At 39.9% G+C, this 50,851-nt stretch overlaps 7 protein-coding genes and 1 long non-coding RNA gene across 11 annotated transcripts; 5 read left to right on the top strand and 3 right to left on the bottom strand.

Annotated features, from left to right (window-relative positions):
* Positions 1–1,417: 1,417 nt before the first annotated feature.
* On the top strand, positions 1,418–5,944 carry LOC102718841 (peroxisomal acyl-coenzyme A oxidase 1-like). Its single transcript, XM_006655613.3, has 13 exons — positions 1,418–1,736; positions 2,278–2,386; positions 2,496–2,557; positions 2,682–2,891; positions 3,017–3,104; positions 3,187–3,349; positions 3,448–3,646; positions 3,906–4,103; positions 4,349–4,480; positions 4,623–4,743; positions 4,865–4,975; positions 5,124–5,193; positions 5,311–5,944. Exons 1-13 carry the CDS (start codon positions 1,584–1,586, stop codon positions 5,702–5,704), a joined length of 2,010 nt encoding a protein of 669 aa, XP_006655676.1. The 5' UTR covers positions 1,418–1,583; the 3' UTR covers positions 5,705–5,944.
* A 605-nt stretch (positions 5,945–6,549) lies between these two features.
* Positions 6,550–18,319, top strand: LOC102711896 (glycine--tRNA ligase, chloroplastic/mitochondrial 2). Its single transcript, XM_006656477.3, has 34 exons — positions 6,550–6,928; positions 7,010–7,091; positions 7,162–7,225; positions 7,411–7,466; positions 7,607–7,684; positions 8,450–8,524; positions 8,703–8,773; positions 8,986–9,102; positions 9,191–9,292; positions 10,087–10,207; positions 10,338–10,424; positions 10,644–10,730; positions 11,213–11,314; positions 11,611–11,674; positions 12,328–12,383; positions 13,006–13,077; positions 13,502–13,584; positions 13,703–13,751; positions 14,024–14,086; positions 14,334–14,423; positions 14,518–14,604; positions 14,759–14,833; positions 14,930–14,988; positions 15,218–15,311; positions 15,385–15,603; positions 15,703–15,797; positions 16,239–16,329; positions 16,399–16,503; positions 16,584–16,622; positions 16,993–17,082; positions 17,273–17,374; positions 17,547–17,628; positions 17,762–17,847; positions 17,949–18,319. The coding sequence occupies exons 1-34, from the start codon at positions 6,573–6,575 to the stop codon at positions 18,045–18,047; spliced, it is 3,198 nt and encodes a 1,065-aa protein (XP_006656540.2). The 5' UTR covers positions 6,550–6,572; the 3' UTR covers positions 18,048–18,319.
* Positions 18,320–19,154: 835 nt separating this feature from the next.
* Positions 19,155–22,246, bottom strand: LOC102719119 (glutaminyl-peptide cyclotransferase). Its single transcript, XM_006655614.3, has 11 exons — positions 21,857–22,246; positions 21,595–21,651; positions 21,186–21,221; positions 20,984–21,048; positions 20,798–20,861; positions 20,268–20,385; positions 20,071–20,168; positions 19,889–19,959; positions 19,773–19,800; positions 19,555–19,609; positions 19,155–19,459 (listed from the first exon to the last, which is right to left on the bottom strand). The coding sequence occupies exons 1-11, from the start codon at positions 22,178–22,180 to the stop codon at positions 19,350–19,352; spliced, it is 1,026 nt and encodes a 341-aa protein (XP_006655677.1). The 5' UTR covers positions 22,181–22,246; the 3' UTR covers positions 19,155–19,349.
* A 4,896-nt stretch (positions 22,247–27,142) lies between these two features.
* Positions 27,143–32,316, top strand: LOC102712179 (membrane protein of ER body-like protein). Its single transcript, XM_006656478.3, has 9 exons — positions 27,143–27,454; positions 29,282–29,959; positions 30,350–30,514; positions 30,612–30,854; positions 30,953–31,069; positions 31,161–31,238; positions 31,332–31,586; positions 31,708–31,769; positions 31,863–32,316. The coding sequence occupies exons 1-9, from the start codon at positions 27,265–27,267 to the stop codon at positions 32,301–32,303; spliced, it is 2,229 nt and encodes a 742-aa protein (XP_006656541.1). The 5' UTR covers positions 27,143–27,264; the 3' UTR covers positions 32,304–32,316.
* LOC102719393 (probable methyltransferase PMT17) lies at positions 29,415–36,266 on the bottom strand. 4 transcript variants are annotated; one of them, XM_006655616.3, is made up of 8 exons: positions 36,007–36,266; positions 34,968–35,650; positions 34,674–34,884; positions 34,268–34,565; positions 33,145–33,612; positions 30,107–32,931; positions 29,885–30,020; positions 29,415–29,781 (listed from the first exon to the last, which is right to left on the bottom strand). In XM_006655616.3, the coding sequence occupies exons 2-6, from the start codon at positions 35,643–35,645 to the stop codon at positions 32,706–32,708; spliced, it is 1,881 nt and encodes a 626-aa protein (XP_006655679.1). In that variant the 5' UTR covers positions 35,646–35,650; positions 36,007–36,266; the 3' UTR covers positions 29,415–29,781; positions 29,885–30,020; positions 30,107–32,705. The 4 variants fall into 4 exon arrangements, with proteins under 4 accessions (XP_006655679.1, XP_040381242.1, XP_040381243.1 ...); XM_040525308.1 differs by lacking the exon at positions 36,007–36,266 and having other exon boundaries at positions 30,107–30,818; positions 30,937–32,931; positions 34,968–35,992; XM_040525309.1 differs by lacking the exon at positions 36,007–36,266 and having other exon boundaries at positions 29,885–29,991; positions 34,968–35,992.
* A 781-nt stretch (positions 36,267–37,047) lies between these two features.
* Positions 37,048–42,599, bottom strand: LOC102712454. Its single transcript, XM_006656479.3, has 15 exons — positions 42,211–42,599; positions 41,861–42,103; positions 41,566–41,745; positions 41,358–41,493; positions 40,218–40,552; positions 39,728–39,857; positions 39,146–39,274; positions 38,831–38,875; positions 38,619–38,698; positions 38,424–38,520; positions 38,136–38,225; positions 38,006–38,059; positions 37,861–37,926; positions 37,618–37,783; positions 37,048–37,439 (listed from the first exon to the last, which is right to left on the bottom strand). Exons 1-15 carry the CDS (start codon positions 42,558–42,560, stop codon positions 37,435–37,437), a joined length of 2,106 nt encoding a protein of 701 aa, XP_006656542.3. The 5' UTR covers positions 42,561–42,599; the 3' UTR covers positions 37,048–37,434.
* A 183-nt stretch (positions 42,600–42,782) lies between these two features.
* On the top strand, positions 42,783–45,348 carry LOC102719870 (NADH dehydrogenase (ubiquinone) complex I, assembly factor 6). The gene is made up of 2 exons (XM_006655617.3): positions 42,783–43,120; positions 44,090–45,348. Exons 1-2 carry the CDS (start codon positions 42,882–42,884, stop codon positions 45,027–45,029), a joined length of 1,179 nt encoding a protein of 392 aa, XP_006655680.2. The 5' UTR covers positions 42,783–42,881; the 3' UTR covers positions 45,030–45,348.
* A 1,968-nt stretch (positions 45,349–47,316) lies between these two features.
* Positions 47,317–49,661, top strand: LOC107304495. The gene is made up of 3 exons (XR_001550579.2): positions 47,317–47,591; positions 47,716–47,956; positions 48,616–49,661. It is a non-coding gene; the product is annotated as an uncharacterized LOC107304495 (long non-coding RNA).
* The last annotated feature ends 1,190 nt before the right edge of the window (positions 49,662–50,851 follow it).

Consider the following 50,851-nt stretch of genomic DNA (forward strand, 5'->3'; position numbering starts at 1 on the left):
ACCGCTGCGCCGTCGTCGTCTAGTTGGTTGGTTGCACTGATTCTTTGATTTCATTCACGCTCTTAAATTTTTGGATACCTACACAGTGTGTTAAATATACATAAACATTAAAATTAATTACACAGTTATGCGGAAAGTCATGAAACAAATCTTTTAAACCTAGGCACAAAAGATATGTCTCGCAGTTTCTTAGTGGATTCTATAATTAATTTATAATTAGACTACGTTTAATACTTTAAATATGTGTCTATATATCTGATGTGATATTTTTATAAAAAGATTTTGTAATGGCCTCAATTGAATTTGGATACATATACGTTACCTATTACCTATATAGATTTAGATTTGTAACGTGAAACTTAAAAAAATATATTATATTATAGTACTATAAAACTAGAGTTCCAGGCTCGTGCACGTACGCCGGGAGATGGCTCAACGTACGCTCGGGTCGCCGGCCGCGTGGCCTCCAGCTGTACGTCAACCTCCGAAATGTAAGGCCCATGCTTAGGCGTTGTTTAGTTGGTAAAAAAATTTATTAAAGGAGCACATTAAACGTTTGACCGGTATTAAAAGAGGTTTTTAAACACGAATGAAAAAACAAATTTCAGATTTCATCTGAAAACCGCGAGACGAATATTTTGAGTCTAATTAATCCATCATTAGCGTATGTTGGTTACTGTAGCACTTATGACTAATCATGTCCTAATTAGACTCAAAAGATTTATCTCACGATTTTCCCCGTAACCGTGTAATTAGTTTTAATGTTCATGTATATTTAATGCTTCATTTAAGTGTCCAAAGATTCGATATATATATATATATATGATGTTTTTGAAAAACTTTTAGGTGAGACAAATCTTTTGAGCCTAATTAAGACGTGATTAGTTATATATCTGATATGATGTTTTTTTTAAAAAATATTTTACAAACTGCCCTACATGAAGAAGCGGGCGGATCGGACGAGGACGGGGAAGAGAAGAGAGGGAAGAGAGTACGCAACCGCACCGGCGGCAGGGGCAGTCCGAGTCGGACGACGGGACGGACCAAAATCCAGGTTATAATAATGGATACAGATATATTCCTCCCGCCACAAAAGAGATTTAACTTATCGTCTTATTAAAAAAATATAATTAACAATTTTATTTTTATTAGATGATAAAATATAAATAGTATTATATGCATGGCTATTTTTTTAAAAAAATTTTAAATTTTTTTCAAATAAGAGACGGATAGTCAAATGCTCGAAAAAAACCGAAAAAATGGTTTTTTTTAAGGATGAAGTAGATAAATAAACTTTAAGTACGAGTTTTAAGTTTTAACCATGAGGAGTTAATAAGGGTATAGACGTCACGGCGGCTGTCAAGGGCGCGTGCGTGCGTGGAGGACTCCACCCTCCCTATCCTATTCCTATTCAAGGAGGACTGGAGGAGTAATAAATAGCGGGAGAGAGGGAGAGGCAAATCCCAATCCCCTTCTCTCCCTCCAGTGCTTCCGTTATTTCCCACCGATCTCGAGCTCGGATTGAAGGAGGCGGCGCAGGGCAGATCCAAAGAGGCGGCGCAGGCGGATCTCGAGCTCCTCTGATGGAAGCAGGCGGCGCAGGGGAGGTGGACCATCTCGCCGGCGAGAGAGCCACTGCACAGTTCGACGTCGACCACATGAAGGTCGCGTGGGCAGGCTCCCGCCATGCTGTCGATGTCGCCGACCGCATGGCGCGCCTCGTCGCCTCCGATCCGGTAAGCACTCACCCACTCTCGTTACTTCCTTTCACCAACGTGACGCTATCAGGATGGATCTCATCTCATCCCAGCCTTAGCCTTCTCCTCTTGCTGCTGTATCTACCTACCCGCTCGATTTTTTCTCCACCACGCCGGCCGGATTTGCTCATAAAAATCCATCTTTTTTGTTTTTTTTATTTACCAGCAGCAGACGGCAGACGGCAGGACTATTTATTTGCTTCGGACTCTCTTTTAGTACTGTAGTAGTTTTTTGTTTTGTTTATGAGCATCTTTCGACTAGGAGGAGATACTGTCTCGCTGACTCCGCCGTTACACTCTTTTTATCGCTGAAAAATAAACTGCGATAGAAAAACCCAGCCCAGGAGTCAACTCTAAATTTAATGCCGAAAGCTTCACATTTTCACTTATAAGCATAAACAAAACTGAAAAGATGGGATGGTAGCAGATTACTTGTTTGTTTTTTAAGGAATGCTACCACCAGATAATCCATGACACTCACAATGGTTTGTTTACATTTGACTCCTCTCCAATATTCCAGGTGTTCCGCAAGGATAACAGAACAATGCTCCCCAGGAAGGAGCTGTTCAAGGACACACTCAGAAAGGCAGCTCATGCTTGGAAGCGTATCGTCGAGCTACGTCTTACAGGTCCCATCCCATGATGATCAGTGCTACCCTCTTCTTCCTTCTTTTTTAGTCTTTAACAGCTCATCTTCTTACTCTTAGCTCACACAATGTTGTTATTATGCATCTACAGAAGAGGAAGCAAATTTGCTAAGGCTATATGTGGACCAGCCCGGTTATGTTGATCTGCACTGGGTACAGATATTGAGCACATTACATCTTCAATATATATATATATATATATATATATATATATATATTCTGACATACACCATTGATGAATCATCTATATACACTTTGCTAACGTTAAATTTTGCAGGGCATGTTTGTTCCTGCTATAAAAGGTCAAGGGACCGAAGAGCAACAGAAGAAGTGGCTACCTCTGGCCTACAAGTTCCAGATAATTGGATGCTATGCTCAGACTGAACTTGGCCATGGCTCCAATGTTCAGGGTCTTGAAACAACTGCCACATTTGACCCAAAGACTGATGAGTTTGTTATGCACAGCCCAACTCTGACCTCCAGCAAGGTAAAAACTCTAGAAATCTATGATTCCTCCCTTATCTATTACTAAGATATACATGTATTTCTTTGTTAATATGGAATCTCTTCAATATCTTGTTGCATGGTTAATGATTTTACCCCCATGTGCAGTGGTGGCCTGGTGGCTTGGGAAAAGCTTCCACTCATGCAGTCGTGTATGCTCGTTTGATAACTGAAGGAAAGGACTACGGCATACATGGTAGAGTCTTTTGCATTTTCAGGTGCCATTTAAGCAGTCTCTTTCCTAGTGACTCATGTGATCATGTCTATCTGTATGTCAGGTTTCATCGTGCAACTGCGAAGCCTAGAGGACCACTCTCCCCTTCCTGGTGTTACTCTTGGTGATATCGGTGGAAAATTTGGTAGTGGTGCATACAACAGTATGGATAATGGAGTTCTGCGATTTGACCATGTGCGCATCCCAAGGGATCAAATGTTGATGAGGTTTGCCCATTAGATTATCATGTTTTGTTCCGGCACTTGCCAAATGCATTCTGATATTTCAATGTACCCGTTCTCAAGCACAACCCCTATTCATGTAGGCTTTCACAAGTTACAAAAGAGGGAAAATATGTGCACTCAAATGTCCCAAAGCAGCTGCTTTATGGGACAATGGTCTTTGTTCGTCAAACAATTGTTGCAGATGCTTCCAAGGCTTTATCACGTGCTACTTGCATTGCCGTAAGATACAGCGCTATGAGAAAGCAGTTCGGCCCCCAAACTGGTGGCCCTGAGACTCAGGTACTATGTCAGATTAATAGTTGGCATGTCGTATTGCAACTTACTAAATTTATTTCTATGCTCTTGAAACATATTATGTGACATGCAGTCCTTTTGTTTTTCCTGGAAAAAGAACACTGTCTGAGTTAATGTTAGTTTTTACTCTGTCCATCTAAAATAAATGAAATTGATCATATCCAGAGAAATTTAATAAAAGAGTATAACTTTTTGCTACCACCGACAATTAGCTAAATAGCTAATGGATCTATATTGCTTACAGGTCCTTAACTACAAGACTCAGCAAAGCAGACTCTTTCCATTGTTGGCTTCAGCTTATGCATTTAGGTTTGTGGGTGAGTGGCTGAAGTGGCTATACACTGATGTCACACATAAACTGGAAGCTAAGGATTTCTCAACACTGCAAGAGGCCCATGCCTGTACTGCTGGGCTGAAGGCTGTGACAACATCTGCGACAGCTGTACGTATAATTATTTAATTCAGTAATGCCTTTGACAATTATACTTGCTGACTGACTGGTCATACTGAGTTTGCAATTTCTGCTTCATCAGTATTCTTATTACTAAATGAATAAATAATGGTCAGACTGCATTAATCTCCATGACTTTACAAGCGTAGCTGGTCCAACGGCTTAACCAGTTTATAGAATGAGTGAATACACGGTTCATTGTTCTCAAGTGACGAACTTTGTTTTTTTGGGCGCAGGATGGAATTGAAGAATGCCGGAAGCTGTGTGGTGGGCATGGTTACCTGAACAGCAGCGGGCTTCCTGAATTGTTTGCTACCTATGTTCCTGCCTGCACTTATGAAGGAGACAATGTTGTCTTGCTTTTGCAGGTTAATATGTTGTTTCTTTGATATGTGGATACTAATAACACTTTTAACTACTTGTCTTGTTGGACTGAATCTTAGATCTGATGATTTATGTTTTCTCTGTTCTGGTGAATTTGCAGTTGATAACCTTTGGCTCTCTGTGCAGGTTGCAAGGATTCTAATGAAGACTGTTTCCCAGTTAGCTTCTGGAAAACAGCCTGTTGGTACAATGGCTTACATGGGCAACGTACAGTACTTGATGCAATGCAAATGTGGTGTAAATACAGGTAAATGATTGTATCTTTGGGCAGGGCAGGCTATTTCATGGCTGTTGTATGGCAGTCATGACTATATGTGATATATGCCCATCGTGAGATGAATGTCTCATCTTTCCATGATTGTCAACAGCTGAAGATTGGCTCAGTCCTGCTGCCATAAGAGAGGTATTTGAAGCTCGGGCTCTCAGGATGGCGGTGAATTGTGCCCAGAACATAAACAGGGCGCCAAGTCAAGAAGAAGGTAGGGCATTGCTGCACATATTTATTGAGAATAGTAAAAATATAAAAGCGAAAGCATAGTATTAAAATCTGTGAGGCCTAGTGCATATATATAGGAGGTGGTGACTGATGATGCAGGTTTTTTTACGTTTGTGAATGGAATAATGCAGGTCTTTATGAGCTATCCCCTGATCTGCTAGAGGTGGCGGTGGCCCATATCCAGCTGATCATTGTAACAAAGTGAGTATACTGATTGAGGAGTGGCATTGAAGTTTGTTGTTATGTTACTAGTAACGTGTTTCATTGATACGTATGTATATGTAATATGGGCGGGGTGTGTTGGTGTGTTGTGTGTAGGTTCATTGAGAAAGTGGAGCAGGACATCCCTGGGGAGGGGGTGAAGGAGCAGCTGCGCAACCTCTGCAACGTGTACGCGCTGTATCTGGTGCACAAGCATCTGGGCGACTTCCTGTCGACGGGGTGCATGACGGCGAGGCAGGGGGCGCTGGCGAACCAGCAGCTGGGGAAGCTGTACGCGCAGCTGCGGCCCAACGCGGTGGCGCTGGTGGACGCCTTCAACTACACCGACCACTACCTGGGCTCCGTGCTCGGCCGCTACGACGGCAACGTCTACCCGGCGCTCTACGACGAGGCCTGGAAGGATCCCCTCAACGACTCGCCGGTGCCGGACGGCTACCGCGAGCACCTCCGCCCGCTGCTCAAGCAGCAGCTCAAGCTCTCCAGGCTATAGATGATGATGATGATTCATCCAACAAACATTCCTTCCATCTTATTATACATTATTAACAATAAATAATCGGCATGCAATTTAAGGTGCTGGCTGGCTTTGTTTATTAGTATATATAATATAATAGTCTTGTGCCTGTCTTTATTGTTTTCGAGAGAGACCTTGTTCAAGCGCCTTCATTCTACTATACTTATCCAGGTGTGAAAGTTTACTCACCATTTCACAGGATTCATGTACTGAGATGCCTTTGTCGCTAGCTAACTCCTCCTGACACGAGAGTTGAATCCAACGTGCGTGTTGCGATTGATTAAAAATCACCTAAACGATGCTACTAGGTAAGTATAGTAGCAGTATATAAAATTTGCAAAATTCAATGTCAGCTTCATCCTTCCGAATCAAAACACACAAAAGTTTAAGGAACAATCCCAACTGATTGTCTGTACCATATGTTTCTTGATGTCTATGATGAATTTGGTATTTGAACAATGATACGTTTGCGCAGCTTTGTATATTAACAGACGCTTAATTTAGATTATTTTTTAGTCCGTGCAAAACAAAAGCTTGCAAAACTTTGTATATTATTATGATAATTTTATTTTTAACCTCATCACACACCGACCAATACAAAAGCTTAGAATATCCCTCCCTTTATCAAAAAGCGAAAAAATCACTTAAAATACATAAACATTGCATTTTATTAACTATATAAACCTTGGAGGTTTTCGTAGCACTCATGCTATTATACAGGAGTACATAAATAAATAATACATAAAAACATCCAAAAGTATACCATACCATAACATAATCTAATCTATCTCATTGTCTATCTTCCCGCTTATCCTCTTGTGCTGTAGAGTAGAGTAGAGGAGCCATGGCGGGTTTGGCTCCCGCTCCAACGCTTCTCCTCCTCCGCCCCCTCCCCTTCTCTCCAGCCTCCACCCCATCCTCTCGCCGACGCCGACGCCACCGCCACCGCCTGCGTCTGCTATCCGCCGTTGCCGCGGCCGACGGTGATGCCCCCTCCCCCTCCCCCGCACCCGTCTCCGCCAAGGCGGAGCCCCATTCCTCCTCCGCGCTCACCTTCCAGCAGGCCATCCAGCGCCTCCAGGACTACTGGGCCTCTGTGGGATGCGCTGTCATGCAGTGCAGCAACACCGAGGTCGGAGCAGGGACCATGAACCCCTTGACATTCCTCAGGGTTCTAGGCCCTGAGCCATGGAACGTCGCGTAAGACCCAGGACCCCCCTTCCCAATGCCTTCCCTTCCCTTCCTACACTCTGTCGTCAATGCGTTTTCCTTCTCTTCAAGCTATGTGGAGCCAAGCATAAGACCCGACGACAGCCGCTATGGGGACAATCCTAATAGGCTTCAGCGCCATACTCAGTTTCAGGTCCACTCTACTTCCAAATCTTCCTTCCTGTGCCTTCAGTTTTTCTCAATCACGCTTTCTTTTCCAATAGGTAATTTTGAAGCCTGACCCTGGAAATTCACAAGACCTCTTTCTGCACAGCCTTTCAGCATTAGGTATTTCTCAGTAATGTCGTATTGCTTTCTCTTTCTCTTTTTTTAATCATAAAAGGGTAACGCATGCATGGCAACATTTTTTCCTTTTTCTACCTTTTTATTTCTTTACTTTCGTTTTATTAAGTCATTTTTATGAACACAAGCATAGATCAAGTTAATGATTGGTTTAAATATTTTCGTCACAGGTATCAATGTACATGAACATGACATCCGTTTTGTTGAAGACAACTGGGAGAGTCCAGTGAAGTTCCTCCTCTCTTACTCCTTCCTTCTTAATATATCAACAAATGAAATCATTCAATAAAATCCCAATGAGATTATATCTACTGTTGTTGCAATTGAATATCCCTAATGTGTTACCTTATTCTCATTGATTGACAGGTTCTTGGTGCGTGGGGATTAGGCTGGGAGGTTTGGATGGATGGAATGGAAATCACGCAATTCACATATTTTCAGCAGGTACGGGCGTGAGCTAAAACTATCTGCACAAATCATATGTCTTTGCACATTCTTTTAATAAATTTGGTCCGATATTTTGACTACTGCTAAGATACGTAAAATGAGACAAAGATAAAAGGCTAATTATACTACCTCATTTTTCACCAGCTGTTAAGTGCAATAATATGTGGTTAGGTTGATTGTATGGGCTTTAGTACTGTACTCTGAATAAGTTGTTTGAATATCTGACAAGCAATACTATAGTTTGTTGGCAATACCTAATTTAAACCCGGATAGTAAGGTCAAACTACCCACAAGAAATCCAAACATAAAGGAAAGATAAAAAAAACCAAAGAGGGAAAAACACCCGATGGCGTTCACTCTTGACCAACCAAATCAATTGTTCATGTTAATGTCATCAAATTAGCTCCTTTTACCTAGCAAAGTTCTCCAAACCCAGGTTGACTATCCTTTCCCCTATATCAAACAACGTCCTTAGCTGACAAGAACTTACTAAACCATCATCCTCTTCAAACTTACGAAATAAAGACAAGTATGGTCATAATCTGCCTTCTTCTGGCAGAGTTGAATCTTGTCAAATTCTTTTTTTAAATTTTTTTTTGAATTAAATCAATGCACTGTGCCACTGACAACTAAGTAAATCATCTAGTGCATTATGTTGACTGCTTTGGCATCACAATATTTTTTTGAAACTTAAATGTGTACTATTCCTTTTAATCCTTCGGAAGTTTTTAAGACAGCTTATTTCTATCTTAATTACTGTAGTCAGGAAGTCTTCCGTTGCTGCCTGTTTCCGTTGAGATAACATATGGACTTGAACGCATCCTCATGTCTCTTCAGGTCAGTTTAGTAATGATTGTTGACTCACCTCAATAGTTATGTATGAGTGAGAAGATGAGCAAATGATTAGCATGACACTTAAATCTGAGTGGTTTTTCTTTTGTGAATATTTCCTACCCTTCTGTATCATACACCCTTTGAAAGAGCTGACCTTACTTTCATTTAGATGTTTTGACAGGGTGTAGATCATTTCAAGAATATACAATACACTAAAGGAATTACGTATGGAGAACTATTCCTTGAGAACGAGTATGTATCTTCTTGAAAGTTCTGGGAGCTGTGTACCTTTTCTTTTTTCTTTAGCATCTTTCCTGCAATGTGCCATATTTCCTATCATCTTTTTGCTACGTATATGTTATGTATAAACATTTTTGCGATACTTCTGTTGTCTTTATTAATTATAAATGGACTGAAATTTTAATGCTTAGGCTTAGTACTGTATATCTGGTTTGTTGATGCAGGAAAGAGATGAGTGCATATTATTTGGAGCACGCAACTGTTGATAACATTCAAAAGCATTTTGATGATTTTGAAGAAGAGGCTTGTTCTTTATTATCACTTGGGCTGCCTATTCCTGCGTATGTTTGATTAATGCACTCATTTCTTGGCTTACCTGTTTTATTTGTTAAGAATTGATAAGCTGACCTTTGATTTGCAATGGATTAGGTATGATCATGTTCTGAAGGCCTCTCATGCTTTTAATATTTTAGATTCTAGAGGCTTTGTTGGTGTAACCGAGCGTGCAAGATATTTTGGTCGCATGCGGAGGTGTGGACATACTTTCCTTGAGTTCTTCCTATGCCTTTTCTCATCGTGGAATCCTGGAAAATTTTGAAATTGACGTCTTTGGTCAAAAGTTTGAATTAGCATATCAAATGCTTGCTTTGCTTTTTGTTCATCACTATAATTTAGCAAATTTTATTAAGCATTGGTATCAGTTGCGATTTATCAATAATTGAGAGAGGATAATCATGAGCATGGGCCAGGGTGCCACGACCATATGGATCAAGGAGATTAGTTGTTCCTTAGATGTGGGCACAATAAAGTCTTCCTAAGTTAAGAAATAATGTTAGTAACTAGAGACATAGTTACTGATGACCAGATGGAGTCCTTATGCTAGGGGTAACTCATAAGATAAAGGCAGGCTATGCACGTGAGTTCAATTACTCACCAAATAATTGATCTAAGTACGTTAGTGCCTCTCTTCTTCAGTTCTTCCCTGTCTAAGTTTCTTCCTCTTCCTTACTGTTCCCCAACCATTCTACTGCCATTTCTCCAATTCCTACCTTAGCTACTCTCCATGAATCACATGACCATATTTATATAGTTCTCCTGAATTTATTCAATCCTTTCAAGAAGAACTTTCACTACATTAATATTTTGATTGTTAGTCCAGTCTCGTTGCTTTGGGCTTTTACATAGGTATTCTATATTACATTATCTGGTTTTGTTGACTTGATTTATTTCTTTTACCAGTTATTAGCTCTTTGTTCAGTTGTTCTTGCTTCTAGCTTCTGTGTAAGTTAATCTGTAATTCTCATACTGCTGACGCTTTTGTGCAGTCTTGCTCGCCAGTGTGCTCAGCTTTGGGTGGAAACAAGAGAAAACCTTGGTCATCCATTGGGCACTTATCAAGAGTCTAATCTTATCTATCCTCATGTCTCTGAAAAGCCTAGAAGAAAGGTATTCCTTTTACATGACCACACACTATTATGTTTATTTTAATATTTGAACACAATGGATGCGGATGGCTTGTGTCTTAAGTTCTGCAAAATCACACCATTTTTACTTATCTTTGGTGCTTTTTGCTTAGGGTGTTATTGGACAGCCACGGGCATTTGTTCTTGAAATAGGAACAGAAGAATTGCCACCTCATGATGTGATAGAAGCAGCTGAACAAGTAAAAACAAAGTTCCCCCTTCACCTTTAGAAGACAAAGCACTCTCCTGTATTTATGAGAGGAATTTTGAACCTAGCATTTGTTCAACATGGTTTTTATCCTCATAAGAAGCAAAATGATGCCACTTCCTGAGCAACTTTTTTTTTACGGAATTTATACATAGTTCTGGGTGGAATAACTTTAGCTTTTTTCCACGTTTGAATCTTTGACATCCTCCAGCTGGAAAAATCGCTAATTCAAATATTGGAGAAACGCAGACTGAGCCATGGGAAAGTACGCTCTTATGGGACACCAAGGAGATTAGCGGTATCAGTTTAACCTTTGCTGTCTTACATGGGTTTCTTTCTTTTAGCAAAATCTTGCATTTATTTCTGGCAAGCTTCCTCATTATTCTTTCCAGCTATGCATCTAGTGTGTGTGTGTCCTAACATTCCGGAGGTCTAGTGTGACAGAGTCCCCCCAAATAACAAACTGTAATAATAATATACAAAGTGCAAAGCACATGATGACAATGTTTTTTAATATTAATCAGTAGGTTCCTTACATGTTTCCTAGTTGGAATGGTATAGAAAACTTGTGATTTTGTGTATCTTTAATTGTATGAAATACGATAAAAATATTTTGCACAATGATTCACCATTTTTGAATGAAGATGAATCTTGGTAATGCGTCTTTTATGCTTAGTAACTGGCAGTTCTTTTGACATGCGTCATTCCCGTCTGAATGTAAAGCTTCCATTATACAAAAAAACTCCAGTCTGAATCTATAACAAGATCTTCGATTTGCAGGTGGTTGTTGAAAATCTTAATATGAAGCAAATGGAGGAAGAGATTGAACTACGTGGTCCACCTGTTGCAAAGGCATTTGATCAAGAAGGAAAGCCCACTAAGGTTAAGTATCCAAAAAGGAGCTGAACTTTCCTCTACTCTTCTGCTGTTGTTTATTTTTATGTCTTCACGTAGCATGCATGAAGAAATTAGTAAGGTACTTCAGTGAAGCAAAAGGTGATGCCCGCAGCAACATCTATTCCGTTAAATTACAAAAACTGCACACTGTTTGTTCTTTTTGGAGTGATTCTCTATTCTTATTAACGTTGTTGAAGGACTTCTGTTTCTTTGATTTCTTCCCTTTTCTCACATGGGCTCTCAATGATATTTTTGTGCAATAATTTTCTACTCTTATTCAGGCTGCTGAAGGATTTTGTCGAAAGAATAATGTTCCCATAGATAGTCTATATAAAAGAATTGATGGTACGTGACATGGGTCCCTAAAGTTTGTATCGCTCACTTCTACTTCACTTTATTTTGTCATGACTACAATGTGTGTTGGTTAATGGTGATCTATAACCATCTCAATTTCTTGTTTCTATTTGTTGTTTGAAACTTTGAATCATCACATGGAGTCCCATGCAGAAACAAATCCAGCTTTATAATTAATGATACGAAGGTCTAACTGTCCTGTGTAAATTTCCCTTCCTTGGCAATCTCATTTGCCTGCTGCACCAGTCGTGTACTGGCTGTTATTGTCACACGTGCATATGTTGCAATGCCCTTTCCTGCATATTTTATTCTGGTGTTCAATTCAGTTAGCTAGATGTGGAATATATGCTCATATGCATGAGCTATGGCCTATATGTAAGCAGTCTAATCAATGGACAATGGCATGATTATTTCTACTGTTAATAACCTTAGATTCAATTCTCAATTACTTATGCTGCATTAACCAATTGACAGCTAAATACTGGATTTTTTATTAGATTAATCCAAACCACCAATGCAGAACATAGGGCCAATGAAATCATGTTAGTTGTTAGCCTGTTACATGTAATTTATTATTTCCTAGAAGTCTAACATATATTCTTATTGTTCCTTAAAAGACCTAAATTGTGAATACACATTTTCAGGTAAAACAGAATATATCTATGCTCGGGTCAAAGAGTCTGCACGTTTTGCTGATGAGGTGTTTTTTCCTTTCCTTTAAGTAGTCTTGAAAGTCATGCATCAGAGAGTCGCTGTAAGCAGGGCCTTTACTATTGTTTGATTTGTACTCCATGAACAGCATTTGTCGGAATGACCGAAGGAGTTTATTCAATGTAATTAAGATAGAATGAACAGTATTTGCAAAATACAAAACGTGTCCCTTGTAAGTTACTGGGGTTCAGAGGAATAAACTTTTTGCTCAGCAAATCAACCCAGTCACATTATGCTTAGCAGCTCTTTGAGCCAAATAGCCAGTCATCAAGGTTAAACATACTTACTCCCATACCATACTATTCATTTCAAGCTCCATAACTCATAATAATCTTGCTTCCAGTACTTGAAAGGATGAGTTCTTCTAATTGGCTACTGACAAGTAATGATTAGGCATAATTTAGATAGGTCTTGCACTCGGCACCCCAATACATCCAGTACCTACCATTCTACCAGCTAGCAAGTAGCAACTAAATGCATACTGCAAAAGTCCATAGTTACATATCTATAGTTTCTGCACTGTTCATTGTGCAAGTTTCTCAAGTTATTTAGGCTGCACTTTCATTTTCTCCAGACTCATTTGTTCATTCATTGTAGCATGTGAACTACAGGTCTTAACTGAAGATCTTCCAACTATTATATCTGGTATTTCATTTCCCAAGTCTATGCGCTGGAATTCCAATGTAAGGATTATTTAACTTATCCTCTTTACAGACAGTAATTCAAGTATTTGTTTTGCAGCTGCTTGAACTCCATGTTATCATTGTTGTGTTTTTAGGGATCATAGCCATCTATAAATGCTCTAATGCCATAGTAGATTGCAATAAAACCGGTTGATTACTTGATTATGTGTTAGTGTGTATTTTTTCTGTAAATATAAGCAAAGCCCAATCATTAGTTTTGTCAATTATTCAAATTAACTAAGATGAAAGACCTAAATATAGAATTTCACCAATGTTTTGGAATTTTAAGACTAGTGCAGTTTGCTACAGTGGACATTTTTCTATCACTGGAAATGTGCTGTGAAGATCAAAATTACAATTTAATTCATTTTCACATGTTATCTATGGTTTCTGTTTATTCCAACTGACGGTGAGCCGTTCGCAGATTGTGTTTAGCCGGCCAATACGCTGGATCTTCGCCCTTCATGGGGATCTCATTGTGCCATTTTGTTTTGCTGGCATATCAAGGTAATAGTAATGTGTATAATGTTCTGTAGAAATGAAAACATTACTTGCTATTACAATTTGGAAAATCTTGTTTGTAACAGCTATAACTAACATGAGTTTCAAACTTGCAATGGCACAGTGGGAACCAGTCGTGCGGCCTTCGTAACTCCTCCTTCGCTAACTTTGAGGTACCAAATGTGTTATGGTAGCTAGCTGGTTCTGCGCAACCACAACGAAATGACTTCCTTGCGTATTGTTTTTATCTTCATGTTCTTCATTTTGATTTTCTTACATAAGAGCATTGCTGCATAATTGAAAGCATTTTGGGTCAAGAAGTATGGAAAGACCTTTGATCCAGATTAACTCAAACATCCAGCAGGGAGATGCTAGGATCTACTTTCTATCTACTCTTATATCCATGGCTATCTAGGGTTTAATCCTAACTTTCTCCAATATTCAGGTGGAAACTGCAGAATTATATTTACACACCATGGAAAAAGCTGGGATCGTGATTGATATGCAGGTGAGATGAACAAACATTATATTTTCATGTGCTATCCATCAATTCATGTTTTGACTTTTTATTGGTTTCTTAGCTGTAAGCTCCAATGTTATATATTCTTTGACTCTTTGTTGCACATAAGAATATTGGTGCCAACTCTTATAGCCTGCACAAAACAGGGAAATGCTGCGTGAGTAGGTTAATAATTTTTAGTTGCAGCATTCCAGGTCTTGCTGTACCTTACAATGCATATAATACTACTTCGCAGGAGCGCAAACGACAAATCTTGCATGACTCTAGTATATTGGCTGAGGGTGTTGGTGGTGATATCATTGCACCTGAGAGCCTGGTACAGGAGGTAGATGCTCTTCTGCTCCTCATTTAGCTTTTGTTGTATATAAGTTTCTTGGTGAAATTCAACTTACCAAGAGATTTTTAACCATTTGATGCAGGTTATGAATCTTGTGGAGGTGCCGATGCCCATTATTGGTCGATACGACGTTTCCTTCTTAGAACTTCCAAAGGATGTATTAATAACGGTATGCTCAGCTTTTGATTGGTGATGTGTAGAGCCTGTACTAAATTCTATTGGTTAAATTTTTTTCAAACACCAAAATGACCAAGTCCATTAACATAGTTCATTGGTTGGGACTTTAATTCATTAATTGTAACAAAATATCTCATAATATGCAGGTTATGCAGAAGCACCAGAAGTATTTCCCTGTAACCTCCAAGTCCATGGGCAATCTACTACCATATTTTATTACTGTGAGATGATTTTCCCCCTTGTGTACTTGAAAACTGGGTAATGCCTATTGTCTTCTTTGTCTCCTTTTCCTTTTTTAATTCAGTGTTAGCTGCTAGGTTGCCAATGGTGCCATTAAGGAAGAAGTGGTCCGCAAAGGGAATGAAGCTGTACTCAGGTTATAAACGTTTTCGCAATACAAATGTGTAAAATTTATAGCTGGAGCTATGACTGGAAGTAGCCATAGTTTTAGATAATGGATAGAAGTAGCCATAGTTAGAGCACTAGCATTATGTTCGAACTGTTCTTTTCTTCCCTCTGCCTATTTTATTCTGTGGAGAGCTATAGTCAACTATAGATTTTTTTTTGTGAGTAACCATAGATTCTGAATTGGCATATAAATACAGGGCACGTTACGAGGATGCTAAATTCTTTTATAAGATGGATACGCAAAAGAAACTATCTGAATTCCGAGGCCAGCTCAGCAGCATTCTCTTTCATGTAAGTATGGTGGACCAAAATTCTCTTAGTTTCTTGTACATGTGTACTTAATCATCTGCATCATGTTAAACAGGAAAGGCTTGGTACAATGCTTGACAAAATGAAACGTGTTGAGAACACTGTTGCAGAAGTGGCCCTTGTTCTTGGAATAAATGAGAAAATGATCCCAGTTATCAAAGATGCAGCTGCCTTGGCTATGTCAGATCTTGCCACTAATATTGTTACAGAATTTACTTCACTTGCTGGAATTATGGCACGACATTATGCTTTGAGAGATGGCCTTTCAGAACAGGTTTCTGACTCTGCTTTGTGGTGAAAATTTTGTTGTTAGAACTTCAGTGTGAAAGTTGTGGTCGTTCAACCACATTTGATTGAGTAGTTTTCATGTCAGATTGCAGAAGCCCTATTTGAGATAACGCTTCCAAGGTTCTCTGGTGATATGTTCCCAAAAACAGATCCTGGCATAGTCCTTTCGGTTGCTGATAGGTATTTCCTGCATACACTTGTTTCATGTTCAATTTATAATGTTCTGCACCTTGAAAATACATGCTGGGAATTCAAAGAACCATCATTGTAGCATGTTCCTTTTTAGGACTCTGTGCAACTATTAGTTCTGCACAGTTGGTATAAAGGAGAACTGTTTCAGTTGCTGTTCTTTTCAACTGGTAATCAGTGGGTGGGCAGAACAATAGGACTGTGCAGCTATTTAGTTACTTCACATAGTTGAAAGTACATATTGTTACCAGCTTTTTTTACCAGCATAATCAGTATAAAACAAACTCATTAGTATTGCAATGCAAATTAGAGCTTCCCAGATTTTTTTCTTTTTCCAGTGAACCAACAAAATTTTATTGCTTTCGTTTTCCATGTGAACCAACACAAATTGTAGGAGCTGCAATTGTTTTCTTTTTTTTTATATATGCGCAGATTGGATAGTCTAGTGGGTCTGTTTGGAGCTGGATGCCAACCAAGTTCTACAAACGATCCATTTGGGCTGAGGAGAATTTCCTATGGATTGGTAAGGGAAGTTGAGAACCTAGAAATACCATTATATTATAATATATTCTTATGATATTTTTTTATCTAGGTTCAAATATTGGTTGAGAACAAGAAGAACTTTGACCTCACGAAGGCCTTGACCTTAGTGGCAGAGGAGCAGTCAATAACAATAGATAATGGTGTTATAGATGAGGTGAGCGCATATTTCAAATCACCATGGGATTGAATCTTCTTTGACTATATGGTTTGTGATAACTATAGTTAATTTCTTAGGTAGTACAATTTGTCACACGGAGATTGGAGCAACTTTTGGTATGTATTTCCTGGAACTGTAATATTAGTGTAGTTACAATGCTTTTATTCCCTAAGATTCCACCCTTTTCAAATCTATCAAGTATTAGAGGTAGATGCTTACCTACACTGGAAGGGCAAGTGTTCTTTTCCCATACAGACTGGTTTTAGTGAAGTTCTTTTCTCCCTCCTCATAGACAACAAATTTCAAAGTTAAATATACGCTTATTGTCATTGCTTTGTGTTTATCTATGTTTCTTGTTCAGCATAGCATGGTACTTGTTGCCATATCTGTTGCTTTTCTCACTTGTGATCCTAATTATGATATAATAGAAGACATTGGTAAGTGAAATCCATTTCCCAAAGTGATGGTTTTTCATCATTTTATCAGGTGGATGAGGGAATTAATTGCGAGATAGTCCGTTCAGTGCTTATGGAGCGTGCAAACTGCCCTTATCTAGCATCACAAACAGCAATTGAAGTAAGATTCTTCAGTTCTGGATTCTCTGGATGTTGGATATGGTTTTCAAAAATTACTTATTTATAATCAGGACGATAGACTGCAGTTGTAGAATTATTGTGTTAAATTATCAGCTTGGTGCTTCGAATCGAAGTATCCTGGTCTTTATATAGATATATATATGTAATGGTCTTGATGGTTTACCTTGCAGATGGAAGCATTTGCAAAAACTGAAGATTTCCCAAAAATTGTTGAAGCGTACTCAAGGCCCACAAGAATAATACGTGGAAAAGAAATTGGGTCTGTTTTAGAGGTAATGGCTGCTTTATACAACAATAAACATGTACCGTGATGATATAACTTTGAAAGTCTGATTACCGTAAAGAAATTTAAACTTGTGTAGAGTAGTATGTAACCAGCCTATTGCCAGTAGAGTTTGGTTGTTCCTTTCTGCAATGTTAATATCTCTGTGAATTTATGTGCAGGTTGATGCAAGTGTATTTGAAAAAGATGAAGAGCGAGCTTTGTGGAGTGTCTACTTGGAGGTTGCCGATAAGATTCATCCTGGTACACAATCTTTCTCAAATTGATATATCTGAGAACCGTTGGTTTTTGTGTTGATCTTTTCATTTTCTCCTGTAAAATTTGTGTCATGCATGATGTATATATGTTGTGTTTACTACTTGTGTCGACCTTGTAGGTGTTGACATAAAAACCTTTGCGGACGCATCTCTGGAACTGCTGCAACCCCTAGAAGATTTCTTTACAAACGTTTTTGTCATGGCGGTGAGCTTAAGTTCTGTCTGGTCAATTTTGAGTAGCATTTATTAACCATTTAGTGATTTAGCTTTGACTTTGGTAATGGTGTATGCTATACTGCGATACAGGATGATGAGAAAGTTCGTAACAATCGGCTGGCGCTTTTAACAAAAGTGGCGGGTCTGACCAAGGGAATAGCTGACCTGTCAGTTTTACCAGGATTTTGATTTAGCCACTTTTGTTGCTCTACTAGTTTTTATCTGTACCATATATGATTGTACATTCTTATCGACCAAGTGCAATTTTGCTGCCAAGAAAAGAGAGCGATCCCTACATATACAGTAGCTTAGCATAAATGGTCCTCAGCTTTGTTATCCATTGCTAGGCTAGACACGAAAAGCCTAATGGACGAACACCTGCGTGCCCACCAGGTCACGTAAATATTTCATACTACTCTGTCCCAAAAAAAAAAAGAGAACTTCTGTGTTGTGTTTTCCGGCTCGAGCATTTGACCATTTGTCTTATTTAAAAAAATTATTAAAAAATTAAAAAATAGTCACGCGTAAAGTAATATTCGTGTTTTATCATGTAGTAGCAATAACAATATTAATCATAAATATTTTTTAAATAAGACGAAAAGTCAAAAATTCTAACAACTTAGAAATTCGTTTATTTTGGGATGGAGATTGTAGGTACGAACTTTATGTATACACACTCTCTTTCTATATAAAAAAGTGTATAATCTTTATAGATAAAACCTTCTAAGATGATATTTTTAAAATAGATATTTTTCTTTTAGATACTTTATATGTTAAAATTGTTTCAATATATAAAATTTGTATGTATAAAGATGAGACTTTATACATACAAGCATAAAGTAAGCATAAAGTTTATATGTATAAATTTGTATAGATATTTATACGGGTTAACAGACACACGGACGATTCGCCCGTTAGACTGATCCGTTAAAGAGGTTGCCATTTTAGAAACCAAGCATCATGACTTGTATCAAAGCAAGGCAGTTCTCATAAATTCCACTCCATTCCATTCACTTGGTAGTTTCATCTTATATCGTTTCCGGTCTTCACTGAAGTGAACATGAATACTAAGTCAGTGAACCCAAATAAATACTCACTTGTTAGTTCTTCATTTCAAAAGTATCCATGACAAAGATTAAACAGTGAGAATAGTTGTCTCCGATGAACAGGCGATTAGAGCTGTTCGAATCACTACCATCCTTACTAGTTAAAACAATGTGCTGCTCAGCCAAAAAGAAAGAAAGAAAAGCTACTACTACCAGTTCGCATCAGATCACTAGATACAACACTTGTCCGAATGGAAAACTGCCAATTAATTATCTCGAATGAAGAGGTCTATGCAATACACCTGTGAATTGTAACATACTGTCATCAAAACAATATATCCTATCTCTTCTCTTCTCTTCTCTTCTCTTCTCACCCTAGAGGAGGTCCTGTGTACAAGCCTACAAGGCGCCGATATTGGAATAGTCGTTCACTGGGCACTACTTCTCAACGATAAAAGCTTGCCTTGGGGCATAGCTTCTCTATAGATCCATCTCGTGGCCCATCTACAGGGCGTAGCTTAATTTCGTACAGCTTTGGCCACAACTTTCCAGTCACTGCAAGCATTGAAATGGGTTAGCCACTAGCCCATAATCAGTATAACCTGAGGGCTTCGCTAGGATGAAGCCACATTAGAATGCTAAAATCTCACCAAACAATCTCTGGTTTTCCTCATCCCAAGCTATACCATTTAGAACATCGATTTCCTGGAACATGAATAGATTTATCAATGCCATAATGTTATGTCTTCCTGCTAAGCTACCGTATGATATTGAACATCATGAAGCCCACTTGACCAAAGAAAGAGTACAAGAAAGTGAAGGGTGGCAATTAAAAAAAGTGTAAGAAAAGAAACCATAATTTACTCACTGTATTGCCAGAATTCCACAAGTGTTGCCTTCAAAATTCAAGAACACGAGCATTATTGGTTGTGGCAAATGCAGGCACTATCAAAACAGAATGATCTCTCTCAGTTGACAACATACCTCAGCTCATGAAGAAAGATCCAGCTCACCACCAGGCCATCTTCATGGGAGATTCTAGCTATGCAATCTGTCTATATACCATGGATTTGAGTATTGAGAATTCACATTGTATTACTACAACCAATTTTTATGTGGAAGCTACAACAAGCAATTGTCAGCAAAAGATGGCATGGATGTCTAACCTGCCAGACATTTGCCCATACTTCACCGTTTATATATTCCAGTTCATTAAGATAGAGGACTTCATTATCTTGATATTTCACAGTCACCGTCTTCATGACTGCACCAAAAGAGATATTAAATAATCGAAACGGAAATTTCAAACAACAAAACAGCAATGTTTAACCAATGAGGGTTACAAAACTAAAACAATAATTACTTTGAATTGACTTTGGATCAAGCTGGTATAAACTAGAAGTTCCATCACTACCAAAAAGAACTTTTCCATCAGTAGCCAGCCCCCACCCATCATGCATTTTATGGGTAAAACTCTCACGCTGCAAAATCAGCACAGAACACATCAAGATGACACCAAATACATTATGTGTATAACTAGAAAGCATGCCTACAACTTGTTGGTCTGTTTTTAAATACCATGTGTATAACTGGAGCCTAGAGTCCTACAAGACAGCTAAATCATGAAGAGCTAATCAAGGTTGAGCATGCAGCAAAGAAAAACTCATTGAATATCTTAATGGAAATTAAAATGATTGGTAGCAACTGAAATACTACAGGAAATACAAGGTGTAAATAATTGCAAAACCACAATTCACGGGGAAAATACAGTAAAAAAATGATATGTAGAATACATGGGAGTTTGGGATCATTAGCCAGGAATTTAAACCCCCCAAAAGAAAATGTGAATCAGGCATAGCTGCAGTAAGCAAGGAAACAAGAGCAGCAGCATACTTTGCTAAAATTGTGTCGATCATAGATAAAACCCTCCTTCTTCAACCAAACAACTTGAAACAATCTGCAAAGGAAAGGTTCAAACAAAATGAAATTTCGTTTAGCAAGGCATATTAGAAGCAACAGAAGCCGTTATTTTCAAGAAAAATACAATTGTTATTTAAACTGTAACTGAGGTTTATCTACTTGTCATTGAGTAGCGTTAGACCTTCTCCAAAGATACGTCCCTCCATTGCATGCTGAACTAAAACCTGTGAAATGGTAAGCAATAACCAATAATTTATGTAATTAGGTAGAATGACCATTTAACTAATGAAAAAAGAGCAAGTAAACTATGCTGCAAATATGGGACAATGCTAATGTATGGAAAGCAAGAAAGGGTGCATACTTTTCCAGTTTTAAGATCAACCTCCCGGACCGATGACTGTTGAGAAACAAAAGAAAAAAAAATGAGGCATTTAGTGCTTTAGAGAAGTAACTAAAGCAAGCAAGGAAATTAAACAAAACTTGAAGAAACAAATGCAAGTGGTGAACTGGAAACTAGGTAAAAGGCTATAGGAGTCTGGGGCGTAGTAAAATGATATAGTAGAAGATTTTTGTATTAATCATAAACTTGGACAGTGGTATTGTTAGAATGGCAGTGATATCAATGTTAGGCTACAGAAAGTAATAAACTTTTGAGGGTGCAAGGCAAAAGCAAAAAAAACGATATTGACCAAGGCAGCATTGGAGTAAACTAGTAAAATAAAGGGAGAAAAGTGCCCCGATTCCATTGGATTGACAGTACATTACATTACCCTGTGATAAAGGCCAGTTGACTCGAAAAGAGTGTCATTTCCTCCATACAAGAGACCCTGCAATTGCATAGCAGGAGAAAAGCTGAATGTGGTGGTGGTGCCTCCCGTGCAATCAGGAATGAAAATTACAGTAATTAGACTCCTTACCCACAACGAAAATCTACATTCCATACATTAATAAAGCTCAATCTTTACCTACCAAAGGGGCACGCGAGCGCGACAGAATCAGATGAAGAAGAGGATGTGGAGGTAGGAAGGATACCTGGGTGAAGGCGTATGGATCATGGGGATACTCTCGGACCAGGTCGAAGGAGTAGAATTTGGTGGCGGGCGCAGAAGGCACCGGGCGGCTGAGGAGGGCGGTGGGTGCGGAGTTGGCGCGCCATGGGGCGTAGGGGTGGGCTGCGGCGACGAGGACGATGAGGAGGAGGAGGAGTGCGGCAAGGGCCGTGGCGGCGGCGATGAGCGGGCGCCGGAGGTAAAGCGGCGGCCCTGGTGCAGCGGCGGGAGGAGAGGAGATGGAGAGGTTGGTGGGCGGCATGGCGATGGAGGCGCGACGGTGCTGCTGCTGCCTCCGTCGGGGCATCTGATCTGCCTTCTTCTTCTTCTTCTTGGGTCGTCGCCTTCTTCCTCCTCTACCAAGCTCTCTTTCTTCTTTCTTTCCTTTTATTTTCTTCTAAAAGAAAAATCTTTTGACCAACACAAGCTTACGCTCAAACCAGCGACCAAAAAAAAATAATAATCAATTTTACCTCCCTCAACTATTAGAATTTGATTTACAACCATTAACAGTAAACTCGACACCTTCGTTTTTTTCCTTTCTTTATGCTTATAAGCTAAAGTTTGAATTTTAACATTAAATATGGAGTTAATTTAAGGGTTTTTTTTTTAATTTTGGCCAATGCTTTTAGATCTCTAAGAACACATATAAAAAATTTTTATTCACAGTTACTTTTAGGGGCAATTGCTAAAAGTAATTTATCAAACTTCAGTCAAACATCAATCAAAACCGACTCAAATCTGTTAAATACAAGTTAAATATTACAAATATTTCTTAAAGTACACATATGTGTAAAAACATGGCCAAATATGCAAATAATGCTAACAAAACAAGATCAAATATGTAAGGGTAAAGACGTTCACTTTTTTCTCACTTAACACCGTCAACCTAACTTAACGGAGTAGAGCCAAACGAGAGCTTCAATTTTAAAAACCAGGGCTAAATCTGCAAACTGAAAAAAAACAGGACTAAATCTACAATTAGACTCTAAAGTAGGGCCAGTTATGCAATTGTCCCTTACTTGCCAATCAATCACCCCTCAGATATAGATATAGGTATCACCCAACTATCCAAACCAGTGTAAATTGAGTACCTTAGTAGTTTGGATGGTGGTTTTGTCCTATGTATCATCTACGTGGCACATTGAACTAATCTTCGCTCGACATGGCACCTATGTATAATTACCGTCAACAAAAAATAAAAAATAATGAGACCAAACTATCATTGGATTAAGGTCATTGTTGCTTCTACTCCTTCTTGCCTTTACTATCATGGTCACTTCACTGAATATGGAACGAGTGACGAAGGAGGAGTAGCAAATCTGGTAACACGTCGTGAGACTAAGGCGTGACAATGGACGAAGGAAAGGAAACAATCTTGTAGTAAGGCTAGTGGCGGAGAAGGAGGGGAGGTGGGGATTTCGGCATGAGGGGGTGTTGTCGCTACCATCATTGTCTTCATCATTGATGGTTATGTATGGAAAGGGAGAGGCGAGAATGGGAAAGAAGGAAGCAAGGGTGAGAGAGGGTGGGTTGGATGTCGTCATCATCTCCTCTTCTCTTCCCTTCATCCTATTCCTCTTCTGTTGCTACCAATCTTGTTAGGCTTTAGCCATCCTATATGAATCTTGGTGGAGAAGCAAACAACAATAAACAATGTGCGAGAAGCCTAGATGGCGGCGAACTCCCTCACCTGTCTACCTCCTCCGTAGCCACGACCCTCTCTTCGTTGGCTGCCTACCGCTTGCAAAACCGATGAAGAAGGAGAAAAAAGGGAGCTCGGGGTTAGGATCGGGCCGACAACGATCATTATCCCTCCATGCCTCTTGATGACTCCCTCCACATAGTCATGGGTGTACTTGTTGTTTGAGAGAGCACATGTGCAGGAGGTAGCATTGGAGAGGGGGCAGGAGGCGATGCATGGCAATGGTGGAAGCAAGAGGAGAAGCATCTAATGCAGGGCTTCGATGATGGAGAGGACATGGTTACTGCCACCTGAACGGTAGGAGACTATGTCCAACAATCTAGCTCTGATAGAGAGAGGAGCCAGATAAGAGAGGGGAAAGCTGGGGAGGAGAGTGAGACAAGTACGAAGAGACGTAGAATGGCCAATTGATATATGGGTCTACTTATTTTTATTATTTTTGTTTGACTGACATGCAGTTCTGGTTGAATTTTTAAACTTTAATTTTTTTTTGCCTGTAGTATCACATAAGAACAACATAAGTGCCACATGGGTCAAAGATCAAGACAAATATGACACATAGGCGCCATGTCAACTGAAATCAATCGTCTAAATCAACGAAGAACTCGATTTGCATTGGTTTTGACAGTAGGATTGAGGATGCAAATGAAACTTGATCAATAGTTAAGAGATGTAAAGTATATATTTTTTCCAACCAGCATCATATTTTTGCTTAAAGGTTTATTTAAAAATTATTTTTTTACAAATATGCTGTTTCTCTAAACTCGCACAACTACACCCATACTTTCTCCAATCCAAAATATAAATATTTATAGAATTTAAATTTTGTACCATAGTATAAATATTTTCTACCGATTCTCATGATTTCAATTATTTCAATAATTCAAAAGCCAATAAAATACTCAAAACAAACAATCTAATTAATTTAAAATTTAAACATTAATATTTGAGATGACTAAAACAATCTTTTAATATCTTTTAGGCCTATACTAAACAATATTTATATTTTGTCATGAACTTACACCACATCTTTTCACTTCTGTTTCTGCTTATAAGCTAATATTTGAATTTTCGACCTTAAATTTAAAGTTGATTTTAGGTTTTTTTACTAAAATTTATTTTTCAGTTTTGGCTTTTAGCGATTTGATCACTTAAAAATAGGTATATGGAAGTTTTATTTATAAATATACGGTTTATTAAAAATCAAATAATCACCCCATAGTAATAATACAGTTGCGCAGGAGGCAGGCAGCCTGCCATGAACATAATTATGTACGGTAGGTATCAACTACCAACTCCAATCTCCACCTGTTTTGTTTTGTTTCGTTTAATTGATTGACTAGTACTAGCACGCTTCACTATATAAACAAATAGCAACGCTCTTCGCGTGCGTGCAATCTAGTACTACGTAGCTGATTCACCAGCCCTCAATCGATGAGCTCCATTATGTTAATCACGAGTAATTGAGTATATACTGTGCCCACTCTCCATCTACAAATTAAATGGAGTACTACCATACCAGACATACATCAACAAATTAAATGGCCGCAGCCACCTTCCCTAATAAATTTGTCCAGCCTCGTAATAATAACTGTATAGCTCCTACTGCTACACATCCTTCCTACATGAGCCTATTCTATTAACTTTTTAGCCTTGCCATATATACATACTAATAAATCTTAGAATATATATTTATCATTAGATAAATTTAGACCATACAAATAAGTTGTACAATAATAAAACGGATTGAGTACCAACACTACAACCAGTTAACAGTAATAATGGTGTGCACTGGAAAATACTCTCTCCGGTTCAATAATATTTATCACTTTGTACACTGACATAGTCTCCAAAAAATAAATTTAACAATATTTCCCATTATAATATAAATAAAAATGAACAGATGTTTTTAGTGAACTAACTTTCAAACTATCATATCCATATAGTCTCGATGCTTTTAAAAGTTATTTATAGGGTTAAAGTTTTAAATGTTTGACCTTATACTTGTTTAAAATGACAAGTACTCCTCTGTTTTTTAAATTAATGTTGTTAGACTTTTGGATTAGGTTTGATCGTCTTATTCAAAATATTTATTCAAACATGTAAAATTATAAGTTAGGCTTAAGTGTCTTTAGTAATAAACTAAATTATAAAATTAATTGTGAATTTTTTTAGATAAAACAAATGGTTAAATGACTCAAAAGTCGAATAGTCTCATAGAAACGAGTATTATGAAACCGAAGGAAAGATAAACATTTCTATGTTATTTTGCAGGCAGGCAGAGGAAAATGAAGGGAACACCATCGCGCGTTTTTGTTTTGCTTTGTCAAGATCGACCGATCATGCTAATTTGCAACAGGACGCGACACATACACACACACATATAGAGCTGGAGTAGTCAACAGTCAAATATTTGATAACCTGAGATGGGATACATAATGATCTGGTTATTATATATATAATCATGCAGGGACAAGTAATCTATCTAGCTAGCTAACATGGCCCCATCACACACAAGCTAGTGACAGCTCAAACCCACCAATCAACTTAATTCCCATGTAATACTATAATGTAGCAGCACAACCTCAATACCTTAAACTATCCATGGCATTATCTTTGAAGATATTGCAACAGAAAGGAAAAAAACTATTTCCTGCTAGCTGTACATTGAGGAAATCAAGCTGCTAGCTTTATGTTAGATATGTATGACCATCTCTGTTCTCCTTAGATCGATCCCTAAATTTGTCAACCTACTCTCCACCAACCTGCAATGTAAAATGTTTAGTTTTTTTTAGGTATAGAAAAGAAAACAAATCAAAGTGATCACTCATGGGCTCATTATTCTTAATCAGCTAGCTCGTGGGCCTTGCTCCTTCTGTTTGACTATTATAAAAATAAAAAGGAAAAACGAAGGGATACTAAGTAGCTCACATGTTATCAACTCACAGGTCAGGTTTGTTGAGACACGCATGGTGGTCCCAAACGAATTAAGATGCTGGAAATTGGGCTCCGACTTTTTAATGGAGATTGGATAGTAGTAGCTAGTTACTAACTGCTATCGGATGGCAAGGTGGGGTGGTGGCCAATTAATATCGATTTCCTTCTGCTCTTGATATTTTTTCTTTTCAGTAATTGTGTTAATCGCTGTGCTCCTCCCTGCAAAAAAATATATAATTGTTTATTGGTATCGAGTTCCCTTCCATTGACGCAAAATTGTTTATGTTATCTATCTTGTAAACACAACTGTTTGTTTGTTAGTATCTGATTGATACTCAAGACTGCAATTAAGGGACGAAAGCATAGACAGTAGTGCATGTGTACAGTATGATCTGCCCTTAGCAACACGCACATGTACTATATACTATCACAATGAAGCAGAGGGGGAGAGAGAGAGAGGCTAAAGTCAAGGTCTCGCCATCCTCTCATCAACATTGGTTTGTGCATTAAACAAAGGCAACCCCACCCCACAGACAGAAGCGTAGATTATTTCTTTTTCTTTTTAGATAACGAGAAGAAGAAGAAGAAAAGGACACACCACACCACACCACACATGAATGCATGATAGATGCAGCTTGTGAGCCAGTATAAAAACGCTTTTCAGGCCTGCTCTGTCCTCTCGGGTGCATAGCTACTCTAGCCACCAAACTGCACAAGCCAGGCCTTTACAAAAGAAAGAGAGAGGGGAAATGATGGAGGTGGAGAAGCCATGGGAGTTCAAGGAGGATGTGGAGATCATGGAGGAGGAAGAGGGCAGCAGCCTGCAGACAAGGGGCAGGAGCAACAACCACGCGCTCATCAATGGAGGAGAAGAAGAAGACGAGCACGATGAAGAGGTTGTTGAGGAGCACAAGAGCGTCTTCTTTGATCCAACCCAAGGTCAGATTTCACTTCTCACTCCTGCTTACTTTTTGGGGAGGGAAGTCACTCCTGTTGCATATAGTGCAGCTATGCTTCCTGTTGCAAATTCTATCACCTGCCCACTGATTTTATTTCCTGCCTACCTTTCTTGTCCATTTCTATTTTTTCTTCTTTTTTTTCTTTTCAAGAACAAAACAAACAGATTTTTTTCGAAAAGAAAAATAAACAGAATAACATGGGGGACGGGACGCATGCTATGCTAGTAATGGTTAGGAAAGAGATAGACAGAAACAACCAACAGCTCCCACCCCTGAACCAAGATTATTCTCGTTTGCAGGTCCCTTTCCCTCCTTCCAATCATCTCTTCTTGGCCGGCCACAAATTTCAGCAAACATCCATCTGCCCTACGTGTCTGATGTGGATGCTGACTGTGCCTTGCCTTTACTGGAGGCTCCTTCACTTGTTGGACTTTTTGGAGTTAGGCAAAAATCTCTTTACTACTTGTTGGATTATGTATCAGTTCAGCATCTCCATTTCTATGAGCCCCACGGATACGTCATGTGAATCTTGCAAGTACCTTGAAGAAAAAAGACATCTTTTTTTGTTGAACTCTTGTTCTTCTTGCTTAGCATCTTCCATCTTGTAGAAACCCCATGATCTCATCTTGGGTAGAGGAGCTTCATATTGTAAGTTTGTTATATATATATCTGGGTCTGTATTTCTGCATAATTTAACCCATGTCCTTGTGGAGGATTACAATTAAGAAATTTAGTCTGTCCTATTTCAAAAAAAAAAAAGTCTGGCATTCAAAGACGTGACAAGAGATCTTTGTTATTTATGTAGTTGATTCCTGTTCTGCAACATTGTTTATTTCCATTGATTGACTAAGCCAAATACAAAATGTCAAGGCAACTCGAGTTTAATTAATATGGATTACTGGTCAATATATACGGGGAGCTTTTGGCAGTTACATCTTCTCATAAAATCTCTAGAAGTCGGAAGCTCTTCCAAACAGTACTTAGCTTCTAAGAATCTAGCGTTGTAGAATCTAGAAAATGAACTAGAAGACTGAAGCTGAGAAACCCAGCTTTTCTAGATGCAAACCTATTAAAACCTCAAACATAAAGTCGATGATAGGTTGGAACTGTGATGAAAGGCATAAATTCCTATTTGCAAAGTCATATGGTAATTTGCACTTTTCTTTTCAAGGTAGACAGATTTATCTTCTGTTGGAATTTGCGTCCAAAGGAACATGATTTGCTTGTGCAAGTAAATCTGTAGATAAATACTACTTGTAGCAATACAAGATATGAAATCTAGAGCACCTATTTTTCCCCCTATGAAACCTGATTTTAAAGTTAGTCCTATTTCTTTGCTGAAGGGTTATGGAAGTGCCGTCACTGCGATTGGACATACCTCTTGAGTGGTCCATGCAGAAATGATATCCTGAATCATCAAGGGTATTGCCAAATCACGTGGAATTTTGAACCGTTAGTTCAGAGTGAATCATTTTACAGTTCAAATTCACCAAGCAAAGGTTAGTGTTGAGTCTTCAGAAGCGTAGGATAATAATGGTTAGCTTCTAAAATCTTTCATTCTAACTGAATAAAATAGTATAGCAAAACTTGGTCACTAACCATGCTTGCTAAGGGAGGCTTCTATTTGGTTGTACCTCCATTGAGCTAGTTCTGTTTCAGTTTGTTCAACAAACCTGCGAATCTAGCTTGATCTATTTAAGCTCTTGTAATCATTTTTTGAAATTTTTTTATGCAAATTAGCATGTTACTGATCATGACAAATCTGGAGTTTGAAGTATTAATAATGTTGTCTTTTCTCACTTTTCAGCTTCTGAAAATGTTACTGAAGCAAGTGGTAAGAATGAAGCTACAAGAGTGGAGCAGTTCGTCGCCAAAAAGGAAAAAACACATGAAACTTCAAGTTCAAAAGGAAAAGAGCTTGAGACACAGGAAGATGTTGGTTCTCAAGAAACTTATAAACATTCTAATAACAGCAGGTTGGAAAACGGATCACACCAAAATGGTTCACATGAAGTCTGTAACAGCGGTGAAACTTTTGCAGTTGCAAATGGAAAAGCAGGCTTGAAAATGATCACAATCATTCACAAGAACCAAAACAGCCTGGCAAACTCAAATGCTGCTCTTCACACTGGCAATGGCAGCATGAACAAAACCAATGTTCATGAAATTGAAGCTGAGAAGGAGGAAGATGTCATAAAGGGCGAAGTGAACATTGAAGAGTATGATCTTGAGAAAATTCTTCATGAGCAAGAAACCCATGACATATTCTGTCCCAATTGCAACTCGTGCATAACTCGAAGGGTGATCCTGAGGAAGAGAAAAAGGACAGTAAGACAAACAACACGTGAGGAGCCACCAAAGAAACCGCAGCTGGAAGAACCTTCCGCTTATACTTCAAATCAGACTATACCTGAAACTGAAAGACAGGGGCAAGGGACACCAATATTCAGATGTTTATCATGCTTCGCCTTCTTCATTCCAACAGGTATTCTTTCAGGCAGCGCTTGCAATCATGTACTATCCATCATCATTTGAATCTTATTAAACTGAAGTATAATTCACATAAGAATTTACAAACTTGATAGAAATGTTATTTTCAGCAATGCATGATGTGAAGCTGGATATACTTAACTGAATCAGAATGGTTGTACTAGTACATACAGTTGCAGATCGAGCATACGTGTACTATTTCTGCTCAAGAGCCAAAACTGAAAGTTTAACATGATCCATTTCATCCATAAATCATAGATTGGGTTGGAGGCAGAATTTTTGGATGACTTTCTAGTTCAGTTTTAGGATACTGCCTTGCTTTGACCTGGTGTTACTTGAATATTTCTTTTCAAATGGACCAGCCTGAATTGTTTGTCACCACCAGGTTGTGGCTTTAATATATTCCGTATATTTGGAAGGACGGAGGTGAACCAAGAAGCTCAGGTACAGGAACCTTCTGCATCACCTCAGATGTCTGGCTCCGACAATTGTGGAACTTGGCTATTTTCTTGTTTCGAGCCTGGAGACAGTCCAAAGAAAACTGATGCAGGTATGTAATCTGCAAAGCATGATGTACTTATTAGCACACAGTTTGTCTGCATTTTGTGGAAATTGCTCTCAACAATATGTACACATTATATGTTCAGAAAAGGAGCCACTGTTAGATGGCAATAGTACGACTTCCCCAGTTGAAGGCAGCACATCTGTGGATCCTCATGGCACAGGTGTAAAACAAGAAAGGTCAAAGAAACCATTGCCAGCCGAGTCATATTCCCATCTACAAGCTAGCACTTCAAAGAAAGAAGACTTCGCAGTGAGTGGATCATCATCTGTAGAAGCTCATTCATCGTCATCTGCCAGCATTATAAGCTCCGGACAGAGCATGACAGGTTAGTTTAATGCCCTCATAGACTCATGAATTTGCAATGATTTATGGTAGTCCGAATGGTAACCAAATAGCAATGGCTGCACCTGAATCCTTATCCAGGATTCGTGCAGACAGAGGAAACACACGTGGTGATTGGGCAGCAAGACGCCGTAGTTGAACAACAGATTCCTCTTCCAAAGCCTGGAGATGCAGCTCATCTAGGTAAACAAAAGCAAGGTAGGGCTGCCTGATCAGGATGCATTTTCTTAGAAGATGAATCATGTCAATGATGGTTTTTTTTTAATATGTTCTCTTGCAAATGTTGAAGAAACTCCAGCAGCAAGCCACACATTCCCTACGCCAGAAGTTAAGTTCCCAGATGCAAAGCCAGCTATATTTATACCAGGTGTGGTGTGGTGTGGTTTCACCATTTCTTGCGAGCTAGATAAGTGGTTAATCAAAGTTTTAACAAATAGTGATGTTGCATATTGAATTGCAGAAGTGGCTCCCCCGATGGTAGATGAACCAAGTCGGGCTATTGTGATCCCTCCTGAAGCAGTCGAGCCACAAACTCGACCTGGTCATTCATCAGTGCAAATAGGCCCTGATGCTGCTATGCCAGTGAGTGGTACTCCTGCATCAGACCAAAGAGATGATTGGGACATCCTGAAAGCCATCGTCTATGGTGGCCTCGTCGAATCGATCACCAGCCTCGCCGTCGTTTCAGCAGCTGCATCCAGCGGCGCCAAGACATGTAAAATCATGTTCATGTTCTTGTTTTTCTTTTCTTGTTAGTTCCTGCATGCATCAGTTAGTCACCACATCGACATGTTGTTAGTGAAGTAACTCTGGATCTGTTCTTGGTTGTTTTGCAGTGGACATATTCATCTTGGGGGTAGCTAACCTCATCGGTGGACTTCCGGTCATGTTTCACAGCGTAAAGACTCAATCTTGACTTATAATTGATTAATTAATTATACGGAATTTGATTCCGTAGTTGATGAGCTTTGAATGAACATGGGATGCGTAGATCGCTGACCTGAGAAGCATCGGAGATGTGGAGGAGCAAGGCGGCCACTACTGGGCGCAGCTCGGGAGGCGATCCAAGTACCGGTTGCACGTGGCCATGGCCGTGCTGTCCTACCTCCTCTTCGGCCTGCTGCCACCGCTCATCTACGGGCTGTCCTTCCGCGGCGGCGGCGGCGATGTGAGGGAGAAGAAGATGGCGGCGGTGGCGGCGGCGTCGCTGGCGTGCATCGCGCTGCTGGCCATCGGCAAGGCGCACGTCAAGACGCCGGCACGGAGCCGGAGCTACGTCAAGACCCTCCTCTACTACCTCACCATCGGCGTCACCGCGTCGGGGCTCTCCTACGTCGCCGGCGTGCTCATCACCGAGCTCCTCCACAACTTTGGCCTCATCGACCAACCTACGACGCTCTTCTTCCCTGACGCAGCCTGGGCTTCATACTGAATCCTGCACAATCATCGTTCAGCTATTTCAGCTCAGAAAAGTTTTTCATCGTAGCCCGGCTCGTTTTTTTTATTTTTGGGTACCATACAACCATAGAACATTTTTGGCAGTAATCTTTGAGAGAAAAATAACAAGTTCAGACGTGCGATGCTTTTTCTTTTTCCTTTTTTTGGTTTGTTTGCTGAAGATCAATCAAATTCAGAAGACGACAAAAAACAATCTGCCTATTATCGAAATATAAGCAAGTATCACAGCTCACAAGCAGGCAATGGATCAAGGGAACAAGATCGTGGTGATACTCCCAGTTACATTGCCTCCTCATATTTACAGATGACCTGAAACTAAAAGTAAATTGGAAAATCCAAAAGGGAACAGCTGCTGCTGCTGCTGCTGAAAAAACAGCTATTGCTTTTGAGTGGGCTCTCCAGTCCAGTAAGTCTTGACAGCCATAAGTATCTTCTCAGGATTGAATGGACCAGATTCATGGTCCATGATTTGGCTCTTCCAACTCATGCCATCGGTAATAGATTGTATCTTTACTAACGCCTCCACAGTGTCCCTAAAAATCACTGTCCCTTCCGGCCTTAAAATCCGGTCCATCTCCAGGAGAATGTATGTTACGTCACACCTGAAATCAATCCCAGAATTTGCTCAGCATTACTTATCAAGGGAATCTAATTAGTCCATTGCTGACCATTTTCTTATTAGTAACTCAAATACTAAGAATAAAATAAACCAGAAACACAATGCATTTGAACTTTGCACGAAAAAAAGGGACGATTTAAGGCCTTTGATAAATTGGACACACTGATGCACCACACAGTTATTATTATTGCATTACCTCTCCTGATAAAAACTGAATACTTTATCAGCATGGATGAGGTCATATGTCCTCGGATACGTTGAGAAAGCCTCACACCAATCTTGGTACGTTCCAATGAATCCCCTCTCATAGATAATACCAAGTGTATCATGAGCAGAGCCTGAAGGTACCACGTTCATCACCCAAAGTGGATATTTCATCAACGCCGCTGCGAATCCCCCCATCCCTGCATTCATATCCATCACATTCCTGTATCGCCCCTTGGTTAGTGGAGGAATCAATTTCTTGTAGTAATCCACTCTCTCTGCCCACAGCTTATTATCCTCTTGGAATTTCTCAGTGGTGAGGCCTGAAACTGAGCCACGACTTATTCTTGGAGGTACAGTAAATGCTCTTTTCGGCCATTTCTCAAGAGCACCACCAGCAACCTCATCATCACTATTCACATCTGGAAGAGGTGATATGCATGTCTCCATCTTCTTGTACCTATATCTCAACATGTCAGTTTGCTTACTGATGAACAGAAATATCAAAAGAGGACCTTGTGAGTACTATGTGGCCGGTGCTTCTATGTTATTAGAATAAAGCAGTATTGTACGAGATTGAGAGCATGAAGTCTGATCTCTAAACTAGGGAAAGTATTAGATGATGCTTCATAAACTGTGAAAGATCAAATTAATAAATGCATTTCAGAACAAATATAACCATCAAATCACATTTTGTCTTGCAGAAAGAGGTAATATGTAAGTTCACAGTAACCCATCATTCAGGATTTTCAGAATAAAAGAACACTCTGTTGACCAAATATGCCAAAAAAATTTCTTTTCAAAAGAAATGGGAGGACCATGCTGGTGTCTCTCGAACATATGGGCCCAAGGCCCACCTGTCACCCTCACAATGAGTGGCATACTGTAGATATAGAGGAAATTCAGTGGCATAACATGGATTAATCCTCAAATTTCAAAGTACAAGGCTCAAGAAAACAATAGCATGATAAAATCAGTCAAATCTATCTATTTCAGGACAGTGAAAAAGATGAAGCATGCACTTCAAGAAAATAAGCTTGTGTTGAAGTGCATCAGATGGGTGCTGCAAATAGTAGAGAAAATGCTTCACTTAGACAGATTTAACAGAATCTTACCAAGCAGAGTCTACATCAATGCTCTTGCAAATCTGAGGGGTTTCATAGACTTTCCGACTATTAACACACTCTATGTGGTTGACAGGTTTCTGCCATATAGCAAGATCATCTTTCTCCACCACCTTCTTCCAGCAGAGGCGCTTTGCCAAATCCTCAATCTCATCTTGCTCTTGCTTAAGATCTTCTTCTGTTCTTTCCCAGCCCTTGAAGTGCCTCTTCCAATGGATTGGAGGTCCAGAGAGGATCCAGTAGCCTCCTGGTCTAAGTACTCTGTCTACTTCAATTAGATATATACCATCTGTTGAAAACAAATATTAAGAGATTAGCAAATATTATATAGTTACTACTGAACCTGTGTTTATGTGATACAATAAAAAATACACAAAGTTGAGAAGTATGAGCTTACCGAGCTTATTCCATGGGATCAAACATCTGGAGCAGTGTGCCATGTCAAATGCTCTAGCAGGGTAAGGGATCCTCTGTGTGGCCATCACTCCAATCATGGCTGGCACTCCCCGTTCTAATGCAAACTGCACTTGCGCCTCATGTGAATCTCTAGGTGCAAATGACATAGTGATGATGTCCCTCTTAATAAGATAAGCACCCCAACTTGCCACCTGAACAACATCCAAGATACATTCATAAATCCTAAAACATTTATAGGAACACACAGTATCTTAGAAATTGCCAAGCCACTCACCCCACAGCCAGTATCAAGTGCAGTTCTGATGTTACCGTCTGTTAATGGTATGAGAGCATTGATGTCATCGATATAGGCATCAGCACCATGTGGGAACATTGTGCCTCCTCCAGGGAATCTAAACCGTTTCCCCTCAACTTGAATCCAGTTCTGGACAGCTTTCTCAATACTAAGCTCCCGGTGAGGAATGTTATTGTACCAAGCATAATCCCTACTTAGTGGCCACTTGAAGGGATTCCTATACTTTGGTGGTGCAGGAATCAAGCACCGGAAAAGCTCTTCTTTCCTAGGGCAGTGTCTCTCCCTGTACTGCATCATTGTCTTGGGAAATTTCCTCGCCCTCCTTGGATCTTGGCAAGGGGTATACTCGCTGTATTTCAGCTGACAAGGTGGGATTTTTTCCACAACAAGTGATGATTCATTGAAGCTCACCTGGTGGTGGGCTTGGAAATCAAGACGAGTGCCTGATGAATTGGTGGAGGCGCCCAAGATGGGATTACCACACTGGGTTTTAGTGTACATTATGGATGGCTGTATACTAGTAGTTGAAGTGCCTTGCCAAGCACCAAGAATGTATGATGCAACACAGAGGCCAATAACACCTATGGTTAATGTTACACGCATCCTTTGGAACTCTGGCTGGCGGGCCTTAGGGGATCCACCCTGCTCTTTCGCCATTAGACCTGCAAGAAACAGTAATGCAATGCAGCACACATACATGTGACATACTACAAATATATGGCAGCTGGAAAGCAAGCAGTAGAAATAATTGAGCAAGCGATTGGTAAAAATGAGGTGACGTGATGATCAATTTATAGCAACCGCCTATACGAATCCGAAAACCTTACCAAAAAGATTGTTTGGCAGGTAAATTTTGTGTTGGAGATAAAAAAAAAGAGAGAGAAAAGAATTCCATTAGCGGAGAGTAATCTGCATTCCCTGCCAATCTTTGTAAAAGGGAGAGAAAAGGAAATGACAGAACAAATGCAATGATCCAAAGCAAAAGGTGCACTACTTCTCTCTCTAGAATAATACTTACTGCAGGTAGGTATAAACTAGAGTACATTTGTTGGCTGGCGGCGGCGGCGGAGGGAGAGGGTTTGGAGGTCGAAGGCGACGGGAGGGCGGTGGCGCTGGCCAGTGTGGATGGCGGCGGGAGGAGGACAGTGGCCAAACCCTAGGTCGTCGTGAAGGAGCAAATGGGGAGTCCCGAGGGAGGTGAGAGAGGCGTGCGTCGCTGGATGAGGGAGGAGAGATGCTCGATCCGTAGTGAAGCGAGCAGAAGAGAAGAAAGGAATGGTTGTCTCTTTTCCAGCCAGCCAGAGCCAGAGGGCTCAAGAAAAAAAAAAAAGGAAGGTCAGGCCAGTCACAGTCACAGTCACAGTGGCAACCTAAGACCATTTCCTACCGTTATAAATATAAATTGAGCTCCAACAAAACGATCATCCTATTATTTATTTTTAGATATTATTCATATTAGGAGAGAAACTTCATATTTGGATGATATTTCTCTATCCTGATCTAGTGGAGTAAAAAAGATAAGAGATATGAAGGATGAAAATAATTTGATGATCATCTAAATAAATATATGAATGATCAAATTTAGATGAGTTATTGAACAGCTCTGACACGGGGAAAAGGCTTCAGCCTCCTCTCCCTTTTTTGGGGGAGAAAAAACTGCAAATTTACCGGTAGTAGTTACTCCATATTAGATAATCTTCGGTTGGAAAAGAACCCAATCGTGGTGATCGATCTTCATTTTGAGATTTTTCAACTTCACTAATTCATAGATTTTCCCCTTTGCAATGAAACTTTTGAATTTTTTTTGTACACAACATTCTGCTCAGGGTGGTTACAAGTCGGATTAAAAAAGGTAGCAAGTTGGAGAAATAAAACAACGTACAATACGGTATGTGAAGAATAAAATATTACTCACCGAAAGACGTTTTGGTGTCGATTCATTTATATATTAATATATATGTCTATATTCATTATATATATATATATTTCGAATTTTACAATGCTATAAAATTTTATATCATGAAACAAAAGTAGTATAAACGTTGGTATGTGAAAAATAAGTAAGGTTCATAAGATCCCTCGTCTTGGAACAAAATTGGACGACGAAATCACTTATATTATGGGATTCAGGATGTATCATTTACACATGAGGATACCACCATCTCCTAATCACTAGCTGGATGGCGGCTGTATACATTTGGCCCACTCTTCACACATCCTGGTGATTCAAATCATCCATTTCATGGGCAACACCTCATAATTACATTTTGTTTGATATATTCTTTATGAACAGCTACTACTTTGGTAGAGTATATATATACAAGCTGAAGGCTGGAACCTCTTCCTTCAACTTCTCCACTGAACAACCCAAAGAGATGTTGGAGTAAATGCAGCCCCACTTGAAAACGACTTCCTTCTATAAAAGCTGATTAATTTACAGCCTTCGTCAGCCTGAAAAATATGCACACAATTTTAGACAACAACACTTACAATCATACAGGATCAAGTTCTTTACTTGTGCTTACCATAATTGACAAAATGTTCACAAACTGGGCCAGTAGTACATGCATAATTTTTCATATTCCGTTAACAATAGCGAGATTAGTATCAAGATGATCAACATGCCTACCTTGTTCCGGCTTGTGTTCCAACAAGCTATCCCAGCGGCTTTTCAGGATCTCGTATGCGTCTGAACATGGAAGAGCGATCACACGGGAGACGCCGTCAGTTGGCAGCTCAATAACCAGCCCCAGCCGCAACAGCGTCTCCATAGCTTTGTCAATAGGCATTTCGATCTACAGGCAACGAGGCAAACACAAACTCACTTCAATTTCATGACAGCCAAAGAATGCAAGATATTGATCTTTCGTACCTTCGCCTTAAATTTCTCATACATAAACTGCTCACAAGCATCTCTGATGCTTACACGAGATGACACCTGCACAGGGCTAGGAAAATGCAATTAGTAACACGTGATGTAGTTCCTAGGTAGGATGTTGAAAGCAAACATGGCATACCTGATACTTTTTTCTGCATAGTAACATAGCATATGCCAAAAGCGCTTCTTTATACTGAAAACAGTCATTAAGGGATCTTAAAAGGCACTCATATGCACAAATCAGGCTTTCTCTGTTCATTGGACCTCACCTGTTGTTGCTCAGAAGCATCAAGAAGAAAGTAAACTGAACCAAACCCGCTTGCTAATGTTTTCTCATAGAGTGTTTTATTGACCAGAAGCTGGAAAAGAAAAGCAGTCAACTAACTTGAAATCTTATGGCAGTACAAGCAACCTATTTTTTCAGGTAAGGAGGACTTAATACCAAATATATCCATTATCCAGCACACTTTGTGAACTGAATAATACAATTTCATATGCATGCATATACATTGGTGAATTTTAAGCGAGCTACAAACATAAAAAGAGTAATGATTTACCTGGTATCTATCTCTGGTTTGTTTGTAACCCAGTGCCACACGGAACACAAGTATTGCTAGTGCAGTAAAGGCAACTATATCAAGAAGAATAGCTGATCTGCAGAACCATTGGAGAAAGAAAACAATATTATATATTCTGTGTAAAATAAAAGGTAGTCCCTTCTATTTTACTGGTGTATAAATTTACATACTTACGGAGATGAGGCTAAACTCTCGAATTTGTAGTTGACGACATAAGCCAACAAACCTATTACAGTAGCAATATCTAGCCTTACCTGTATCAGGGAAGAATAAATAACTAGGTGCACAAAATGGGAGAAAAAAGAGTAGCAAATTAAATAGCTATATGGACCGAGGAAATGATAAGATTTGCTTCCAGTGAGAGCAATAAAATGACAGAGAATTACCGTATCTAGGATGCGGAAGGACAGCTTCTTGTGAGGAAAAACCACCTGCAACGAAAGTTTACCCTACTAGTTATTACGATTTCAATATGCTCGATTTTGCAGGTTGTGAGAGATATCAGATATGCATTGGAGTTTTTTCAATCATTTTTCTTATCATCATAGCTATTCAAGCCTTGTGAGAGGTAAGATGATAGGGCCTGGTGTAAAAAATGGTAAGATGATAGTAACCTGAATAACATAAACCCAGTGTGATATACATATCTAATGCAAGACATGTATGATTTTTCAGTGGGTCTAAGAGACTCAGGCACTTACTGGCAGATCAGGGATGGGGATCCTCTCAAAAATCTTCAGCTGCAATGGCATCATGTCTGAATTTTCTCTTTCTTTGCTGTGATCAGCCTCATCGGTATAAAGTAGGATCAGTTCTTGGAATGCTGGTTCCTGACAAAGAATAGACCGGAATTTAGCCTTTCCTTTGCAGGCTAGCTTCTTTAAAGCAACATGTCTGTACTTTTCAGGGCATCCTACATATAGTGTAGAACTGTAAAAGGATAATAAAAGATAAACCATTTCAATACTGTCAGTTTTCTCATTATGATAGTGATACCAGTGTTTAGTTCAAAAACTATGCTTATTCTTCATAAATTTGAATTGCTTCCTTTCCTTTCAATTCATTATCCAAGGTGTGATACAAGTCCACATATATTGTATTGCAATGCGCCTGCTTGGTTTTGTGCTTTTGATGTTGGGTTCAAGTAATGTCAACCAATAATTCAGTCAACATCACGACAGTCTGAACTTTTTTATCATTTAACACAACGAACATGCTATAAATGTATCTAGAAACTAAAATTAACTAGCTGTTAGTAAGAAACATGGTTCTATAATAGATACCTGAAGAGTAGACTTCCCAAATAAAATACGGAAAGATGCTTTCGTTATCTCCCAGAGATTGTTGTCACAAGATTCTCTGCTTGCTGGCTCCCATATATTTGCGAGTGTAATTCTTGGCAGAAAATTTGGCCTACAGCCAGCACCTTATTCAGTTATAATCTCAAGAGAAACACTTACTAATGTTAAACATATCTCATTTTGTTTCCCAAAAGAAAGAATCAAGAAACAAAGTTCAACAGCGGTGCTTATGATGGCTTGGAAGGTTCTAAAAAAGGAAAAGGAGAATGTCAGGCAAGCAATGCTTGACATATCTGTAAGTTCTAGATAAGAGCATGGTCATTGTATTTTTATTCGATGTACGCAACATTTCCAGCAGACCTTGAGCAGCACTAGTTTGTGCAGACTATTACAGAGACAGATAGCCACTAATCAGATGCAATAAAAAGCGGATATAATAGCAGTAGAAATGCAAGGCTACTAAGGGTCTAACCTCACATAGCCTTCAAGGTCTTTTGTGTCAATGTCAGATTTTATTGTTGCTTCTGGCAGAGAAGGGATTAAACCAGTCCATGTAAGCAATCTTCTTAGAAGTCTGCCACGAGGACCAACTGGTGACAGGATTCCTTCATATCGAGAGACTGCCCTTTGAGCAGCAATCCAAATAGGAAGATCGGCATCCGGTAATTGATCAGATCTAAGTTTATCCCATGAAGAGGTGTCAATCAACAAAAGTGAATTCTCCGCATAGGTTTGCTCTTTAAGCCAGACCTTAAGTTTTTCAATCCAGACCTGAATTCCCTCATTCCCTGTTGATCTTTTCAATGCCTGCCATGAACTAAAATAATCACATACAATTAGCTAAAAATTGTTATGTGCACAAAACATCAAACTAGTAGTAATGAGTCTAGCAATCAACCTTGCCTGGGAGTTGAGACAAGGAATACAAACACGAGTGCCAAGTTAAAACATAATGCCTAGACATAGACAGGATGAGAAGTGCAGTAAGTTAAATTGTATTAGAAATTTATACTCCCTCCATTTCATAATGTAAGATGTTGATTTTTTTGCTTGCAATGTTTGATCATTTGTCTTATTCAAAAAATTATCGAAACATCATTTATTTTGCTTGTGACTTACTTTATTATCAAAAAAACTTTAAGCACAACTTGTCATTTTTTATATTTGTACTAAATTTTTGAATAAGACGAATGGTCAAACATTGTAACAAAAAAAGTCAAACATCTTACATTATAAAACGGAGGTAGTATGTGTCAACTTGAATATCTTTGATAGCCTGGCTAGCTCGCTCTGAAATTATCTTTATTTAGATAATTATTTTGCAATTATAATAAAAGAGTACAGGGGTTACAGTGATATATGTTTCAGACTGTTCAGTGAACAACTATCGATTGATGATGTGTTTTACACAATAACTTTGCCTCTGTAATATAGGAGCACAGATGCTAAGGAGTAAAAGGGTAACAACCATTTGCAGTTATACGACTCAGGAATCAGTACAATACTAGGTTGAATTATGACATCGAAAGCTCCTGATCTAAGGTTGATGCCGTTTCAGCAGTGGAGTCGTGAAATGTAATAGCACTGAATCAGGATGAAAAGATTGACTGACCTCATCGAGCCATTTCCCCAGTTTCCTCAAGGGTCTGGAGAGTCCAAAGAAGATATTTTGCAAGAGTTTGGACTGTAGGTAGTCGAGCTTTTCAACCAAGAGTAGGCCCTTCTGTCTCTCTGTTGCATAGCCACGCCTGCAAAGATGAAGAGTTATGTCGAGTTGCTTGTGCAGATGGGCATCAGCTGCAAAAGGAACAAGAGGTGACCTGAATATTATCGCATTGGATTGAGCTGCCTTTTTCCAATCGACATAGATCGGCAACGTGAGGAGGTAATCGCTGTTAAGGGCGTATGTCAAGAGAAGATCTTGCGCAGAGAGCTCTTCAAACTGAGCGTTGCGCAGAAGGTTCATGAAGGAGCGCTGGAAATGGGTTGCAAAAGCAACTCTGTAGATTATAACCATAAATAAGTGCAGAGTGATCAGTCAGTAACTATGCAGAAAGAGAGAGAGAGCGTATTAGTATGTGGAATTGAAGAGCGTGTCATGCATGGCATGGCTACCTGTTGTGTGAATCAGGGTCTGGGGATAGTCCTAAGAGGGTTCTGAGACCCAGGCTTCTGGTAAGAAGCAAGGTCCCGTTGTGTTTGGTAATGCCAAGAAAACCATTCTCAGTATCGGAGGGGCTGGCGTTGAGGAGGGGTTGGTCTTGGGCGTCGTCAGGTTGGTGGTGCGTGAGCATGTAGTAGGTGCGCATTTCCTCGAGCATCTGCTTGTGCTCCGCGTGGAGGAGGGCGTCCAGGCATCTGCTACGCATCATCATATATATTATTATTAGTCCAGTCCAGTCAGTGTGTTCGTTGCAGTTAAGTGGAGAAGAAGAAGAAGAAGAAGAAGGCAGCAAGGTACCAACCTTGCAAAGCGGTTGAAATCTGCGGCGGCGGCGGGAGGTTGGGAGGGGAAGAGGGAGAGCAGGGCGTCGAGGAGGGCGGGCTTGGAGACGGCGATGTAGCGCTGGCGGGGGACGTGGATTCCGGGGATGGCCTTCCTCCCCTTCTCCTCCTCCTCCTCCGGGAAGTCGTCTCCGTCAACCGTGGTTTGCTTCCAGGACTCGAACTGGACGGCAGAAGAGAGCCTGGGAAAAGAAGAGGAAGAGGAGGAGGAGGAGGAGGAGCAACGCGCGGCCGTTGGCCTGGTCCCGGTCGCGGCGGAGAAAGAAAGTGGGACGGAAACGGTCGGCGGCGAGGAGAGTAGGAGGGGCATCGCCGGCGCCGACGCGGGAGTGGAGTGGATGACAAGCGCTGCCGCAAAAAGAAAGAGGAGATCGAAGGGATAACGTAACGTACGCCTTCCACGTGGACAGTTAATGGGCCCTTCTTCTCTACAACAACGGCCCAGTCCAGTCAAGGCCCAGGCCCAGGCCCAGGACCAGGATATCTCCTCCTCCTCTTCTCTCCTTCCCCCGCGCCGTCGGCTCGACACCGCCTCCGTCCGATCCGGCGACGGCGACTCCCCCGACTGAGTACGGATCCCCTTCCCTCCTCCTCTTCCTCTTACTCCTCAGACTATCTATGCCCCTATGCTATGGAGTATGTATGGCTTCGTCTCCGCCTAACCCCTGCCTGGACCTTAGGCGGGCGGCGCGCGGAGAGCCGGCGAGGGCCGAGGGAGGGGGTGGGGGCTGGGGAGCAGGCGTCCCGGCGAGGGGCACCTGGCACTGACGTGGCCAGTGGCCGGTGGCCCAGTCGGCCGCCTTCTTGCTCCGCCGGCTACTCCGACACTCCATCCGCCGCCTCGATCGGACCATTCCGGCAATCCCTCAAGTACTCATCGATCTCTTCTTACTTCCTCTGCAGTTTTTAGCTGATGTACTGCTCCAAATAGTAGTCCTTAATCGTGAATTCATTATGTGGATGTAACGTGATGTACTGCTCCAAGATTTTAGCTGACGGGCCGGTGCATACTAAAACTAAAGTATGAACTATTAGTCTTCGTTTTGTACATTGTAAAATGTTTTAATTCTTAATAATAGTATTCGGATTAACGATACTCCATACATTTTCAGCTCTCAATATTTGAATGATTGTTTGGTTACATTCAATGAAAGAAAATTCTTCTTTCTAATTATTTTACCCTTTTTCATCTGACCAATTCAATAAAAATAGAAAATGTAACTTTAGGCTCAATTTTGATATTTTGTGTTATATATGATATATATCGTACGATCACTAATTGTTTGATGTTATACAAGCCACTTATTAGGATTTCAGTTAAAAAAATGTATGCCCTAACATTTCGAATACCCAATCTTCAAATCCTGCGCCCACCCCTGGTTGTGTTCTTATGTGTTCTTCATCTTCTATCTGTTGTTAGTTCGAGCACGTCTATCTCTGTCCCCCTAATTTCAACATTATTATTTATTTATGATAATATGATATGATGGCAGCCCTAATGCTGCCGCCACTTTACATGTAAAAGGACTAAATCTAATGCTTGCTTGTCTCTCTATTTTCTTCAATTCCACCTGCTCATCTACTCCTGCCTGCACCATGATTAAGTAGGATCAAACACACATAAAGCAATTCCAGATATACTTTTTGCATGCACGCCGTGCTTTTTTCTTTCCATTAATCTTGTTACCATGTATACTTGCTATTTATTATGGCTGTAATATTGATCATTTACATTATTTACGCATACTACACAACTTAAGTGTTTGGGTTAAAACCCCACCCTTCCCTTTCTACAAATATTGAAATGTGTCTAAATGTCAGTGTTCATCCCCACTGCAGGACCTCCTTTTTCACATATCAAGCGGAATTCATGGGCAGTACACCTGCAGCAGGTGCTAACCTGCGAGCTGCCCTCTCCTACTGTGTGCAGCAAGTCCACAACTATGATTATCACCACTATCTCTGCCTTCTCCACCTACCTCCATCCATGCGCAAGGCTGCATTCGCCTTCCGAGCCTTAAACGTTGAGACGGCAAAAGCCATGGATGTTGTCTCGGACCCTAAGACTGGCCTCATGCGCCTCCTGTGGTGGAAAGATGTAATCGACAAGATCTTTGCAAACAAGCTGGTTGAACACCCTGTTGCCCAGGTGCTCTCTTCGGTTGTGTCTGAGAGGAAGATTAGCAAGCATTGGCTCAAGAGGTCTGTGGAGGCAAGGATAAATGACGCAAACCAGGATGATTATGCCATTCCTGAGACAGTTTCTGAATTGGAGAGGTATGCAGAAGACACCCAGTCTACCATCCTTTACATGACGTTGCAAGCTGGTGGGATACAGTCCACTATTGCTGACCATGCTGCCTCACACATCGGCAAAGCTAGTGGGCTGCTACTGCTACTCAAGGCTTTGCCTCACCATGTGAGTAAGCAAGGGAGGATACCGTATATCCCAGCAAGTATAGCTGAGGACTGCGGTCTGCTTACACGGGAGGGTGGCCGATCAGAGGTCAGGATGGGAGATGAGCTCCCAGATGCAGTTTTCAAGGTTGCATCTGTCGCTGATGCTCACCTGGAGAAGGCGCGGGAACTCGCCTCATCTGTGCCAACGGAAGCAATCCCTGTGCTCCTCCCAGGGGTACCAGCCCAGGTCCTTATGGACTCCTTACGAAGCCGTGAATTCAACGTCTTTGATTCACGGTTGGCAAGGGGAGTTCATGGGATATCTCCTTTGTGGTACCAGATAAAGCTCAACTGGCACGCGTGGCAGAAGAAGTACTGACTAACTCATCCACACAAGCACTCGGGGAGCTCGGGTTAGTTATATGAGAGCCTCTTTTACCAAAATGCAATAAGGTTGATGAAGAGACTGAGAAACTACTTGCTGGTTGGTGCATGTATCGGGTTATCTGATTTCTCTCTGAGCACTGTCAGTATGTTCCTCTCTAGGATACGCAAGTGATGTTAGAATTGTTCGTTTTGTTTACTATCCATTTTTGCATGAAGCAGAGGAATGTAACAAGATAGGTGCTGTTTTCTTTCTGTTGTGTTTCTTGGACAATTGCTGGCCAACTAGCTGCACTACTGGCTTTTATGCTTGCTAAGCTTTGGTCATATTCACCTATAGATTGGTTTGGTTGATGTGCATTGGGCCTATTTGGTGACGGCAGTCCATTATATTGGGCCTAGGCCCAATAACAGAAGGCAACCGGGCTCCAGTGCAATGGCGTTGCGTGATGCTTAAGCCTGTGATTATGGAGTTGATGTTTAAGTCAGTGTTGCTAAGTTAGTTCGAGTGCAACAAGTTGCACATGCTCATCTCCCCGTGCAAGACAACATCATCATCATCCTCTGTTTGACGGACCTCTATCTGCTTCCATTCTCAGGTAATTGCAGTATGGGACAACAATAATATTCTGGTGTGTTCTGCAAATTATCTATTTGTTAAGTACACTTATATGCTTTCTGCAAAATCCTTGTGAGCTGTTTTTTTCTGCATCATTTCGGGCTTGCTACTTCTGCAGGATCTGATCACCACCCTCTTCCTCACGACAAAAAAAAACTCATCTGTTATTAACATTGCAGCTTTTTACCACTTTTTGATGAGTAGCAATTTTTACCATTGTAAAGGTTAACAGTTATCAGTTACTACATGTCACCAAGGTATGCCTAGTTAACTTTGGGAGTTCACTGAAAATGTTCTCAAAAAGTCAAACAACTACTGAGTGCTTAACTTTCTGAGGGCATCAGGACATGAATAATATTTACTGACAGAAATCTGCAGGAGCCGTATGGGACAGCTCATGAAGACTTTCTGTACACTTAAGCCAATACTCAACTACTGTTGCCAAACACAAAGTCAAGAAGTAATAAAATGAGTATCACAATATCATCCACAAACTGATAAATGAGAGAATATTAATAACAGTAATTAATCATAGTATTCTACAGTTGACTCACCATAACAGTCCTTTAATTCACTTATTAATTGTGAGAATTTAAAGCATTCACAATGTCTAAGACATGCACGGGAATATAATGTATCACCTATATGAAAATAAAGGTTAGTTGCATCAGTTAAAATCATTTGTCCAATTTTTCACAGTTCGGTTTTCATGTTGCTGCTGCTGAACTGAATGGAATTATACTCTTCTGGCTTTAAGATATTTTGCAGCCTTACATCTTTGTGGCTTTCTACTTGTTCAATATTTTTACCACATCTGATTCTGAAACAGCTGGGTTTTTTTTTTTTTGATGAATACTGGTTATTCTCTTTTATTTCTCCAGATTATTTATCTTCGTTTATTGAAAGGTTAACTGTGTCAACTCTAGCGCAAGGCAACTAATATATGCTCATTTGGCAAATTGGATAAGTTTAGTAGCCTGCATGAGCCAATAAAGTGTCAGTAGCAAATCACTGGGAGGTACTTAGGACAAACACCTGTCCTCACGCTTAAAAGTAACTCAATGTAGCCTTTTCTTCTTTGGGTCCTTGAGCCTTGCCTTTTCTATGTTTGGTCCCTGGTGGAGTAAACAGCAATCACTGAGGGAAGAAGCATTGTCCCCTTGTTGGTTGGCCCCCAACCCCAAGTGAGCTCCACACCATATGCATGCTTGCTTGCTTCAGAGCTAGTCCCATTATTGTTCACTATGGCCTGCTTGTATCTAGGCAGTGGTCTTCATGTGTGGCTGGGTCTCTACCTCGGCTCAATTCATGAATATAGTGCTGGGTATGTAGGTGGAGTCAGCTTAAAGAGTGCATGCCATAGTAATTCCAGGCAAGATACTCACGGCAATTATTGTTGCATTTGCTGTCATTGCAGACAGTAGCATCAGTGTTCCCAAACCAAGCAGCAGGCATCCAAGTAGGATTTGGTTCCTTGACATAGTAATTCGGCTTTGTTCTTCTCTGGTTTTTCAGCCTGAACCTGACTCACCATTCACCAACAACTGGTATTTACCATAATGGAGCCTTAGAAACCACAGCAACTGCAAAAATTTATTGCAGTAAGTGTTTGTATATATCAATATATGTGCCTGTATAGTGCTCAACCCACAATGGAGTTTTGAATCTTTCAGGAGAAAAAAAAAGACCTAGTTTCGCATGCTGAGCAGTTCCTAGGCCTGTTTGTCTGAAAAAAAATATATAATTGAGTATGTGCTTGCGTTCCGTGGTTTCTTTATTAAGCTTGGTCAGATTTGGGGGACAAATGCTTATATGCCCAATCATAGCACTAGTTTTGGAGGTTAGGGTTAAGACTAACCTGAACCAATGGCATTTGATGAGGATATACGTGTAGATCTTCTGGCTTGACTCAGACTGCGTAAACCCCGGCCCCAGCAGGTAAGAGATAGATTGAGTTCATCCTTTTATTTTTCCCCGTTATCAGCTCTTTTACATCTCATGGACTTATATTGATTCCTTAAAGCAGTTTTCTTTTACATCTCTCTCTTTTGTTGTTCTGCAGATTTACCAAAGCTATTTTCTACCGTTTTCTCGTGGAAGCTAACAGTAGCATGGAAGTGATGCTTATGTATATATGGTATCTCGATCGATCTGAATTGGGTGGGTTGCGTACGTTTTGAGTACAATGATTCGATTAACTGCTGAGATGGGGAGAATTAAAATAGTTTGATCTTGTTATTTGGCAATGGTGGGTCTGCATCCATGATTCAACTCCTCCAGCTTGGAATGAGCAAAACAATGAGGTAAGTATAAGGAGCCTTTTCCCTCTATTGCGTACATTTTCTAAGACCGCGTTGGCAAGACTACAAGATAATTTATCTTCATCGTTTTCCGTGCGCACGCTTCCTGAACTATTAAACGGTGTATTTTTTGCAAAAAAAATTCTATAGAAAAGTTGTTTTAAAAAATCATATTAATCTATTTTATATTTTTTAATAATTAATAATTAATTAATCATGTACTAATCTATTACTACGTTTTTCACGCCGGGTAATTTAACTTATCCCCACCTTCACCGAACGCAGCCTAAATCTTTTAGTAAGGTCTGGAATATTAATATATTCTAAGTGATGCAGGCATCTAAATGCATCATTTGTTCAGTAGTATATGTAAGAGGGTATACATATATATTCATGAAGTGTGAAACAGAGCTGAGTAATTAGGGTGATAGAGGGGTTGCATGATGGGGTCTCACATGAGGGCTTTCACGCAGGCATCATTTTATCTTCCTCTACAAACAAACATCACCCCCTCCCTCCTCTCTCTATAACTTAATTATTCCTTCCTTCCTCTCCTCATCTCATCCTCTCATGCCTACCTGGTTCCCAACACCTTTGCCTTTTCCACACCTTTTTAACCTCATACACGCGCAAATAATTATACCATTTATACTGCATTTCAGGGCCTTTTTTCTCAGAAAGACACAAGCTGCAGCCACTGACATGGTGGTCCGTATACTTCATGATACTACACATACACAAGTGATGAGAAGTAGCGAGAGAGAGGTGTGATGCATGCAAGAGGAAGAGGGCTGTGCGTCCGGACGGGCTTGCATGGCTTGTGCTGGAGTGTGGGGTTCTTGCACTATATAAGCCAGAAGCTAAGTTGGTGGGAGGCATGCATGCATGCCTTTGTTGCTAACTCTTATTCGTGTTTGACATCTTCATCCCATGAAAAGCAATGGCTGGGAAGCATCAGCTTCGAAGGTACCACATTGCTGGGGGTCGCTATCTCATCTCTAGCTTTCTTTCTCTAATGCTTTCACCTGCCTACTTGCTGAGTTCCTTTGGACATAATCACCAATATACTCTGGTAGGTGAGTTCCATTACTGTTCTGCACTTCTGCCCTTGTTTTTGCGTCATTATCCTAATTTCCATAGCTTTGTCATTTCGTTCTCTGTTTTTTGGACACAAACTTTATCTGTCAGCTCACCATACAAAACTAGATTATCTTTTGCTCTTAAATTCATTAGTTCTCTGTAAATAAAGATACTTGATTATGATGTGCTCTCTATAAAATGGATTACTACTGATGTAGCTAGCTAGTAAGACACATGATTTTTCAAACTTCTTAGCGCTCCGTCCAGCTTATGCGTACAAGAGATCAACTGATCATGGACAATTAATCTTCTACTGATACTTTGTTAAATTTCTTGGACCCATCCACATGCAATGAATGCTTATATATGGCTTGTTTAGTTTTCTTCTCTTTAGCATTCAATATGATGTAATTGGACTGCTCTGTTTATGATCTTGAGTTCTTCCATGCATGCATGGATGCCTACTTTCTTCTATATATATCTTCTGGTTGATTGTATTCACCGTTTTGAACTAATTCGATCATTCTCTACACAAACCTGTGATTACACTTGCTAGCAGGTAGTCCATCCGTAATTAATATATGCACCTACATTTCCTCTCTGATGATTACTTGATTAGTTGGTTGAGATCCTTGGTCTATACATAATAATTACAATCAAGGTAATAAGAACTGCCTATTGCTATGACAGTCCCAACCATAGCAATAGTAGGTAATTGTTGCAACAGCTAATTATCTGTTTCCATGAAATTCATTGTACTAGTAAATGGGGATCCTTGTAGTGGATCCTGGTATTATCATGAACTTGCATTTTTTCAACCGATAGTTACTGAACGATTGAATATGTATTGTCATGCATGCATGCCTGATCAGAAAGACTGATGGTTTATCCTTTGGATTTTGGTTTAATTTATAACTATAGTGGCATACTTGAAATGAGGGTTTGGAAAAACATGTTTATAGAATGGGACAATTGTAAATTTACCGCTGGTTTAAAATGTTATTTCAAAACTGCCACTAGAAAATTACAAAAATGTCGCTAAAACTGTCATTCGAGTGGTATCCTTATAATTTAGAAAAAACCAGTGGCAAATTTGTAAATGTCCCTTATAGAATAGGGATGGACAGAAAGCTCGTGGCTCGTTAGCTCGCTCGACTCGGCTCGTTTTATTTTTCTAACGAGTCGAGCTAGTATTTTAGCTCGTTAGAGATAACGAGCCAGCTCGAGCTGGCTCGTGAGCTGCTCGCGAGCCTAACGAGCTATACCAAAGAAACAAGATTCACCGGCGTTCATTGATTTCACCCTGGAATGCATGTGTTCAGTACTTCATAGGTTCACCATATGATTTGTTGGTTCAAACTTTAATATTTAAATACAATTTCATATGATTTGCATGTTTGAAATAAAAGTTTGCTGGTATAACCTATTAAAAAATTATTTAGGTTAACTTTTTATGCATGGCTCATAAGCCTAACGAGCCAGCTCGAGCTTTATAACGAGCCGAGTCGAGCTGGGTTTTTAGCTCGTTACGATAACGAGCCGAGCCGAGCCAGCTCATTATCTTAACGAGCTGGCTCGTTCTCCAGCCCTATTATAGAATATGTACGTGGTGAAGTGTGCTGAAAAATTGTTGGGACGACGCTAGTGCTATATATACTGTATTACAGGTCTCTTGTGCATTAGAAAGTTGGCATTTCTGGTAGTGCAATGCAAATGATATTATGATTCAACACTGGTATATATTGATGAGATGCTTCCTGTATTTTTCTCGCTTCTTGAAACTATGTTATTAGTCTTTCCTTATGTATGTCCAAACCA

The sequence above is a fragment of the Oryza brachyantha genome, chromosome 6 (assembly GCF_000231095.2).
Source record: "Oryza brachyantha chromosome 6, ObraRS2, whole genome shotgun sequence".
Lineage (NCBI taxonomy): Eukaryota > Viridiplantae > Streptophyta > Magnoliopsida > Poales > Poaceae > Oryza > Oryza brachyantha.

What these genes read in the sequence shown, in the direction of transcription:
- LOC102718841 (XM_006655613.3), top strand. Translation starts at nt 1,584, where the DNA reads ATGGAAGCAGGCGGCGCAGGGGAGGTGGACCATCTCGCCGGCGAGAGA. An exon ending in AAAGGACTACGGCATACATG is followed by an intron (nt 3,105 to 3,186) that starts GTAGAGTCTTTT and finishes TCTGTATGTCAG; the next exon opens with GTTTCATCGTGCAACTGCGA. An exon ending in TGACAACATCTGCGACAGCT is followed by an intron (nt 4,104 to 4,348) that starts GTACGTATAATT and finishes TTTTGGGCGCAG; the next exon opens with GATGGAATTGAAGAATGCCG.
- LOC102711896 (XM_006656477.3), top strand. Translation starts at nt 6,573, where the DNA reads ATGGCGGGTTTGGCTCCCGCTCCAACGCTTCTCCTCCTCCGCCCCCTC. An exon ending in AAGACAACTGGGAGAGTCCA is followed by an intron (nt 7,467 to 7,606) that starts GTGAAGTTCCTC and finishes ATTGATTGACAG; the next exon opens with GTTCTTGGTGCGTGGGGATT. An exon ending in AATTCACATATTTTCAGCAG is followed by an intron (nt 7,685 to 8,449) that starts GTACGGGCGTGA and finishes TAATTACTGTAG; the next exon opens with TCAGGAAGTCTTCCGTTGCT.
- LOC102719119 (XM_006655614.3), bottom strand. Translation starts at nt 22,180, where the DNA reads ATGCCCCGACGGAGGCAGCAGCAGCACCGTCGCGCCTCCATCGCCATG. An exon ending in ATCCATACGCCTTCACCCAG is followed by an intron (nt 21,652 to 21,856) that starts GTATCCTTCCTA and finishes ATGCAATTGCAG; the next exon opens with GGTCTCTTGTATGGAGGAAA. An exon ending in CAACTGGCCTTTATCACAGG is followed by an intron (nt 21,222 to 21,594) that starts GTAATGTAATGT and finishes GTTTCTCAACAG; the next exon opens with TCATCGGTCCGGGAGGTTGA.
- LOC102712179 (XM_006656478.3), top strand. Translation starts at nt 27,265, where the DNA reads ATGATGGAGGTGGAGAAGCCATGGGAGTTCAAGGAGGATGTGGAGATC. An exon ending in CGCCTTCTTCATTCCAACAG is followed by an intron (nt 29,960 to 30,349) that starts GTATTCTTTCAG and finishes TGTCACCACCAG; the next exon opens with GTTGTGGCTTTAATATATTC. An exon ending in CTCCGGACAGAGCATGACAG is followed by an intron (nt 30,855 to 30,952) that starts GTTAGTTTAATG and finishes ATCCTTATCCAG; the next exon opens with GATTCGTGCAGACAGAGGAA.
- LOC102719393 (XM_040525308.1), bottom strand. Translation starts at nt 35,687, where the DNA reads ATGTATGTGTGCTGCATTGCATTACTGTTTCTTGCAGGTCTAATGGCG. An exon ending in CACTTGATACTGGCTGTGGG is followed by an intron (nt 34,885 to 34,967) that starts GTGAGTGGCTTG and finishes GATGTTGTTCAG; the next exon opens with GTGGCAAGTTGGGGTGCTTA. An exon ending in GATCCCATGGAATAAGCTCG is followed by an intron (nt 34,566 to 34,673) that starts GTAAGCTCATAC and finishes TGTTTTCAACAG; the next exon opens with ATGGTATATATCTAATTGAA.
- LOC102712454 (XM_006656479.3), bottom strand. Translation starts at nt 42,560, where the DNA reads ATGCCCCTCCTACTCTCCTCGCCGCCGACCGTTTCCGTCCCACTTTCT. An exon ending in TGGGGAAATGGCTCGATGAG is followed by an intron (nt 40,553 to 41,357) that starts GTCAGTCAATCT and finishes AGTTCATGGCAG; the next exon opens with GCATTGAAAAGATCAACAGG. An exon ending in AAACCAGAGATAGATACCAG is followed by an intron (nt 38,226 to 38,423) that starts GTAAATCATTAC and finishes TTTCTTTTCCAG; the next exon opens with CTTCTGGTCAATAAAACACT.
- LOC102719870 (XM_006655617.3), top strand. Translation starts at nt 42,882, where the DNA reads ATGGAGTATGTATGGCTTCGTCTCCGCCTAACCCCTGCCTGGACCTTA. An exon ending in CCATTCCGGCAATCCCTCAA is followed by an intron (nt 43,121 to 44,089) that starts GTACTCATCGAT and finishes TCCCCACTGCAG; the next exon opens with GACCTCCTTTTTCACATATC.